Source organism: Alligator mississippiensis, chromosome 3 (assembly GCF_030867095.1).
Source record: "Alligator mississippiensis isolate rAllMis1 chromosome 3, rAllMis1, whole genome shotgun sequence".
Taxonomy (NCBI): domain Eukaryota; kingdom Metazoa; phylum Chordata; order Crocodylia; family Alligatoridae; genus Alligator; species Alligator mississippiensis.
In genome coordinates, this window is record NC_081826.1 from 242,301,529 (window position 1) to 242,373,617 (window position 72,089).

The window sequence follows — 72,089 nt, forward strand, 5'->3', positions numbered from 1 at the left end:
CTGTATACCTTAGGGAATCCTTAATTTGTTTGAGACCCTAATTGAGAAAAAGCAGCCAGCCCTACCAAGCTAGAAGAAAGGGTGTACCAAAACCCCCTCACAGTAGTAATATCAGGAATATCAACAACCATCATATCTTCCCCTTTCTTTCATCTTTCTTCTCTTCCCCGTCATTCTCTCCACAGACAGTATCAGGCCATGGAAACTAACCCAAAAATAGAGGTAATGTTAGTATTATAATAACCAGTTTAATATTTTGGTGCACATAGATGAACATTTTCCTGCCAACATGTGATTTCTAAGATCACGTACCGCTCCGAGACCGCAGCATTGTAACAACAGACATTTTACATGCCCTTATACTTTTGTAACTTTAATTGCTGTGTTTGTTTTCATTAAGAGACATAAGAAAAAACAAAGAGAAATCTGTAAAGAGAAACAAAAACTTCCTGATTTGGTATCAAGGGTTTTATTGTAGTTCTTACACTGAGACTGCTGTGATATTTTACAAGAGCTTTCATAATGTGCTCCAGTGTTGCAAGCTCTTCTACTTTTTAAGATGACTGCTATCCAGCTCTTCTGCATTCAGTAGACATGATTTGTAAGGGCTCTATTCATTCAAACAATCTGTACCCTTTGATGTCAAAAGTGCTGTGGCAAGGCTGAGAGCAATCTGTAGAGGGTCACAGAACTCAGGTCTACACCCAGCCTTATCTATTCATCAGAAATTCACCCTGGCCATGGCAACTTTTTCATTTTCAATGCACTGGTCTCAGAGAGACAAATGGCATGGGAAATTTAATGGCAGTTAGTCTCACGTTCTTGGACCATGACTGTCCATCTGCATCATGAACACCAAAAATTAATCCTCTACAGCTATTTAGGCACTGGCATAAAGAGAATGGTCTATGACTTATACCCCACACTGAAACATAACAGAAAACTTGAAGGGAATGAGAAAGCTAGCGGTGAGGCAGATTCCTTGCTCATTTATACCAGCGCACATAAATCCAGCATAACACCACCGAGTCACTGGAATTATTCCAGATGTTACAGTGCTGGGCACATACATATAAGATCTTGATGAGATAAATGGACCAGAAATATGAGACAAGAGAAGACATTTTGTCCCTTCAACTTTTTTCTTAATGTCTGACATACATTTTAGCTAATTTTTCTGCCACTGACCAGCAATGTGTGACATTCTAGTGGTTGAAAACTGGCCTGCTTCCAGTTAACTTCACCAGCTCACTCCCACTGTAATGATAAAAGAATTTCAGGAGCAATCTCAATGAAGCTCATGTATACCGCAAAACTGCCACCTAGTCATACCTGGTCAATTATCTCAGATTTATGCCTATAACTAGTGCTTAAACCACATATTTCCCCTCTGCTTCCCTCTGTCCAACTGTATCATCCATCTGGCATATTTTGTCTTTTATATTGTAAGGTCTCTGGGGCAGAGAGTATCATATGTGTTTGTACAGAACCTAACAAGAGTCCTAGCATGAACCTTTAGGTGTTATTGTAATAGAAACATTAATATTACCAGAGAGAAGAATTTATATTCAAGAGGGACGAAACTGTAAGATGCAAATAACAATTAGGTTCTACTAATGCTGTGTCACCATGTACCATGATTCACGGTTATCATGGTATCCATGATGCTGGTAATCTTCCATACCCACTGCTGTAAAATAAGGATAGCAAAGGACATAAAACCATAAAAGTGTTACACAGTTTATATTTAAATTAAATATGATGGAAATTTATAGTACCAAAAATCTCGTATCTTTGCTTTTTGATTTAAAAAAAAGAGAGGCAATTGTTATTATTATGCAAATAGAGACCATAGTTGCTGATGAAAAATCTAAGCATAAAAAAAAAACCAGCAGCAAAGATCAGAAACATTTATCAGAAGGGTTCATGTTTCTGATAAATATTTAAGTGTGCAAGGCAGAACCATTGAGAACAGTAAATACTTTATAGCTGGCACTTTGTCAAAACCATAAGTGGCTCTGCTTTAGAATTTTACATCATCACTGAATTTACAGTCATTTGATAAGTGACACAGGACAAGAATTACTTCTTTCTAAATCTAAACCAAGCAATAAATCTAACATCAGGATTCCTCTTATTGTCCGTTATCATCTGATGACAATGCCTTTTACCTTCATTGTCTTGACAGAAATATGATATGTAAAACCGTAATGTCACATCACTCACTGTGATTTAACACTATCCAGCCCATACCATTTTAATCAATCAAAATTGTCGCTTTTTAGTGTAATGATTTTGTGGTAGATTCCCTGTGTTTAATATGATATATAAGTCTGATCAGCAGTTGATTTACTGTTTCATTCCAAAGTCTAACAGCTCAGAAGGCCATTTTTGCCTCCTTCAGACACCTTTGGAATTAGCAAACAACTATCATTTGAGGTACTATTATTAGGTTAATTATTATACAAGCTGATCCCAAGACACAAAATATTTTTATTAATTTATAGGACGGTGGGGGAGAAAAAGTATTGTGAATTAAAGAAGTGGAAGAAAATGCCTCACAAAAATAGACATTACATTTCAACCTGTAGCATTCTTCTTACCTTCAATATTCACAGATGGCCATGGCCATCTGTAACTGTGTAATATGATTGCTCAGATCCATGTTTTGCTTTTAAAATAAGCTGAACAGTGTGGTAGGTTTTTCCACACAAAAAAGCTCTTTTCATTATATTTCCATGTGTACTGTATAGTCTTTTCATTTATTATTCACAACAAACCAACACATTTATTTCGGAACAATTGCAAGACAATCAACTTATTTTTATAAAGCTTTTTCAAACACTATCCAATATGTTTGAAATAGCTGGCCTACAGTAAAACACGCCTTCACATTAGACCATGACAAACAGAGTTAAAGCCATCAGAGAACAGTATAGGCAACAAGTTTAACAGACTATCTTTATGATCTCTTGCAAAACACTGGTTAGCGTATATCTGGGCTGTGCAAAGCTTCGGGTACTGATTTGATTCAGAGGAGATTCGGCCTAGCCCTGCCATGGCTGCCCTGCCCACCCCAGCTCCCGGTGCTTTAAAAAAAAAAAAAACCCTACTCACCAGGTGCTGTCAGGCAGGGGGGGCAATCCCTGCTGCCCCCCCACTGCTCCACACTGCATGGAGCAACCCCCCCTCCCCCATAGCTGCCCTGCCTGTCCCAGCTCCGGCCCTTTAAGAAAGAAAAAAAAATTCTAGACTTACTGGCTCCCGCAGCGGCCTTGGGACTTCAGGGGGCTCATGGAAGACCTCTCCATGCAGTGCGGGAAAGTGGGGGGCAACAAGGATCATTATTATTTGAAAACTCAGTTCCCAAAATCATGTCACCATTTATATAACAATATTAGCTCCTAAATGAATAAACTGAAAAGGAGAGAAATAAAATCCTTTTGACTGTACCCAGAACTTATGAGTTCAATACTGTAGCCTTTATATATGTTGAGTACTACTTACAGAAAGAGTTCTTTTGAAGTAAATGGCTCTATTCACATGAACTAAATGTCACTTGGTGGACAAAAGAATTAAGACCTAGATATATAAGATCTAAATAATGCATTACCCTTTCTGCAGACACACATGACACTGAATGCAGCAGAATGGCCATATTTCTACTACATAACTAGCCAGCACAGTGTTGCTACGTCCTGCTATCTGCAGCAGAAATAAGGTGTTTTGTGTCAAAATTTGGAGGAAAAGCTGTGGCCATGTTGGTGTGGCATTGCACCCTTGCAGACTTATTATGAGTTCAAATCTAGTGGGACTAAACCTCATTTGACCACTGTCATCATTCTAATTATTACGCTAAAATAACACAATGGCATGATGGGTGATTTTACACATGTAAGTGACTAGTACTGCAAAAGGAAGTACTAAGTGACAGCACAGTAACAGTCCATACTGCACTGTGTGCATTAGCTGCTATGTCGCCATAGCAAGACACTATAACAAGGAAGCATGTTGCTACAGCAACATAGCTGAGGTGTCATGGTTTGTGGCTACTGACTCTATGTCGCCATAATGCATTGCTACAATGATGTAGCATCACATGTAGGCATGCTAAAAGAGTAGGATCACAGCAACATGAGGGAGGGAAGAGTTTGTAGGAGGCAACAGTAGTCTGCATGATTCTGGACAGAATACAGTTACAGCTGTTCCATAAATTGTTGCTCAGCAAAAAGCTATTTTAATTAGACCCAAAGTTGAGGAATGTTATTGCCAAACACTCAGTTCATCAATGTGGACCTAGAACACACAAGAATGGGTTTTCTTTGTCCCCCCCATCCTCCCCTTTTATTTTCTTTTTATTTATTTTTTTTAACTAGAGCTAGATGGGCGGAAAAAGAAAAGAAGATAGCAGTTTTTGAAAAATTTTTGAAAAGTGCTTTGTCAAAATTCTGACTAGCAGTAAGAACACAAAGAATTAACTTCACCCTTATCAAGTTCACAAGATGCTGATTCGTCATTAAAAGGAACAAAAAAGCCAGAGGTGAAATTCACCCCTCTCTGAACAATTCCTGAATAAGATACATTTGCAAGGAGCGCTAAGTAATTGAGGATGACAAATATGCATCCCTTTGCACCCAAAAATAAATGGACATCCTTTGTGCAGCTTGTAAAGCAGAATTAGTTGCAGCAGCTGTTCACATCTTTTAGGAGTATAGGGTCAATTGCTCTGCTACTGGTTCAGTGTCTCTTGCCTTAGTCCCACATTTCAAGAACCTCTTCCTTACCTGTATACTCAGGACCAGAGAGGAAAATATTCCTGCTGCAAATGAGGCTGGAGAAGTTATGTACCCCCAAAGAGAATTAAGAAGTAGTTGCTAAAGAGGAGACTTACATATGCAATAGAAACTTGCATCCAAGCAATTTTCTTCCTTAAAAATTTGGCCACACAGGTAAAGAAGTAGACATGAGATAGTATATGATTCATAAGGAATGACAATAAGATAAATTTTAGCTGCAGCCCCATTTGCCAACTAAAACGCTTTAGAAAGGGAAAGTCTTCCATTATGTCATGAAGGGACAGGTTCTAGTTGCCTCACAGAGCAGCATAGCAACTCAAGCCCTATTTCTCCATGGAAGAGGAAAGATATTAGGAAACATTTCCCATAAAGCTCATTTTTCACAGGGAGACAAACATGTAAAATGTTTTCCCCATCATGATAAAGTCCCCCATTTCATTAATTTCTCTTTTCCCAAACATATGATTTAAGTTACCCAACTCCGGAGAACACAACTTTTTAAACAAACAAAAAATAAATAAAATAAGATAGTGGAAGCTGCCAAACACAAGTGGAGTCCCAGCTGTTCTTACTTTCAATGTACAAATTCAATTTATTTTGACAGTGTTTGGAAACCCAAGGTTCCCTTCATTAGTTTTTTTATTCTTTCTGTTCACTCACTGAATCATGATCAGATTGTCTATGGAGATCTAGCCACTTTGTGTCATTGGCAGTGTAAAGGGACACAACTCTGACTATATGTTATAAGAAAAGAATTCTCTTGGTGCAAAGGAATTCCACAGGGAGTGACTTGGAGAAAAAAGGTTTCATGTCAAAGGAGAGGGAGGAGGCCTTTGAATATCATCATGCTGGGCCAGTTCTCCACTGTTATAGGGTTCCTGAGGGCTCCCATATAAATAATGTATTTTAGAGCTACACAGTTGCCTTGGCTAATCTTCACAATCATAAGCTGACCATTTCCCTGAACCCCATGGACTGAGAAGAGCTCTTGTCCAGGAAACAACCAAGCATTTCATGTCATAATAACCATTCCTTAGCAACTAATAGATGGGCTCTCTTCTTATATTATGATAAATTACAGATAGCTCATAATTAACTTCTGGACCAATTGAGTCCAAGAGTTTAGCTGGCTTCGGTCCTCTGTAACACCAACAAACTCTTCTATAAGTCACTTAGCTTCTGTTTATTAAAGGGACCTATTACAAATTCTAGTAGCTTAGATGTCTCTCTTACAAAACAATTAACAACAACATCTGTTTTATTCTACTGTACCTCTGGATAAGTGGCATAAATGCTCGTGCTCCAAGACACAAACAACTAGTTCTTTGAACTGTACCTCCATTTTCTCTGCTGAAATCATTAGAAACTGCATCTCACATTTGGGACAGGAGCAGAGGAAGAACGTTAGGAGACCTGCTTCTACCTCCAAACACAAGCTCATGTCAACACTTCCTGGCTGTTTATTTATTTATTTTGCTTATACACATGCTTGAAGGTTTTTGTTGGGATGGGAGGAGGGGAAATGATGCTATGCCCAGACCTAAAGGCACAAAATGAGAGGTCGGGGTGTCAGGAGGTATGAGAAAGGTAGGAAGAGAGTCAGACTTGACATGTTGCTTGCTTAACAGCATGTTAAATGTTTTGCTTGGGTGTTATATTTCCTCCCTGACTCTTTTGCTTCTATTATCTTTCTAATGTACGAGTGCTTCAAGTAGGAACTGGTCTCATTTCTCTATGTCTGTATAGGGCCCAGTATGCTTAGATAGTTGTTGAATAAGCAATGGTAATGATCAGCAGCCTAAATTAGAAAGCACCTTACCTTATGGGTAGATTATTCAATTCCAGTCTGATTGGTATGGTAAATCCAGTGTTCCATATAGCCCACTTCAGCATCTCTAAGCAGGATCATTAGACTCAAATGAGGTAAACCAAAGTCAGCTAGTCTCCCCCCCATTCCACTTGCAGTAAATCGTTTCTATGTCGCTCAGCTTATGTTTATTCAAGGGACAAATTCTAGTAATTCAGAAGTAAAACAATGTCGGTGGGCTTACAATACCTCTTCTACAGAAGAATTAGAAAAATTAAACTTAGCCTACATCATATGGGATGTATGCATGTTGCAACCTTCAAAACACCTTCTACTGTATAAGGATAAGGTAGAAGGATATCTCATTACATACAAATTTCCATTAATTTCATACAAGACCTGGTTCCAAGTTTGAAATATGCTATGGTAACCTCTTTTATTGTTCTCTTTGTTATATTGTGTGGATTTTTAAAATTATTATTATTATACTTTGTTTTAAGAATATTTACTTTGGACAATGAGTTTGGCATCATTCACAGGCACCTGGCTGAACCCTGTTCAACAATAACCCTTTGGATCAAAAAACATACAACAGAGGGAAAAAATAGCAGATGATTTCATCAGTGAGTAGATAAAAGTTTTATTATATTAAAAAACAAAATATAAAGTGCTTGATTTAAATTCCATTTTCAATAAACCTATGGCTCCTTGCCCTTATGAAGAGCTCAAATGAGCTTAATCTCTTTAACCTTTTTCCAGAAATCATCTTTGATATACAAGTTTCCTTCATGTGTGGTGAATAAAAATATTTTTAAAAATATTAGTGGTAATAATGACATACCCTTATCCTCATTCAACATTTGAAGCTGGTCCACTGGACAGACAAAGGGTGAAAGTCATGGGCCCCACAATAAGACTGAGGGCAAGTTTTGTTCCAAGGTCTGTAGAGATTTCCCTAGGAGGGAAGAAGTGCTGCTCACTTGCTCTCTCTCTTGCTCTATACAGCTTATCCAATAACTATTTAATGCAAAAAATCAAGAAATAACACTAGAATCAAGGGCCAGAACCCAGTTATTTTCCTCACTGGGTACATCTACACACGCGCTTTACTTCAGAGTTGACTAATTAGCTCTGCAGTAAAGTGTCACCGTCTACACATACGTCCCTATTAGGGCACAATAAATTAACTCTGCCGTAGGTTAGTATTGTCCAAGACAATACTATCCTATGGCAGAGTAATTTTATACATGCATTGCAGTGATGTAAAAGTGACCAGGGCTGGCTGGGGCATAAGGGTGCTACAGTGTGGGGATGCCTGCCAGCTAGCCCCACACTGGAGCACTCTTGTGCCCCAACCAGCCAGCCTGCCACCACTGGCCCCCTAGGACCCCTGCCAGCCCAGGGCTGCTCTGCCCTAATTTAAATTGCTGAGATCCTGGGAACACATGCACACACTGCAACCAGGAGCCACTCATTCCAGGGTGAAATGCACCATCGAGTTTATTGCTCCATGCTAAGTCTACATATAGAAGAACCCACTGGGAAGAAAACTGGGCCTCCGTCTGGCTCACCACATTGGGCCATACAGTTAGATCCATCTTGGCCCCATGAACCTTTTGATCTCAGTTGAACAGAGGGCACATTTCAACAGAAAAGATGAAAGATACTATACGCCTTATCTAGTTTATGGTTTCGTGATTAAGGTACTGTTCATAGGTTTTCAAATGTAGATTCAAATCGCATATCAAGGCAAGTGTCTTAGCTACTATGCTATGGGGCTAAAGGTGGTCATCAAACAGTCACTAGTCATAGTTTCATACCAATTAATGATTCAAGGACTTGTATAGAATTTATGCACTTTTCCAGACAGAATTTGATTGCAATAGAGTGTTAGTGAAGGGGCCATCTTGAGTCATTTCTAAGTAAGTATAAAAATTGCTGAGTTCCACTTTGAGATATTAGAAACAGAGTATGATCTGGGCCTGGGTCAGGAAAGAATAGTCATTTTTCTGTGATGTTACTTAACGACAGAATTTTCTATGTGGATTCCATAGAATATTAAAATTGGCAGCAGCAGCCAAAATGTCTGCTAATACAAAATACAAAAATAAAATAAGGTGTTTTTTCTCCAAAATCCTTGCCTGGAAATGAGGAGGCCTTACCCTAGAAGACAATTGTGGTAGCAGAACTACCGCCTACCCTGCAAAGAATACAGTGGGGTGAACAGGCATATAAGGGCAACTTAATAACATTTAGCGATATTGTCATCAGATTTATCCAAGTGAGCAGTTTCTTTCTGGCTTCCTATTAGATAATAATAATAAAAAAAAAATCAGCCTTGAACTCAGGTTTCTGAGATGAACTGACCTCTTTTGCCTGTCATGCAGTTTGAGAAACTATCAGCCCACACCAAGCCTTCTGGAGACTCAAGCGGAACAGTGTTGCAATCTGGCTGGACCCCCTCTTCACATGACAGGTGAAAATATGCAGGCAGAGGATCCCCTCTGCAAAAGGATAAAGAGAAAGGAAAACTCAAGACTCTATCTCCTCTATTGGTCTTCCCAGGGCTAAGCAAGTGTTGTAAGGATAAGAAAAAAACAAACAACTTTAAGCACTGCATTTAATACCCAATAACTTAATTAAAATTTGTAAAACTTTTTAAATGTTAGACACTTTTTTGAGATTCACATATATCTCAAGTTCACAATGGGTAAACTGTCTGACCTTCAGCTAGTCACCATTTCCAATGATTCGTGACAGAGTCGGGAATAAAATCCAGAATTCCTTATTCCAGATCCCCTGCTCTAACTATTGTACCAAACTCTGCAAGTCAATTGATTGATATGTAGCTTTAAGATTAACCTGGAAAATTTAGATGAGTGTGCAACACCCTTTTCTTCAGTAACACAGTGTAGGACAGATCAGTCACTAATGTCAAGAGCTCAGCAATTTTGCAAGCCAAAATTACCACTAACAGGAAACAATTCTCCATGTAAAGCACTTGAGCTCACACAAATCAAGAGGCACAAAGAAGGTTTCATCTACTTAGTCAAGATCAGGTTGATAACCATGACAGGTTGATATTGGTTTTCAATGCATCCTTCCCTGATAAAATTGGACTGCTGGAGACTATAGAAAACAGTTTGCCTGGCACTGGATTACAAATGTCCAGACCAGTTGCTAAGGTCATATTTCTTCCTACTAGACTTCTTTATAGCAACCAGAAAGTCACCATTTTGAAACAAAGTTTAATCTCTTTTTTCCCCTCCTTTCAAAACAAAGAAATCAGACCTGGATGGAATGAATAATTTTGATACCAAATTGTCATATTTGACTGTCAGCTACAGCTATATTCTGCTAGCAAATAATAAGAAACTATGTATCAGTCAATCACTGCCTACGATCCCCTAGAATTTAGCCATAGAGGAATCATATCTTCCCTAAACACTTATAAATTGGTAACTTTTTGTTGTATGAGAAATAGGCCTGATTTCTTGGCCAATCAAAGCAATAGCTGCACATTTTATTCAGAGCATCCTCACTTAGGGATAAATTTGGATAGTTTGAGTTTTGTTAGAAACTAGCTAGAAATAATAAATTCCAGGCTGGTTCCTTTAAAATGTCTAAAGGCTGATCCTGTTCTCTGCTTTTTTAGAGTAATAATGCATACATAAGTTTGACCAATTAGTGTGTGTGTGTGTGTGTGTGTGTGTACACACAGTGTCACACACACACATGGTTTTACATAGGCAGAATAACTGCAACTAGCTTCACAAATATTGAGTTTGCAAGCCAAAATATTACAAATACTTCTGATATAATTTTAATTTGGATAGATAGGTAGTTTTATAACTTGGTTATATTTTGACTAGTTTTCAGTTGACTCTACAGGAATGCATTTTTAACCAACTGCACCCCTGGATGGCAAAATTTAGTTTTCCTACATTCTATATTAAAGGATGAGTATAAAACAATTGGAAATCAACTCTTGGCTCAAATATTTTAAGGATATTGCTAGCCATGACATGGCAATATTTTCCCTATAAACTAGCAGCACACTCTGACATCACAATAAAGAACCAGTACTAGAGAAAATTGCTAGCTCAAAACACTCCTTTGTTCCAACACATCCATAAGAACACAAAAGGCACTGACAGAAGTGACAGTATGTCATGAGATTGGGCCCCTGAAGCACTCTACAGCCATGCATTTCTGTCAGTATATGGCTGCAGTGTGCTTTAAAAGTGCCTAACTGCACAACAATCTGAACCCCCATTACATGAGAGTTCAGGTGTAGGTGTTCCAAAGCAAAGCACCTTCATTAATGTCCGTCAGTGCACACTGGGTTCAGAGTTGGGCTGAAGCAAACCAGCCCAGCCCTGCCGCCCGGTGCTGTCTTCAGACTGGGAAGGAAAGAAAGGAGGGGAGGGAGTTCTGTCTGGGGTTTGCCCAGCCTGTGCTGGCAGGTGGGGTGGGTAGATTGGAGTCTGATGTGAGAAGGCTCCAATCCACTCACCCCACCCACCAGCAGAGGCTGGGCAAACCCCAGACTGAGCCCCCTCTGCTCCTTTCCCCTCCTCCCAATGCTGAATGTCTGTTGGGTCAGCTGGGGAACACTATGACTCATGGTGCTTCCTGCAAAGTGCTATAAGTTACAGCAGGGAACCACACATCTGTCAGCACCCAGAGACTGTACATCTCATTATATAAGTAATCTGTCATCATCCATTGTGCATCTCTGGAACAAAGGATCTGATCTGATGTCACAATGTTGTAATTGCACAGTATTTGTGGTAATTGCACAAAAAGAATATTAAACAGGATGTATTAACTTTCCAGCTAGATCATAATCTTTTGGGTTGATAAATCCCTCAATAGAAGGCTCTGGTTTCTTTAGCCCCATAATATTCTCCTAGCTAAACAGCACATATAATACACTGATACTTCTGGACAACTACATGGGATATCAAATATTTTACAGTGATTTCACTGTACTACAGTACTGCCTCTGTCCACATCTATCCATCACTCAGCCTTGCCTAGATTATATATATTTGACAATGAATCTAATTATAACTTTTTATATACCAGTAATTATGCTCAATACCATTTTTTAAAGTTTATGAACATTTTATCCCTATTCATAGGAAATTATTAATTTATTTGTTGGGGTTTTTTAAATCCAAAACCTTCTCTGGTATACCTAAATTATATGCATATGCTCAGGACATGTTTTTTCTTTTCAAGATCCATGAGACTGTATCATGCACAGGTGAGAAAGCTAGGATTGATACCAGAGCCCATGAGCCATACTCTGGCCACTATCTCTATACTGAGATTCCATTGCCAACAATAGGAGTATGTAAGATCAGTGTCAGCATAGAATTTGGCTTAATTCTAATATAATAAAGGGCATAATCTGTCTGTCTGTGTGTCTGTCTGTAATGCTTTTGGTCAACTGCGATTGGCTGCACGGGCCTGGGTGGGGAGGAGGCACTAGCATGCAGGGAGTGGAGGTGGGACAGCATGCACCCAACAGCCGACACAGAGGGGGAAGCCCCCGTTGCTCAGGGGGAGGCAGAGGCAGAGGTGGAGGTAGGTGCGGGGGGAGGGAGAAGGGTGTGCACACACCCAACAGCCAGCAGAGGGGCAAGGAGGTGGAGGGAACGGAGAGGAGTAGAGAGAGGAGGGTTGGGGAGGGGAGGGGAGGGGAGGGAAGGGGAGGCAGAGGGAAGCCCCACTGCTCAGGGGAGGAGGTGGAGGCAGGTAGATGGAGGGAGCCCCTGTGCTGGTGGCTGGAGGAGGAGGTGGTGGCAGTGCAGGGAGTGTTTACATGGCTGGCCCCGAAGGATGAGCAGGGGCAGGGGGCAGCCATGTAAACACTCCTTCATTCTTTTAAATCCATCATTCATGACAGGCAATTAGCTACTTTTTAATATAATATTGTGTATAAAATCAAAACTTCTGCAAGTACAAAACAAATAATAAATTGGGAGTAATACAAAATTCCAGAATTTACCCAATATCTTTTTTATTCCAACTAGAATACCATCTATTCCTTGCAGCACTGGTTCTATTATGCTTACAAGCAAAATTGTCTTTTGACAAATAATTTTAATATGCAAAAATAGGAGAACATTCCAAGAGTAGATTATCATACGGCAATAAACTGGTGACAGATGTTCTTTGCTACAAAAAGTTTGTTGGATAAGATAAAGATTTGGGTGAAAGACAACAATTCTACAGAAAAAAGAAAAGCATGGTCTTTTGGCTTTGTATCCTGTTGGATTGTACATTTCTGACCTTTGTATAAACTCCATTATGGAGTAGTGACTTTTTTTCCACAGTTATTTGCTTTTTAAAAATGTCAAGCTGTATTCACCATGGGCCAGAACATGCCCTGGTGCTATGCGAGTCTCCAAAGGGGAAAGGAAGTAGTAACAAGGGACAATTGCAAATACTGTTAACACCCAAGGAGCACAAACTTCTGCTTTTATGTGCCCTTTGGTTGCAAGATGCCCAACAAAGGACAGGGCCATAGGGACAAGACCATAAGTTACACATCTCTCTGACTGGATCGGTTGCATATGTACAGATTTTACCAGCTTCAGAGTAGTAAGGCCATGTCTTCCAAAGCAGGGCTGTATCCTAAAGGTATAATGAGCCTTGTATCATGAAAAGATGCAAGTGTCTTTGTATTCAATAATATAAAAATAATTGAACCTTGATTTGCTTACAAATGGGTTAACTTGTATTTTTTCCATATGTCCTTTTATTCTCAAAAGTAATTATGAATTAATAACTAACAGAACCTAAAAACTTGAATACTACAAATAACTAAAATAAACAAACCAGACAGATCACAGAGCTGGCTTAGACAGATACATATGTTAAAAAGGATGGAGGACAAGCCACTATCAGCAGTAACCATCCCTTAGTGCAAGTTAGCAGTCAAAACATCTAATATTTCCTTTCTTAATAATGATCAAAGTCCTTCTAAATAAGATTGCATGTTTAGTATAGCTCACATTACTTCTGTAGCTTAATAGTCAGTAGTCTGTTCCAAATATATTCAGCATTAATAAACTGACCCTAGTTATAAACCAATGGGGGCCAACCTTTTTGGCCAGTGTGCCACAAATTAGCCCCACAACTTCCCCAAGACCCACTCCAATCCTCTTTCTCTGCCTGATCTGCTGCTTTGTTCTGCTCCCTGCCTGATCTCCTGCTCTGCTTTCTACTCCCCTTCCTGTTTGATGTCCTTCCCTGATCTGCCATGGGCCATACACAGAGGCTGCCCATGCCAGTTTGGCCTCCTGGGTATAGATTATGCAGTGGCTGCTATTCTGCCTGTTGGTAGCTCAGTGCAGTACCAAAGAGTGAGTACAGCCCTGAAGCTGGCTTTATAGAGGATTGCTCCAGTGTCCTATGAAATTACGTCAGTACTACTGGGAGGGTGGGGAAAGAACTGCTAATGCACATACAGTCTATAGGAAAGTCTCACTGACAGTATTGCTTTGCTTTTTGTGCACTTTATTTTACAGACCTGGTGGGGAAGGTACAGTAATGCAAACAAATGTTCTTACAAAATGCACAGTGGCTTCAACCAGACAGGGTTTTGCTTTGTTAAAATCTTGTCTGAAAAAAAAAATATCAATGTGAATCTATGGAGCTGGTTTGATCTATATTGAAACTGAAGGGCTGAGCTAGCCTTCTGTGGGTTTTAAACCTGCAAATGTAAGACAAATTTATCAAAAGGACTAAATCATTAGATGATGTAAATCAGCATAGCTGTATAGACTTCAGTGTACACCTATATCACCTATATCAGATCTGCCCGTTTGTCTGTCTGTAGCTGTATCAAGCCTGGATGGAGCAACAGTTCATGTCTTCTGTTGCCAAGATTGGACATGGATGAGTTCTACCTAGCTAAATCTTGTTCCGAATGAGACAGAATTTGTGTTGGTGGAAGTCACAAGAGGAAAAGTAGAGACACTGCCTGTACTTCTTTCACTTTGTAAATGCTAGGATTGCAGCAGGATCCCAGACTGTTAGCTGTCCAGATAGCACCAATAAGAAACAGTAGTCAACAGTGCTTGCTTCATCTTTGAGATGAGTTGTTACTGGCCTGCTGATAGTTGGAGCTCAACTATCTTTATATATACCAGATATAGAAATAAACAAAATATATAGCACTTTCTGTGAACTGGTCATGTTCGCCATGAAGCAACTTAAGGAAAAAATAGGAGAAAGAGTTTACTAGTTGAATTCACTAGATTTTTATCAAAAAAAAAATATTTTATCAAGAAAGATAGGTGATAAAGTTAAATTAATTTCAATATAGCACACTGTCATCAAAGAGATGATACACGTGCTCATGAGCAGATTGTTGTTGCACTAACGTGTGTGACCAGGAATTGACCAGAAAACTAGTGGTAAAAATCAGGTTTTTTGTCTAATGATTTCTCCATGTTCCTACAGATTTAGCAAAATCATTATATTCTGATTTGTTGCTAAGAAGCTGAAGAGCTACTAACCACAAACACAGAGCTAGCTGCACCACCCCTCTTCAGCTTTTGTGACGACATCATTTCACATGACAGGCCTTGCACCTCCTCTCTTCTAAGGTTTGAATGCTGTAGTTCTGCTCACAAGCGAAGCCCCCACACTGAAGCATCCTATAAACCTATCATGATTAATCCACAGGCCCAGCTGTGTTCACCACAGTTCCACTCAGGAGCTGTGACTAGTGGGTGGTTGACACAGGAGTTCAAAACAGTTTTTTATAAACAAATATTCATTTATTGAGCCGCATGGTCACAGCAATCAGAGAAAAAGGGTTAAATACTGAAAGGACTACCTGCATATTTTCTTACTTGAATATATATAGGCAAGTCCCATGCATTTCAGGTAGCACCCATTTCAGGGGCCAGCATTCCATCTGCTCTCCTGGACAAGCTACCTCTATATTCTCCTTCTGTCTTAAGTTTTAGAAAAGCATTCTTTAAAAACCATAGACCACTGTATCCTCTGTATCAGAGGCAGGCAGTTATTTGGGCTAGAGGGCCACTTAGGGAGGTTTGGTGAGCTGTTGCGCACTGGGTCAGCATGCCTCCCCCTCCAGCCCACAACAGCTCTCTAAGTCAGGGGTGGGCAGCCATTAATATTTCTCTCTTTCTCTCTCTCACTCTGATCCCCACACTGCCTGATCACACCACCTAAGACCGCAGCATACCGTGATCCCCACCTCACCTGGATCTGTAGCACACCCCAATCCCACCCCAACCCAGAACCTGTCAGCCACATCTGCAGCTTATGTCAGCAACCACCCAGCAAGCTGGAAACAGCCCCGGGAGGGTGCCATCATCAGTTATGGATGTGGCTGGCAGGTTCCACGTGAGGACTGAGATGTCCATCTGAGTCCAGAGCTCATGCCACCACAACAGCGCTGGGTGGAAGCAGTCCCACGACCCACTTACCCAGCGCAGAGGGAACAGCACCATGCACCAAATGGAGCCAGAGCCACCAGCTGCCTGCCAGGTGGACCCCATGAGTTTGTGGCTGCCTGCCTGCAGGCCAGATACAATCAGTTGACAAACCAGATCTGGCTTGTGGGCCGTATTTTGCCTACTTTTGCTCTATATTCACCCACTGTGGTCCCCAAAACCTTGTCAAATTGGGGAGAGAAGCAATCCAGTTAGTACCTCTGCTGTGTCAGTAGATGACAGCTGTCAGAAGTAACTTTAGTTTTCTTCTGGGACATACAAGTAACTCTGTCATCCCCTATGACAATCAGGCAGAGGTGCATTTAATATTCATGAAAATAATACTGATATCTCCCAAGTTCTTCACAGATTCATATTTCTGAGTACAGGATCTAGAATTAATATTAAAATTTCTTCTTTCTTGATGATGGGCTACTTACAGACTAGAACCAAACTATTGGTAAATAGCATACCAATATAGAAATGCCAAAAGTGATGGAGCATACGGCAAGCAACCCATGTCAATACATTTACCTGATAGCCTTACTACAGTCAAGTCATTATCTAATTGCACTTTACAAACACTTTGTTTCTACCATGTGAAAGTACTCTTGCTGGCTCCGTTCTCTACCCACTAAGTCAATGGCAGTTTTACTACCGACCTCAGCGGTAGTGTATTTACATAAATATTGAGCTCTTGAAAATCATACCCTAAAATGCTATGAGAAGATCCAGTATGCTAAGGGTAATCTGAAACAGATGAAGGCCCCTGAATCGAAAATGGAAGCGTACCAAAGTATTGTACTAATCACATTTGTTCCGACATTGACCTTATAATAATTAAAAATTGATGCTTAGAGCATAATACAGCTGTGCAATCATATTTAAACCTAATAATTTCATAGAAAGAGGAAAATTGTATCAAAAGGTCACAAACACTTTAATTTCATGACAGTATATTTACTCTTTATTCCCACAGTGAAAACGTCTAATTTCCAAAAGAGCAAACCAATAATTACTTATTATAAAACTATTTTAGTCAATACCTAATTTCTGACTATTGATTACTGTTTAGACATTTAAAATGTACCCTACAGCAACAATAATATGTTTATTGTACTATTGTCCTACTGGTGCTTGTAAGTATTAAAGATATTGATTAAAGGCATGAGTCCAAAATGCCAAACATTGTACTCATTATAATACAAAATAAAATTTATTTAGCCTTTTTAAAAACAGAATTTAATTAACAAAAAAGTTAAATACTGAACATTTAAAGATATATTTGTAAAACAATGCAGATTTGTGTCAAGAAAAACATAAAATAATGAGCTCTTGATTGAATTATGCATTATGAATTTTGATTTGCCTCAGTAACACATTGTAATAGGCAATAAAAAGAGCAGATGATTAACAAAAGTCTCAGTTTCCCCAAAACTCAAACAAAAAAGTCTCAGTTTCCCCAAAACTCAAACAAAACAATCTTATCAAACAAAACAAATTATTTCTAATCATTGTGCAAGTTGATCTCTTACAAAGCAAATGGAAGGATGACATCCTACCCTCATTTTTATACTTCACATCATAATTTTTTGAGATACCTAATATACATGTGTCATGAAATTTAAATGAGTCATTCAAAAATATCAGATAACTTGAGTTTATCTTTATTGATAGAAGTAGACAAAAAATGACTCTGGGTATCCTAGTTACATATGAGATTGTTACTCACTCTGTCCTGAGATCTGCAAAACAAAAATCCATTTCCAGAGTCTCAGCCCACTTAGAATCGAAACTGAGTGAACCTCAAAATGGTTGGAGGTTTGGTTCACATAACTACCATGTCTGGATGCTTTTCTGACTATTTCCAAGGCCCCTTGCTCTAGACACTGGCTAGACTGGACATTCTACAAATGAGGCATCCTACAAATGTATTCAGTGTAAATCAGAGACAAATTTTCTTCTCCATATTTCAGTAGTTCTAAACCCTGGTCTGATCCTGATCAGCAAACCAGTATACAGACTATTTTGAACCATAAAGGCTAGGGACATACATTACACATAAAACAGCTTCAATGATTGGAAACCAATTTAAACCTGTAACAGAACAGAAATTCAGTTCACACATATCAGTTTAAAAATGGCCGGAACTGGTTTAAGATAAACCTGGATGGATGTAGTATCAGGCTTATCTGATTTAGGTTAAATTGGTCTATCAAACTTCTGTTCCAGATCCCCTCCTGACTCAAGTTCCCTCACTGTCCTCCAGCATCCCATGATCCTTTGCATAGCTGCACTCATGAATGATGCATGCCCCTGGCAGCTTACAGGGCATGGAGGCACTGGCAGTGATGAGAGCATGGTGGCGGTAAGGCGCGAGCTCCTACAGACACCGCCAGCGCTGTCAGCGGCAGGGGGGAGGGTGGCAAACGTAAACTGCCCACAGGTGCCTTTTCATAGGGGGTGCACTGCCATGCTCAGGGGGTGCACATGCACTCATGTGCACCCCCTATGCATTGCCAATGGCTGCACTGTCGGCTCCATGCCCTAGACTGTCCCATTGTGGAGGCAACAAAGTCTGTGCTTCCCAGCCCTATGTCCTGCCTGTTCCTGCCAGTGACACTGTGAGGGCAAGAGGGTAGGGGAGTGGAGGTCCTGCTGCCACACAGACCCCCCCATAGCTGTGCTCGTTCAGGTTGGAGGGGAGGGGCCAGGGCCAAGCCATGGGATGGGGTTCTCTGCACCCCACCCCCTGACACTGCCCAGCTCAGCTGACAGCCATGTTCCTGCCCTGTTCCTGCCTGGTCATATCAACTGAGCCCAGCAGGGCAGAGGAAAGATAGGGGAGCACACTCCCCTGCCACACCACCACCATGCTGTGCTTGCTCAGGCCTAAGTTGGGGGCTGGTGCCAGACCTGCAAGGCAGGGACTTCTGCTCCCTCACCCCCCTGCCCTGGCACTGAGTGGTTCAGCTGACAAGCCCTGGTGCAGCTCTCAGCCCTGTTGTGGCCTGCCCATGTCAACTGAAGCAGCAGTGGGGAGTGGGGATTCAGGGAAAATTCAGGCCCCCAAGACCCAAACAAACACAGCTGGAAGGAGTCTGTGCTTCCCCACCCTTCCCCCTGCCCTGCCTGGCTCAGCTACCACCAGCAGGGAGGAGCAGGGCTGAGAGCCACTTGAACTGTCAGCCAAGCCGGGCAGTGTCAGGGGGGTGGGAGAACAGAAGCTCCTCAATCTTGTGGCCCAGCCCTTACCCTCCTGCCACCTGAGCAAGCACAGCTGGGAGGGTGACCCCCTGTCGCTGATGGGGCCTGGCAAGAGGGGGGGCAGGACTGGGGAAAGAGGACCCACTGGGAGACATGTGAGAGTACCCCCTGCTTTCTGGCTTGACCAATGCAGGCATCTACATGCTTCTCCACCCCACCCACAACCCAAGAGTAAACGTATATTCTGTTCGCTCCTAGTTCGACCTACACTTAGAAAAACCCGAGTAGACTGAATCAGTTCTACATCAGGCTTTTTGAATGTCTATACTTAGCAAAGTTTCATTTTGGATTTGACCTGCATTTTGGGTTTTTTCACTAATTGTTGTAATACTAATTCGCTCACCCCTGGATCATGAAGATTGTTGCAACTACAACAATAAGTTACGTTGCTTATATGTATTCAGAACAAACCAACGTATAACAATCCATAACTCATAGTGGAAGGATTCACACTGAAACTCTCTCCCCATCATTTTAATGCACGGGTGATAGTCTATAATTTTCAAATACTTAAATGCTACATAAAATCCTATTTATGGTAAAAAAAAAAAAAGAGATGTTTGGTTCCATGTTGTATTCATGGGGATCAAAATAAAACCCACTTTTAATAGATTTTAGCCAATGGAATTCTCTGCTCTCCTGTAAGCAACATGGTATTAAATTTTATTGGACTGATCATTGCTTCTGGATTCTCAAAGCAGAGGCTATAGCTAGGAATATAATGTTTCATCTTTAAGTGGCTAAAGGGCTTTTTAATTCTCTCTTATGCTACTAACCTAGGCAGAGTGGTCCATCTTTTGTCAGGATGGTCCACAGCAGCACTTCAGGTTGACAATGAAAGACATATAAAAGTTGAATCCACCAAGAACAGCCTGCCTTCCAGATATCAGCATGCTACTGCCCTTTGTTCCAAGTTGCCTTTTTTATCCATTCCTATGCACATTTTGAAATTTTGATTTTAATAGTGAAGTTTTCAATGCTCAAGAAAACAGAGAAGCTGGTGCTTGTACTCACTCAACAGGGAGAACATGGTGCTATCAATAAGTACAATGTGATCACGTGCATCTTAAGAATTAATGAAAGAAAAATCAATTTCCCTGAATCCTTTGGTGATGCTCTCCTTTGGTGATGGCAGGGCATTCTCAGGGGAAGTTGATCAGCTCAGCAATTAAAAATAAAGACTTAGGATCGCAGGAAAGTAAGGCTGGAAGGGACCTCATGAGGGCATCCAATTCAGCTTCCTTAATCAAGGCAGGATCACCTAAGTAAACCATCCCAGTCAAGTGTCTATCTACCCTGCACTTGAAAATTTCCAGAGATGGAGATTCTACAACTTCTCTAGATAGCCGTTTCCAATTCTTAACCACCCTCATAGTCGAAAAGTTCCTCCTAATCTCCAACCTAAATGGTAATATAAACCTGTGTAATTCTGGAGTAACTCTGATAATGTCTATGGAGTTATACCAAATTTTCATCAATATATAAGGGTTTGGACCAAGGCAGGCAAGTTAGAAGATAATATAGAATTTGGACAGTAGTCATATGATGAAGAATATAATTGAAGGAACTTAACTGCATATGTTAAAACAAAACAGCATAGTTTTTGTGTTTAAAAACATGATATTTTAAGCACTTAGGAATAACTGGTACCCTCAATTCTGCTTTTTTAAAATCATTTTTAAACTTTTGGGCCTACAGAAATAATTAACAGCATCAGAAAATTATGGTTTTGCACATTCCATGCAGATATACGTTCTATCCCAAAGGAAAACTAATAAGATACAATATTTAACAAGAAACATGAAAAAAAATGTTTCCCTTTCCTAATAAACTAACTGGGAAAAGTACATATTTTGCAGGAAACATGTAAATCTAGGAGAACTTTAAACATATCATATTCAGTCTTATGTACTTGTCGTAAGATTTCACTAGGGAAGTCTTGCACCTAGATTCAAAAGTTTCTTTTAGATTCAGATGATTTTTATTCTGATATCTTGAATTTTATCATGCCTTTAAAGCTGTACATGTCCTAGGACAGAGGAATGTTCTCTTCACTTTAGGTTAGTGGCACTGAGATTAAATTTATTCTTTGAAACACAAATTTGGAGGTAGGGGCACAGCATAGGGGAGAACTAGGTTAAAACTAAACTTTCTTTAGATTACTTATAGAAGAACATGATTGTACAGCAGTTTTTGACTGCAGACAATGGTTTACAACAATTTTGCTTTTGGGTAGGCTCTATAGGAGATGTTTCCGTCCTCCTCCCTGCTTCTAGCAGCATCAGCAGTACTGCAAGTAAAGCAGAATGACCAGGACAGCAGCCCCGGGTGCCAACTTGGGGCAACGGGCAGAAAAATAACCTGTGTTGCCTCAGCCATACATCCATGCCAGTGGCACCAGCAGCCAGAAGTCACTGCTTTCCCCATCCATCACTGCTGTCTCAGACACTCATCTGCTCTGTTATGTCTCTGAGTGTCAGTATTTTTGAAAGATGTTAGATTGATTTTTCTGGAAACTGAACTTTTGTAGTTTATCTGAAGAACAGATACAAACACAGACAGGAAGAACACCTCAATTATGACCTTAAAGAGTTCAATCTTGGATTGAAAAAGAACCCATTCATCATTCCATCCTTAGATTCTCTATTAAGACTGTTGAAAAGATTGTCACAAAAACAACCATTGCAATTGACATTGACATGTGAACGGGACCTGCATCAACAATGGATGTGAAACAGCCATCAGACAGTAACAACTCTTGGCCACTATCAGCCTAGAAGCAAATTGTTCAACAACATAACAGTTCACTGAGTCATCAAGTTCCTTTCATCATGTGTCTTTAATTATACAGCCCTGGAAGGCTTGCTTTAAAAAACAAACAAACACACACACATTACAGCATGCTGAATAAATGGCTCCATTTTTTTACTATATTGTACAGATTATAAATTTATGTTAGAGTTCAATCCTTAAGCATTTGGCAACATTCTTTTCAAAAATCAGGCTTGCTCCCTTTGGATCACGTTCAGCAAAAATCCTGAAAATTTCTATTTGGCTGGTGGGACCAAAGTCATCTCTTTTCTGGTACACAGTTGGGCTGTGCCAGGTACAGGGGGGCCCTCAGTGGGGGCCATTTTTACTGCCCCCCACTCCCTCCTCAGCCAGCCTGCCAACTGAGTAGGGTGCATGTCTGGGTGACTGGCCCAGCTCATGGCTCGGGCAGGGAAGAAAAGCCGCCACTGTGAGCTCCCCCACAGCCAGGAATTGGGCTAATCACCTGGCCATGCCCCCTGTTTGGCTAGCAGGCTGACTGAGGAGGGAGTGGGGAGGGAAACGGCCCCCACTATGGGCTTCCCACGCCCTGTGCCGAGCACAGCCCGGCCAAGGGTCCAAAGCTGGGCTGGGGGACTGTTTCTGCCTTCCCTCTTCTCCCCCCCCCCCAGCCAGCCTGCCCACTGTGCAGGGGATGTGGCTGGGTGATTGACCCAGCTGCGGGGAAGCTCACACTAGGGGCTTTACTCCCCCAATCGAGCTGGGAGCTGGGCCAATCACCTGGCTATGCCCCCTCCCCAGCTGGCAGGCTGGCTGAGGAGGGAGTGGGGGGAAAACAGCCCCCCCACCTGACTTTGCTCCCCCGGCCAAGCCGTGCCCAGCACGGGGGTGGGAAGCGCACAGGGGGTTGTTTTTCTCTACTACTCCCTCCTCAGATGGCCCACTGGCCAGGGAGGGGGTGTGACCGGGTGATGTTCCTGGCTCAGGTGGGAGAATAAAAGCCCCCACTGTGGGCATCCCTGCAGCCAGGAGCCAGGCTGATCACCCAGTGACAGTCCCTCCCTGGCCGGCAGGCTAGTTGAGAAGGGAGCAGGGTGGAAGAATGGCAACCTCCTTCCTCTCCCTCTCCTACCCCCATTCCAGACCCCCAGGTGGCTGTGCCTGGCATGGGGGGCGTGGATCCCACAATGGGGGTTTACTCTGCTCATTGGAGATGCGGTTCCCCAGCCATGTCCCCTCCTCAGCTGGTGGGCCAGCTGAGAAGGGAGTTGCAGGGGAGCACCCCAGCAGATGGAAGGATGCCCACAGTGGGAGCTGTACTGGGAGCTGGGTCATTCCCCTAGCCAAGGTGGGGGTGGGGCCGGGGAAACCACCCGGCTGTGGCTGCTGGGAATGGTAAAGTCCCTGCTGGCAGATGGGGGTGGGGTCAGCCCTGCTCCATTGGAGCAGAGAGCACAGCCCAAGGCTGCACAGCATCCTGGGATGCTGGAGGACTGTGAGTTAAGTTGAATCAGGAGGGCTGTAGACTTTCAAAGGGGTCAGCCTGCTACATCACCATGCATTACGAAAAGGTGAAGAAACACCTGAATTGTTAACCACGGTGCAGCAAAAGAATGCTCTGCAAAGCAGCCAATAAACCACACCTTGCAAACTGTCTCTGTCACAGGGAGAGGAAAACCAGGGAAATTCCTGGGGCCCCAGGGCCAGGAGCTGGGGGTGGAACGGAGAAAAAGGGAAACTCAATCACCGCAGGAGTGGCAGAGGAGCAAGGACGGCGGAGAAAGCCTGCGCAGAGCGCTGATCATGCCTTATGGCACCTAAGGCCAGCGGATGACATCACTCGCAACCGCCGGCCAGCGGCTGTAAAAGGGCTGGCGGTGAGACGGAGGGGAGGCGCGTATGTGCCATGACGAAGCCTCGCCGGTAGTGTTAGCTGGGGGCATGAGACGCCAGGAGCAACTCCACACACAGACTGTGAGGGAGCTGTGGAGCCTGGCAGCGAGCCAGCGCCTCAAGAGAGGACTATACCTGCAGACAAGCCAGGAGGTGAGGCAGAAGGAGACCCCAGGGCGTGGGGAGGTTAACGGACCTGGGAAGACCCAGAGGGAGGTCTGCTGCTGTGGCAAGACCTAGAGAGAGGGTTGCAGCTTGAGGAGGACCCAGAGAGAGGGCTGCAGGGTGAAGAAAACCCAGAGAGAGGGCAGCAGCTAGGCAGAGACCCAGAGAGATGCAACTCCGTAGCAAAGACCTTGAGAGAGGGCGACGGTTCTGTAGAGACCCGGAGAGAGGGCCGCTGCCCTCAAGGGATCCAGAGAGAGGGTCTCGCCAGGGGGAAGAAGGAGTAATGTTCAACCAGGATAGGTGGTGTGGGGGCATAGAGCTGGACCCCGTGGAGGTAGCTCAGTCAATAAGTAGAGGTGTAGAGGGTTAGCCGTGTTCCCTGAGGAAGCCCAACAGGGGCAAGGATATGCCTCTCGTAATATTTATTAAGTTGCTAAGCTGAATTGTGAAGGATGTTCCATTTGTTTTCCCCATTTTAGAAGGGGCTGAGGAGGTATCTAGATAGACTGAGGGAGTGAGAGGCAGGAACGTTGTTAAGAATTTAAGGACGTGTACGGTCCGTCAAGGAAGCGACCAGAACTCGCCGGGCTGGGAAAAGGGCAAGGTGTAGGGGAGGAGGAGCCTCGCAGAAGTCATCAACAAAACAGGTGACCGACGAGGGTGACCGCATCGTACGCAGTCCCACCCACTGGAAGATTCAAAGTCATGGCAGGCGAGAGGGGCAACCTGCGATGCGTGTGAAGACCTCCCATAAGGCCACCTGCAACGGTAAGGCGCGTACCGGTAAACACTTGGAGCAAGGAAGCCCGAGGTAAGATGTACAAGGCCTGGCGGGTACAGTCTCAAAACTCAGAATTCAAGTTTTTACAAACAGTTCAAGTCTTGTATTTGTAACCAGAAAGCAACTGGGTTCATTTTCTTCCCTAACATGAAACAGATTACAGTGAAGCTGCTTGAATGGGTTAGAGATTTAGCCATAGGAATGCATTTAAGTTCAAGGGTGGCAAATTCTGGTCACCTGTAGCTTGTTTTGCATTGAGGGAGGAAAATAACAGTTACCATAGATCACTGTTTTCCTCATTTAAAATCCTAAGTCAAAGTGTCTCCATTGAAGTCATTGTCTCTATTGATATTACTAGCTTTTAGATCAGGCCAACTAGAAAGTGTTCTTGTATTAGAATTCTGCTAGTCTGCACTTACCTGGTAGAGCGCTCCTCACTTCTCTCGTTGACAGACATAACATTGACACTTGTCTCGTTGACAGACATAACATTGTAGGAAATATTGCTCCTACCTGTGGGGGGATCAGCCTATCTATCTAAAACACAGTCTACATTGTAGAATGTATGTATTTAGATAGTATCTATCTAAAACACAGTCTACATTGTAGACTGTGCTACCCATACTCAGAAAACTACCCCCACTTGTCTACAACTGTATAGGCAGAAACTCTACAAATCAGATACCTCATTCATAATTCTAAACACAGAGTCTTTTTGGTGAAGGGAATCAAGAATTTTCACTAGTCACAAGGGGGAGCTGAAGAATGTAATAAAAACATATTGACATTAACTGAAAAGGTTAATTAAACATTTTTATAACAGCAACAGAGTTCAAACAAAGTGCTTCCCTCATTTATACCAGGCTATACTTGAGATTATAGATTTCATACTATAAAATGTTCCATATACTTGCACCTTGTCAAAACACAAATCCAGAGTAATATGTGTTATTTTATTACACATGAATGAGTCTGGTTTTGAATTTTGCACACAACTCAATCTCCACAAGTATAAGTTCATAGTTATTCACTGCAAATTAGTTAAGAGGCCATTTAGTTTTTTATTCTGCTTGCAGATTGTTCAAAAATATTCCTGATTTCTGTTAGTGAGTCCTTATTTATAAGTACTGAATACATATGCAAATAAATTTCAGAGCACAAGGTGTTCATAAGTTTCATTTTGCTTATTTGATATTCATTATTAATTCTGCATAACTGACCAACTAAGTCAAATCAGTGCTTGGATGTCTGAATTTTGTTTTATAAAGGGAAATAATAAACAAAATGAATTTATAAATAACAAAGATGATAAACAAAAATAGCATCATAAAAAATAGCAAAAAACCCAAGAACAGATGTGAAGCAAAAATAGGGAGCATGATGGAGATAGGTTTCAATATGATAGTCATTCCTTAACCCAAGAAAATATTGACAGTATTTAACAAGCTATATTTACAAAGCATTCTCCTGCAGTAATAAGTATTTATTTCCTCACCTGTAGTTTATTTAACAAAGCTGACTAAGGCAATGCTTCAATGTGGTACTTAGGACAGAAAAACAAATTTCCCAAATGGAGATCCTGCTGAGAATCAGTTTTATCAGTTGTTATTTTTCTTTTCAATCAACATCTGCTATAATTTTTTTTACCAATCAATGTCTTTAAAAAGCTTCTTTAGAACATCTGCTTTTTACACACCCTCATTTCTCAGTAAGGTAGCTAAATTTATATTTTATATGTGTGTGTATAGATGTATGTATGCATTATATGCATATGCACATGTGTGTACACGTACACAGGATGCCCAAGTATCCTCTACAAGGCTTTTTTTTGAAGAGAAGAAGTAGCGTAGAAAACTGCATCCAATCAGCCTTAATAAGAGAAGATGAACTCACATTTAAGGCACTGGCCTGGGACTTAGGATATCTAGGTTTATTTCCTGACTCAACCACATGATCAAGGTTAGAATTTCCCTGCGCTTCCATCCTCTTTCTGTGTAGACAGGGCCAATAATATTTCTCCTCTCTTGTCCTTTTCTTCATTTATATTGTAAATTCTTCAGGATAGGGACTAACTCTTTCTAAGGGTGCTGCCATCTTTCACAATTTCAGTTGGGATCTCCAAGTGCTAATGTAACATACATAACAGTTTTTAGAGGAGAAATATTAAGATTTTGTTTCCCGAGTTATGAAAGTTGGCTTGGAAAATGGAACTAACTGCTGCAAAGTGAATCTTCCAGAATGGTCACAGTTATTTATGGCAAATAAGTTATCATATCATTTAGCCCCATCCATTCCTTCACTGGCATTTTTAGCCCTGTAGCCCCCAATTCCTCAAGAGGAGGAGGAGGAAGAAGAGGCCAAACATGTTGTTTTAAACTCAGTATGCACTTTAATTGATGGCTGCAAGTTAGATGCATCTCCTAGCTAGTAATCTGCCAGATACTTTGTCAAGAGATTTCTCTCATCCAAAAAAAAAAAAAAAAAAAAAGGTTTCTTCTTTTACTTCATATTTTAACAAAGCAAACAGTTTGACAAGTATATAAAACTGACAGCAGTGGGGTATAGAAGTGTCATTACATGAGGAGTATAAAAATTGCTGTGGAGGGGAATATACTTAATTTTTTAAATATAATTTTGTCAGGAGATTTATGCATTTTTCATGTGTGTATTATGCTTCATCAACAAAAGAAAGATCTACAAGTTACCTGGCAAGAGCAGGACCAAACATCTATTTTCCTTGTCACACAAACTAACTGAAATTTCATATCACAAATGGACTTGCTTTAGCTGATCTTACCTTTACAATCTAACATGCTAATCTCACTTTCTCCTTGAGAAATCCAGGATCCATCAGTGTTCATTATGTTATAATGACATTCAAGAAGTAGCTTTTTATAAACTATATATCTATATTTGACAAGGCATCTATCTGTATTATTCCTCAGAATACCAAGGTTCTTTCAATTATTGGTCTGGTAAATGTATGTGTCTCATTATAAAAGTGATTACGGAGTTTGGGAATTAAGAACCCTAGGCATCAGCCATTTCTTTCAAGGAAAACTGCAATGAAACAAAGCTAGATGTAAATAATAATCTCATATTTAATATATATCCAATGTTTTATTTACAAGAACTGTTCCTACTTATCTATTAAACAGTCTCCTTGAATTTGACCATTTTCAAAAGATCAACCTAATCCTGATTGTCTGCGTTTGAATAAATCATGACATGATCCTGGGAACTTGGCAAGTACATCAATGATTTTACATCTGGCATCTCACACCAGCTGCATGTTGAGGGAATGAAAAGATTTTCGATTTCTTTACCTTGCCTCATTAGTCATTATGTGGCAATGCATGCATTATCACATGCATACAGTCTGCAGCTCCCATGACAGTTAGAAATCCAGCAATGTCATAAAAGTCATGCATTATGTGCTACAAAACTTATTATCTTCTGCAAAGCTATTAGGATTATTAGTTCTACTGAAAAATGCATCTATAAATTAATATATGTACTGTCAGTAGGAATATTAACTTACTGCATGTCAGTGGAACCTGTTGAAAAAACAACTAATGCAGGGGTAGCCTTCAAGTGTCACTAGTACTCCATCAGCCTTCAAATCACGGCACAGAAGAAAACAACAATTTCTTTGCCAAGTCTGTGTCCACAAATGTTTTTCTGATTAGCTCCTAAAAAATTCTCCACATTCAGAAACCATCTGATAAATTCAATTAGATGGGTTTGATGAACTTTTCTTTAAACTCAAAGAAGCTTTTTTATTATTCAACATTAGGGTCTTCAGTCATTCAGGAAAAGGTTGTAAGCATTGAAAAGTTGAAAGTTGTAAGCATTACTATGGCTTGTGTATAGAGACATTTGCTGCCATAAACTTCATAGCCTGCTGAAAAAATTCAAATTTATAAATGAACCTTTACATCCATAAATCTTAAGATCTTGCAGTCTATTGATCTGCTTCAATAGTTTATTCCCATAAACACAATAAGTGAATATTAACTAACATTTCTCACGTTCAGCATCTAGTTAAAGGTTGGCATTGATTAAAACAGTGGTGATTTCCCATGTGTTTACACAGCATACATCCTTTCTGTACAAAGCTGATTATGGACCAGATGCAACACCTACTGAAATCAGTGAGGTCTTTCCTTTGACTTCCGTATGCACAGAATCAGTACCCCTGTTTGAAAAAATCTTACCTGCTACAGATTACATGAATCACTCAGTTCCATTTGTAAAATAATCCGTACCTTCAACATAATCAATTTCATTTTGTTAGATTTGCTTTCAGACTGATCCAAAGTCCTTCAGATGCATTCACTATTCAAATTTACTTGAGATATAGCCTTTTATAAGTTTTAACATAAATGTAACAATTGCACATTAAAAATTCAAGCTGTGCTATTGACCTTTCATTGGTCATAGTGTGGTTCCTACTTTTCTTTGTATAAGCAAGCATTCTCAAATAAAGATGTGCATGCAAACTGGAATCTGACTCCTATCTGACTATATCAGGGGTGTCAAACATACTGTCCATGTCCAGCAGGCTAACAGAGATGGGGGGCATGGCCAGTAGAGCATGGCCTGCCACAGAACTCAGAGCCCCTGTACTCTGGACATGGTCATCAGTGGTAGAGGGGGTCAAGTAAGGGCCATGCAGATACAGCCCTCAATTGCCCAACTGCTGCCCACCCCTGGACTCACACAGCCACCAAATCCCTAACCATGCTGCCACCCACCCTCAGACTCATGCTGTCTGCCCCCAGACCCATACCACTGCCTGATCCCCAATCCACAATGCCACCTGTAAGTGGACCCATACCACTGGCCGTGACCCAGACCCACCACAGTAGCTGCTGATTCCACAGATATGGCCTGTGAGAAGCCCCCATGCTCTGGATCCAGCTAGAGACCCAGGGTCAGTTTCACACCCCTAGACTATGTGACATTTATATGACCACTGTTATATGTGACTGATATTGTTTTCTTCTGCTTCATTGTTATGAAAACTCAAGCATGGAAAGGTTCACAAAAACAACACACAAAAGGGAAGTAGAATATATATTTAAAGACTCAAATAAATATTTATAAAAATGAGTTTGCATTATTCACTGAGGTTTAGTTAAAAAAATCTCATAATCAGACAGAAGGCCAGATCCTCAGCTTTTATAAGTTAGTGTACTTCAACAAACTTCAGTGGAGCTCTCCAAGTCTATACCTGAAGACATGGCCCAGTGTATGAAGATGCATGAAATATCTTGTTTCAACCTTCCTGGAGAGGATTCAGAGGAGGGCCACCCGCTTGGTGAGAGGGCAGCAGGACAGGCCCTATGAGAAGAGACTGAGGGACCTGAACCTGTTCAGCCTCAGCAAGAGGAGGCTGAGAGGGGACCTAGTGGCTGCCTACAAACTCATCAGGGGAGATCAACAGCAAATAGGTAGCGCCCTTTTCTCCCCAGCACCACCTGGGGTGATAAGAAACAATTGTAATAAACTGATGGAGAATAGGTTTAGGTTAGAGATCAGAAGGCAATATTTTACAGTTAGGGTGGCCAAAATCTAGAACCAACTTCCCAGGGAAGTGGTCCTCGCCCCTTGGGCACCTTGGGCAAATTCAAGAGGAGGTTGGACAATCACCTGTCTGGGGTCTTGTGAACCCAGCATTCATTCCTGCCTGTGGCAGGGGGCTAGGCTAGATGATCTGTTCAGGTCCCTCCTGACCCTAGCTACTATAAAACTATCTTTCAGTGATGTGCAAGAAGTCTTTCTCAAGGGTTTGTGGGAATTCCTTGATAAAATTTAGCCTCCAAATTAAAGGGATGTTTAGAATTATTTCTTTTCTCTAACGTACATCAAGCCTTGATCTCTCACCCTTCCTCATTATGAATACTGTTAATTCATCCCTGGCACAGATTCTTATCTTTAAAAAAAAATACTCTAGAAGAGCCATACCTTTAAAAGGGATCATACTGAATAGACTGGAAGATATTTTTGTTTTGGAGGAGCAATCATGGGTACAGGGCATAGAAGAATATACTGAACCAGCCATCAGCTACCATTTAAAGTTGGTTTTCAGTTGTTCAATGAAAAAAAATGTTCCAGTGACAAAACTTTTTCTATTTTCAATATTTTTTTCCAGGAAAAAATAAAATAATAAACTTTTCCCTATGACCTGTAATGCCATATCTATCTTGTTTCCTGGCCAACCTTCAGATGTTTGCCAAGAAAATAAGCTTTACTCACTATCTCTCATTCTGGCATGCCAAAGTCCAGGAGTTAGGTAGTGCAGATGACCTAGAAACAGCCCTGTACACACAAACAGCACTCTCTCTAGAAATAGAGTACCAAATACAGTCTGTAGGAAGTAAGGATATTTACCAGTCAGTAACCTGTAGTGCTGAACCCCTACCAACCAAAAGTTATGGGTGAGACAATTGCAAATGATAGTGAGATTTTCCACATTTACTGCAAGTTTTCAAAAGCAAAAGGCCATCACTGATCTCAAACTACAACATAATCCAACTCAAAAAGGAACTAAAAGCTTTTCTGAATGTTTGAAAGCTTATTATGAATTATGATTCAAGGAAAGATATTGAACTTTTATAGGTCTCAGAGGAGATATGAGAAGGAGATCTTACTGTAAAATAAACCTTTTTAATTCAGATCATTAAGTTCTCTATGGTATGTCAGCTAGTGGTCACACACAAGCTGCTTAAAGACAGGATGCTTAAAGGCATGCAGGGATTCCTGCTCTCCAGCTCCTTAACCAGAGAACAGTGGCACTGCATGCTTTCAGGATCATTTTGAAGCACCCTGGGTGGTGTGCATGTGTGTGTGCATGTGCATAGAAGCTGTACTTCTACGCTACTGAATTTGAAGCACCCAGAATTCAAAGCACCTTAAATATCTGTCTATCTACACCCTGGAACTGCCCATACTAATGCATATATTATAGTCTCAAAGCACTTTAAAATCAGACAGATTATGGCAAAGCTAATGTAACCTCAAATAATCATATTTTACTTTGGTTTCCAACTATCCATGTGCTCACCAAGGTCCTGGGTTCAGGAAGGGTATGAAACATGTGCATCATAGTTTCATAGTTTCTAGGGTCAGAAGGGACCTAAACAGATCATCAAGTCTGACCCCTCGCCCTGGGCAGGAACGAGTGCTGGGATCATAATACCCCAGTCAGATATCTATCCAACCTCCTTTTGAAGACCCCCCAAGGTAGGGGAGAGCACCACCTCCCTTGGAAGCCCCATTCCAGAGCCTGGCAGCCCTAACCATAAAGTAATGCCTCCTAATATCAAGCTTGAACCTGCTCTCAATCAATTTGTGACTGTTATTCTGTGTTATCCCAGGTGGTGCCCGAGGGAACAGAGCCTAACCTATTTTCCGCTGGTCCCCTCTGGTGAGTTTATAGACAGCCACCAGATCCCCTCTCAGTCTCCTCTCGTGGAGGCTGAATAGATTCAGGCCCTTTAGTCTATCTTCGTAGGCCTGGCCTACTGCCCCCTGACCATGTGAGTGACCCTCCTCTGGACCCTCTCAAGGTTAGCCACATCCCTCTTGAAGTGCAGCACCCAGAACCGGATCCAGTACGCCAACTGCAACCTGACCAGCACTGCATAGAGGGGAAGGATCACCTCTCTGCACCTGCTTGTGATGTATCTGTAGATGCATGACAAGGTGTGGCTAGCTTTACTGACTGCTTCCTCCCATTGGTGGCTCATGTTCATTCTAGGGTCAACAATGACTCCAAGATCCCTTTCAGCCACTGTGTTGTTGAGAAGGGTATTCCCCAGCCTATAGGTATGTTGCAGGTTCCTTCTCCCTAGATGCAGCACCTTGCACTTGTCTGTGTTGAATTCCATCCTATCCTTATCCACCCACCTCTGTAACCTGTCTAGATCTAGTTGGATTCTGTCCCTCCCCTCCAGTGTGCCCACCTTACCCCACATCTTTGTGTCATCAGTGAATCTGGACAGAGTGCTTTCCACGTCCACCTCCAAGTCACTGATAAAGATGTTGAATAGCACAGGCCTGAGGACCGAGCCCTGTGGAACTCCACTGCCCACATCCCTCCACCACCACACTCTGGGTGTGACCATTGAGCAAATTTGTCACCCATCTGACTGTGTGCATCAGAGATATAGCATAAGTCATCCCTTTTGAAGTTATAACTGTTCAAATGCTTATACAAGCGTACAGTGAAGTCCTGTATTGGGTCCTAAATTAGCCTACACTGTGGTGCAGTATATGAAGAAATGTCCTCTGCAATAATCCTGAGGACATAGGAAATATTTCCCCACTCCCCTGCCCCACAAATCTGTCTTGTTATGAAGATTTAAATAAGCCACAGGAACATAAGACTGGAAGTGACCTCTGTCCTGGGTCATTAAACCGAATAATCTAGTATTGTAGGTAAATTGATCATATAATCTTGACAAGATCCAGTTAGGTTATTTGACTCCACTCGTTCTATCACCTTCCCTTGCCTGCTGAAAGTAAGTTGCAGAACCTCGCTTTTCTGATGGTTAGAAATCTAGCATCCAACCTAAATTTATTCAGGGCCAGTTTATACCTATCTCTTTTTGCACAATCTGAGTCATTTTATTTCATTAGTGCTTCTCCCTCTCGTGTATTTAAGAAAAACAATATCTATTCTCAGCCTTCTTTTTGCAGAATTAAGCAAACCAAGCTCTTTAAGAGTTTTCATTAGTCTCTTTTCCCTCAGTCATCCTAGTAGCCCTTTTCAGTATCTGTTCCATTTTGAATTCCTCTTTTTTCGAACATCAGCGACAGGGATTGTACACAAATTCTGTGGGATTAACACTTGTTTACCTCCACTGGAAATACCAGATATACCCTTGGTTCACTTTTTCTCTACCCATGTCATAAGTCAAATAATGAAGCTGTGCCTTTATTGAGCAGGGTAGGCTAATAAAGATCTGTTTTGTCTTTGGTGCCTTTTGCATAGCTGCTTCTTACTGGTGACTCAGGGCCATTTCGTACATTACACTCAGGATGTGTTAAGTATGTTTAATACACAAGTGTCTATGCATTCAAGCAGTAAAATACATACTAAGTCCAATCATATTATAACAAAGTTATGACTTTTCATGGGAGGAGTATCTCCAAGTTGTATCAAGTAACATGTGCTCAATTATCATGAAATTGTTCCACGGAGATAATACGAGTCAAGACTCCAGTGCAGTATAGGGACCGGGACTGACAATCAACTGATTTGTCAGTCCCAGCACCCACACCGCACTAGAGCTGGTTCAAGGCAGAGGCCCAAATCACCCTTCAGATCCAGCAGCAGGTGTCGATCCAGAGGCAGGAATCTCCCAGGCTCAGCTCCCTGTGCCTTCCTCTGCCTGCTACAGTGACAAAGACTCAGCATGCTCTACTATGCCAGGGGCAGGCGTTCCTGGGCTAGGCAGTGCTGGACACATGGTACTGAAGGTCTGGGCTCTGGGCATGGGGACTGCACACCCTCACAGTGATGGTCAGTGTTGTGGGGTGGGGATGGGTGTAGAGTACAGCCAGCTCCAGCCCTGTCCAGAGCAGGCTGAGATCATAGCAAGCATTACTGTTCTGTGACTGCTCAAAAAGCACTCTAACTTTTAATACAGTAATGTTCACTATGATCTAAAATAAAGCACATCTTTTCCCTTTTCTGTCAACTGTAATCAATAAGATCAACTATTGCAGAAATTTGTTTCTAGACTCTGATTCTCGTACAATTAAATGTCTTCAGTTTGTACTGCTCCAGTCCTCAAGGTCTTTTATGTATGATATTCTGATCCTCCTTTGGATTGCAAATACAATCTCAGCTTCATGCTATCAGCAAATTTCATTAGCATACTTCTATTTTTTCTGCCAATTCATTAATGAAGTCATTAAGCTTGGGCCCAAAGCCAGTCCTTCAGGGCATCCACTAGTAAACCTTTTCCCGCCTGAAACACTTCTCAATTTAGCATAATGTGTTATAATTTCTCCTTGAGTCAATTCCTTACAAATTCCTAAATAATCTGATTATTCTCAGAGAACCACAGCCTACTCTGATTCAGTTGAGTGGTGGTTAGACTACCTCCTCTCACTATTACTACTATTTTTCCCCTGCTGGACTTTCCACTTCTGAAATCCTTTGTCAGAATACAGTCAAGTGGATTATAGTCTATTGCACTACAGGTAGTGTAATTCCTAACCGTGATTTCTCTGGAGAAACTAGGCATCAATGATATACAATTACACCATTATCAATTAATTTAAGCCTTGCAATCAGCTTTCATATTGTACACGTATAATATTAACTCAAAATACGGTATACTTTGTGAAATGTAGGATACTTAGTCTTCCTATAAATGCTTTTATTTTTTACCTTTGCATTTACTGATTATCTGCTTTAAAAACAGTCTTAACTTGACAATAATGTATTGCAAGTGTATTTCTATTTCATTTCTTTATTTTTGGCAGCACTAGTTACCAGAAAGCAAGGTGGACTGGGGACCTTAAAACTTTACCAATCCAATAAGTCCCTGCTCTTCTGTCCCTGCTGTAGCAGACTGTTCAGGGCAAAGATTGGCCTTATAAATCACCCACGTACCTATGCGAGCTAGCCTTCACCCACCCCCTCTTCTCTCTCTTTCCCCTCTCTCTTCTTTCTCACTTTCTCTTTTCTCCCTCCCGTTTTCTTTTCTGCTTCCTTTCTTCCCCACCTCTCCTCCTCCCCCAGATGCAGTCATCTTTGCTTGCAAAGGACGAACAACTAAGTCCCTGCTCACAAAGCCCTAGAAACCTATTCCCACTTGCCATTGGACTTGAATATGAAAGAAATACATAGATAAATACTACAAAATTTATCCCAACCAGTATGAACATTGTTCAGCAATAACATTTGCTAGGTGCCACTGAAAAGAATACTAAAAGTGGGGAATCCATTTTAGACCCACTGATCTACTAGACCAGACTGTTAAACAGCAGGATTTGAAATAAACTATTTTAAAATGGGATAAAAAGAAATCTATGTTTAGTCATGTCTTTTGGCATACCTTCTGAGTCCATCTGAAAAAAATCCCCATTCTGCAATAGACAGGTCCCAGGATATTCCCAGCTCATTGGACCCAGATAACTTTCTTTGTTAATGTAATTTGGGCATAGTGCTAGCAAGTGGTAGGCAAAAGCTTCCACTGGACTTGGAATTCCAAAACTGTTGTAAACTCCAGCATGCTATTTGTTGGGGGGGGAGGAGTTCCCTGAGATGCAACATCTTCAACAACATAGTTTGCAATCCAGTTCCTAACTGTTTTTGTTGTTTGGTTTTTTTTTTTACTTTCAAGGACAGGAGAATTATTACAATGAAATAGTCACATTTCAAAACAAATCCTTTTACAGGCTTTAATCTGAGGAAAAGAGATTCAAGGTCTGCCACCACTGGTAGGAGATAATCATGTAGGGTAGCAAGAAATAAAGTGCCTGAGCAGTAGATAAAAGAAGAACTCCTGCCGTGGAACATTATACAAATGTTGAAGATGCTGGAAAGATGCCAGAGCTCCCTGGTGATATAGACTGGAGACACAAGTTACACAGTCACACTCCCACTGTGTGGCAAAGGAAAACAGTCCCAGAATTCGATCAAGCACAGCTACAGTCAGCGCCAGAAGGGACCCTTCATCTTCAAATGTGCCAGAATGCAAGACCGTTCATAGATAGTGTTTATAATAGCAAACCATCCTTTGTTTACTAAAAGTAATGACAACTCAGAAGTGACTAGAATACTGGCAAAAGAAATACCAGGACAGTGAAACTTTTTCTTTATGCCCACTTAATGCTGAAATTTAGATCATGCAAAAAAAAAGTAATATAGCCAAGCTAGAAAATTATCTCAGTAAATTTAGTAAAGAATTACTGGAGACAATAAAATATCTTTGCTAAGCTATCCTGCTTAATAAAGGCACAGTTTATTATCATTTGACTTATGACATGGGTATGAGAAAAAGAAGAGCAGAGAATAAGGCAAGTAACCAACTCACATGGCATTGACCAAATTCGGTGGAAATGTAACTTGATAAGAAAATGAAAGGAAGAAGTGAATGAGTAGAATTGGAGCAATAATTATTCAGTGAATACTCTATACCTGTTGCTTAGCACATAGTACATGTCTGAGAAGGGAAAGGAGACAGCAGTCACCTGCTCTCCTTTTGAGATCTTGGGACATGGAACATGTCCAGCCAACTGTTTTCTAATGGCTTGTAATATTACAGAGGTTTCAGGCTGCCAAATTTCACACTGACGGTTTCCAAAATAGGCAGAAGTTACAGGACTTGTTGTGGACTTAGGTGAGGAGGAACAGGACAGATTCTGGGGATCCCTTCTTGGTTTAATGTGAGGCTGTGACTGAATTTTCATGGATTCACCTTGCTATTTCAAGTTGCCTGAACACAACTCTCAAACAAATGAGAATCAGAATCAGAAGGAATTCCAAAGGCTGTGAACCCTACAGACAAAATCTACTATTTTAAGGGTTGTGAAGCCAATTAAAACTAAAACCAAGGGGAGTTCACACATCCTTGTTTCCTCCACCTTTTGATTGCTTCCCTGAAGCTAGGCTAGGCTTGGGCAATTATTTCACCACTGTGAAAGATGGTGCGCAGAAAAAAAACCCGAGCACATTGCTAAAATATGTATGAATGCTGAAACAACATAGAAAAATGATATATGAACTTTAAAAATAGTCATATACAATACAGTAAGACCCATTCAGACTCAAACACTTCCTTGTTAAAAGCCATTGTGGGGGTGCTGTTCAAACCTATTAACACCACTTTAGCCCAAGCAGCCCATCTTGTAAAACCATTCTCCAGGCAGTTCATTAAAAAATCTACTCCTCCTTAAATGCAAAGGAATTTCAGACTGTTTAGCTCTCATGGGAAATATTAAAAGTACAAGAAAAAAATTGCAGAAAAAAATCATACCATGTCACAACACTTAACAACAGCTACAAATGAAGTAATTTGAAAGAGTTTGCATGAACTTGATGGGATAAATATTCTGAGGTACTCAAAACCCTGGGGGGAAAGTGTCACAGGATTAAGTCACAGTGTGAAATTGTTATTTGAGTGCTGAATACCAATTATTTGTGAGTTACTGTAATTTACTTTTAAACCTGGGGCTCACCCAAAAGCTGTTGGTGTATATATTTTAAATGATGTATCAAGGTTCTGAGATGTGAAATAGACATGAAGGCACTAGCATCAGAAGAACAGCCCTCAAAGACTGTTCTAGTTACTCCAACCATTATATGAAAAAATAACTAGTAAAAAAAAGAGGAAAGTAACTGTGTAGGCAACATATTCTGAAGTATGGCAAATAGATACAATTGTATAACATATTTGGAAAAGTAGACTCATTCAAAATGCTCAAGGGCTACACTTATACAGGTAGAGATGGGGTGGGAAAGCTCACCCACATATTGTTCATGACTGTTATGGACACAGACACACATTATATATACACAGGCGTATATGTAAAATACACACACACACACACACACACACACACACACACTAGTGCAAATTACAGTGGGATCAAATAGCTATTCCAGAGTAGGTGCGTGCAGTAAGCAGCTATTACAGCTATTTGCTACTAGATGGCAAGGTAGTTTCATAGTTGGTAGGGTTGGAAGTGACCTGAGCAGATCATCAAGTCCGACCCCCTGCCATGGCAGGAAAGAATGCTGGGGGCAAATGAAGTAGCAGGTAAACTTTTATCCCCATTTTTTTCACCCACAATTTTCCAAAGGTTCTGGTGAAATTATCCCACTTTAGGGGTTTGTGTCAGTTTTCTTTTAGTATCATGCTGCTATAGCACCAATTACTCCAATTTAAATGTGTTTTTGCATCTTCATGCCCTCCCCCTCCCCAAGACTGACATATACTAATTTTTAGAGATGGGTCAGAGCCATAAATTTACACCCAGGTCCTTTGGATCACTAGACCACTTGAACGAGGTAAAAGCAGTCAATGATATTTCCTAAAGGAAAAGTTTCAAAAGGATGGTTATCTGTGGAACTAACAATAGGAATTTATATTAATTTTCTATCTATGCCCTTAACTCTGCATGAAGCATCCTTTTCAAATGTTGATACAATAGATTTTGAATAGCAGCATTTATCATATCACAATAATACAGTTTGGAATATCCCTTGATCCTGTGACTTCCATCTTATTCATACTTCAAACAATTTCCATACAGTGGAAATCATCAAAAAGACAAAAACTGCTGTGAAACGTACATTCTGAAAAGTTTAATTTGGGAAATATTAAAGTGGCCTTTCTGAAATCCAGTCTGCCTGGAGACAACTGATGGCACCTGAGAGCATAGGTCAGTGCTGATTGGCTGACCACCACAACAGATCATGCCCCCTACTTCCTCATAACAGCCCTTCTTCCCTCTCAGCTGTCAAGCTTTCAAGTAGGAAAGGTTGTTGATTTCCCTTTCACAACCTGCAGTCAATCCCTACCCCTGTGGCACCAGCCAATGGACTCAGCTCCAGCACAGGTCAGGTAAGTCCAGTTGGGATCAGGTGTTGTTGGGTTGGAGGGAGTGGCTGTATCCTCAGTGGTGGCAGTCTTGAGCCACCCTGTGCAGAGGAGCGAGGGTGAGCAGAACCACAGATCTGCCCACCATAGGAAGCTCTGCCACTGTGGCCACAACTGGAGCTCTCATGCTTTGCCCATAGTGCTACCAGGGCTGTGCCACAGGAGGCCCATCTACTGCAGCCAGAGCTGGTGGTGATGGGGCTCTGCCAATTGTGCTGCTGTAGCTGCACCAAAGGCCCACTGTTTTTGGTCTGGTTAAACTCCTTGAACATCCATACACCTAGGATTTCTAGTGGTGGAACTGCAATTCCGGTGGGTGGCAAATTGGCTTAGCAGTCGCACCCAGAGAGTGACAGTAGATGGGACAGTATCGACCTGGAAGGATGTGGGTAGTGGGGTCCCACAGGCTTCGGTCCTTGGACCCGTACTCTTCAACATCTTCATCAGTGACTTGGATATGGGTGTGAATTGTACTCTGTCCAAGTTTGCAGACAATACTAAATTGTGGGGTAAAGTGCACACTTTGGAGGGTAGGGAACGATTGCAGGCAGACCTAGACAGGTTAGAAAAATGGGCAGTACACAATAGGATGCAGTACAACAAGAACAAGTGCAGAGTGCTGCACCTAGGGTGAAAAAATATGCAGAACACCTAGTGGCTTGGAAGTGACCCTCTCAGCAGCACAGAAGTGGAAAGGGATCTCTGAGTCATGGTGGACTCCAAGATGAACATGAGTCGTCAGCGTGATGAAATCATCAGCAAAGCTAACCGCACTTTATCCTGCATCAGCAGATGCATGACAAATAGATCCAAGGAGGTGATACTTTCCCTCTACACAGCACTGGTCAGACCATAGTTGGAGTACTGCGTCCAGTTTTGGGTGCCGCACTTCAAGAAGGATGTTGATAGACTCGAAAGGGTCCAGAGGAGGGCCACTCATATGTTTAGGGGTTTACAGGATAAGCCCTATGAGCGGAGACTGAGGGACCTGGACCTCTTCAGGCTCTGCAAGAGAAGGCTAAGAGGGATCTTGTGGCCACCTGGAAAGCTTTTGAAACTGACCTTTTCTGTAATTTTTTGCAGAAATTCCTCCCTTCCCCCTCAATATTTTCTAATTGAAAATAGCATCAAAATGGTTATTTTAAAGATCTAAAGTGGTTTTCATTAAAACTGTTCAAAACTGATTTATTTGGCACTATTTCTGTTTTGAGAATTTCTCTTCAATTATTATTCTTACCAAAATATGTTATCAAAATGGTCACCAGCACTATTGATTTGTTAAAATTTGTTTTCATTAAATTAACATTTCAATAACTTGATTTTTTTTAAAAAATCAAGTAATTTTTAATGGCCAATTTTTAACCAAAAAAAAAAAAAGCCTTTGAAGTAAAAGTGTCATTCTTCACACCTTTTGTTTGATGAAATTTTACCTAGTTCTGGCATATCTATTTCTATCAACTGTATGCAACTTTGCCTTATACTGATCTGAATCACCTTCATCTGCACATTTACCTGTTACCATTTTTATAATGCCTGCAAAAGTCACTGCACCCATACTACCTATCCTAAAATCCTTATTCATACCTTCTTCTCTTACCTTAATTGTTACATAGTATTTTTTCTGGAAAAAAATCATCGTAGCTCCTCAAAGTCTTAACTCATCAAAACTCAGTCTCTGCTTGCCCACACAGAACCAGGATCCCATAATGCCCAGTCTCAAGCTACTCCAGAGGTTTCTAACTGTTCAACATGCAGTTAAAATTGCCCTCAGTTTTACAACCCTCCGTGGACTTGTTCCAGCTTACTTAATATACCTTGTCCCTTTTTATTCCCCTCAGTTTGAGTAGCACTGATCCCCTCTCTAGTCTTTCATGCAATTTCACTACTGTTGATATGAAGCTCTTTTCCACTGCAGCTGCTGTCATAAAGAAAAGGCTTCCAGTATCTTTCAGTCTCTCTCTCTTTTATTTCAAAATCTCAGATGAAAATGTCTCTTTTCTCCCTTGCTGATTCTTTCTACTTCAGCTATTATTTTGGATTCTACAAATGATTCATGACACAGTTTTTTCTGAAAGATACTGTACCTAATAAACTAGCGTTGTTGTTGCCTGATTGTTACTGGACATACATGCAAAGTTTATTTGTATAATGTACCATAATGGCAGATAGCACATTTTATATTTTTTCTACTTTTCTTTTTAATGTATCGTGCTGCTGCAGTTGTATTTTTCTGTGACTGTGTTATCTTTGCAAATCTTTAGTATAAATGATGATAAAAAGAAAAAAAATATTTAAGGATAAATCATACCCCAACAACATTTTAACTGGAGATTAATGCTGATTTGAAATCATAATCATACATACTTGCTAGAATACTAATTAAGTTCAGGATCCAAATGCTTTTAAAGTTTACCTTGCAATATTAAATAGGTATCTTGTGATCCAAAATGTTCTGTGATATTATTTGGATATTTAGTAGTATTTTCTTTCAAAAATGCCAGTTGAAAATATTTACAGGTAATGTAAGTATGCATGTAGTAAGTATGTAATTGTTGGTTTGGGGCATTCAATATAAATGCAACATTTTCCAAATAAAATACTGAGCATTTTGAAGGCATTGCTTATACACTACTATGAAACTAAAAATGTTCTTAATGGGTTTCCTACTGGGAGTTCTTTGGCAGGATATATTGTTCTGTTGAACTCTTAAGTATTCAGGATATATAAAACAGCTGAGCCTTTGAAAGATCTTTTGATAGCTGCAATTCAGATATCAGAAGTTTATCTGCCAACTATGAACAAACATCTTGTATATTAAGCCTAAATCATGACAGGGAGAAGACTGATGATTTGCTTTATCATGTCATGAACAGAATCATCATAAAGCTTTGATAGCAATTAAGCAGTCTTGTAATAGATGCCTGCAGCTAGGATAATGGGGTTTGTATAATATTTTTCATACTTGGGCTTTAGCATATGGGATGGGAGTTTACTATGAGGATTTGACCAGGAGTCTCGTAGAGAGAGGGAAGCAATATAACTAGGAATTAGCTGTCACACAGTTGGCTAGTGTAGCCATCTCTCTCTTCAGTCTTAATGACTAGAATAAAGAATGGCTGATTTTGTAAGTAATTTAAATCTTGGCCTTTTATCTAGTCCTCTGAGGATTTGTACACATTTGCGTCTGGTATCAAAATGACCTAACCTATTCTATATAAAGTCTGTTTAATTTGGATGCCCTTTAGTGAACTTTCACTGGTGGCACATGTGGTTGCCAAATTCAAATGCCCACTTCCTACTTTGTTGTTGGTGAAAATTATATACCTTGCTATGTAATTAAATGTCTCAAGACCTGTGAACAGCTGGCTGTGTCTGCTGTGTACAGCCATTCTAAAAATCTGAGAGAACTCTCCCAGTTTTGCTCTTCCAGTGGAAAAACCTATCAGGAGAACACTGTACAAATAGTAGAGGGACCAGGTGGGTGCTGCATAGACACCTGTGCTTCCAAAGCCACCCAGCCAGGGGGCCCTCATGTACACATCCCCATGTACTTTGCAGACTCCCCTGCTTGCCAGATAGTACTGAGAGACACAGAGGTGCATTTACCATGAAGCAAGCCCCCAATGACAGGGGGCAACAAAATGAATGATAAATCTGACAAATGACTGAACTTAATATGCATTTCATAGATTTCATAGACATTAGGGGTGGAAGGCACCTCAGAAGATCATCGAGTCCAGCCCCCTGCCCCAGGGGCAGGAAGTCAGCTGGGGTCATAGGATCCCAGCAAGATAAGCATCCAATTTTCCCTTGAAGGCATTCACTATAGGTGCTTGAATAGCTGGTGGCAGGCTATTCCAGACCTTGGGGGCTCAGACGATGAAGAAATTCTTCCTTATGTCCAGCCTGCAACGGTCTTACAGGAGTTTATAACAGTTCGACCTTGTTGTCCCTTGGGGCGCTCTGGTGAACAAACGTTCCCCCAGATCCTAGTGGACACCCCTTATAAACTTATAGGTGGCCATCAGATCACCCCTGAGCCTGCACTTTTCCAGGTGGAAGAGTCCCATAGCTCTCAGCCTGTCGTCATAAGGTCCGTTTTCCTGACCTCTGATCATGTGCTTGGCTCTTCTCTGGACTCTCTCAAGCTTCTCCACATCCTTTTTTAATTCTGGAGCCCAAAACTGGACGCAGTACTCGAGCTGCAGCCTCACCAAGGCCGAGTACAATGGGAAAATGATGTCCTGGGATTTGCTTGAGAAGCATCTATGGATGCAAGCCAGCATTTTGCTCACTTTACTAGCTGCAGCATCACATTGAAGGCTCACATTCATCTTGTGGTGAATCATGACCCCCAAGTCCCTTTCATCCATAGTGCTAGCCAGTATAGCACTGCCGAGCCTATAAGGATGCTGCAGGTTTTTCCTCCCAAGGTGGAGAACCTTGCATTTTTCAGTGTTAAACACCATCAGGTTCCTGTCTGCCCATTTTCCTGTCTGCTTTACCCCAAAGTTTGGTATCGCCGGTGAACTTGGCCAGTCCACTTCTGACTCCAATGTCCACATCATTAATGAAGATGTTGAACAATACAGGTCCAAGGACAGAGCCTTGGGGGACCCCACTGGTCATGGGGCACCATGACAATTGACTTCCATCAACCACCACCCTCAGGTCCAACCACAGAGCCAATTCCCCAGCCAGCAGATCGTGGTGGACCCGAGGCTGCAGTTGGCCAGTTTTGCCAAGAGGTGATCATGGGATACCAGATCAAAGGCTTTTTAAAGTCAAGATATACAACATCAATCTCATCTCCTCTGTCCAGGTGATAGGTCACCTGGTCATAAAAGGAAATAAGATTGGTCAAGCAAGACCTACCCGCAACAAACCCGTGCTGGCTATCCCTCAGGATGTTGCCATTGGCCAGTTTATTAAGAATGGCCTCTTTGATCATCTTTTCTAAGACCTTACCCAGGATAGAGGACAGGCTGATGGGCCCGTAGTTTGCCAGATCCACTTTCCTCCCTTGCATTGCAAGTTGCAAAATGGTCCAGGTTTTCTGCATTCTGCAAACTTCTGCAAACTGTGCTCTAAACATGTTTTTTTGAAGTAATCTAGCAAAGAATTTGCTTCACCATTTTTTCACAGTCTTGGCAATAACATAACAGCAACTAAGGGAAATCATCATTTGCCAATCAAAGTCTGTCTGCTTGACCAATTATCCAATTGAACAAAAGCACCCTCCCCTGCACTTTGCAACAATGCCCATGATTTGTCACCAGTATGCAATGATGCAAAATCCCATTTTTACAGAGTCTGATAAAAACACAGGATTAACTGCATTAAACCTAATTGGGTGGTCCACAGCCCACCTGTGGCTTCATCCCTGCTCTTTCAGGCATTTTTAATCTGCCTATAATCAAGGTCAGTTTTTTAGCAATAATGAAGCAACGCTATGTGTCTGGCAGTCAAAAACACAAAAAAAATAAAGGCAAGGCAAGAAGACGAAGCTAAGCAAAAAGACAATTTGTTATCTTATTTTTAAAAGCTTGAAATTTTGATAGTGGACATTCATGAAAAAGTATGGGCAAGGAAACATCTGAATTATCTGATCACTTGCCAAGTTGTGGGGATACCACAACTGCAAAAGCTGGACAAGTGGACTTTGAAGTGACAATGGAACTACAAAATATTGGTAATTTTGTCAAAGTAAGGGAAGAAACCTACCCTGAAGACATTGCATTATGGCCAAAAGCTGTTTCATTGGATATGATAGAATATTTCTTAGTAAATAAACTGAAAAATGTAGGTAATATGGAAAATTTGAGAAAAAAGTATGAGGTTGGAGGACGAAAGCAAATTTAGAGGTCTTCATGAGTCCCATTTTCTGAGGATGAAGAAAAATGGGACAACAGAAATGAGAAAAAGAATGAAAAACGGGGAGAGATAAGAGAGAATGTTCTTTTTCTTGGCTGGTCCGGGGGGGGGGGGGAGGGGGGAATAAAGCTGCATACAGGGCCCCACTAACTCTAAATCCACCACTGGAGAGACACCAAGTGCAGAGGTCAATACTGATTGCCTGGCTCCCCACACAGAGAGTCAAAAAGAAATATCTTTTTTGTGCCACTTTTTAGTAAAGACGGACAATGTTGCTTCCAAAAGCAATTTCAAGCTTTTGAAGGACCAACACGTCAGCATTCATCTGAGGAAAAATTGAGGTCAATAAATGAGTTACTCATATGGTGAATAAAGCATTATAATAAAATTAACTATAGAACCTAGAGATCCCAATTGAAACTAAGACCCCCTGACAGGCACTGTACAAATGAAATAAAACCTCGTGTCTATCTCAATGAGTTTCCAATCTACTGAACACAAAAGGTATGACTAGCTTCTCTCAGTAAAATGTATCTACTTTCCAGCATTTTTCTGAGAAAGGTCCTTCCCTTGCTGAGAAAGGTACATCCCATCATTGCTATCCCTCTTGTATTTAGTATTTTCAGCCTATGAGTACTGTAGTAAATTCAGCTCTTCTTAAATCTCTGGGGTGCCATATTCTCTCTAATCTGCTTCAAAGAAACATTTTAATGGGGGCTCCTGTAACTCCGAAAATAATTTTTACAACCCCAAAATTGCACAAGTCCCCCAAAAAACATGTCCTTTTTCTGGCATTGGGATTCCTGTCCATCAGTTGGTTCCATGGCAGCAGCTCTGTTAATAAAACATCAAGATTTATTGAGCTTCAGTCCTGACAAATAGTTTTTCTTATATATTTCAAAATCTATTGAAAAGTCAACACCTAGCTAAAATATTAGGCAGGTTCAAGCACAAGTATTTGAACTTAAAAAAAAAAAAAAAAAGATTGCAGCATGACCGGCATGTCATAAACAACTGTACCAAAAGAGAACTGACATGGGAGCTGTTTGGAAAGTGTTTTTAGTAAGCAACTAACTTGCCTTACTGAGCTTCTGTAGGTGTAGAACTCAAGGATTCCCTTCTTGGGGGCACACAATAACATGGAAATGTATATGTACAATCATCTGAAGTTTATACAGAGTATGATTAGTGTACTTACTAATCAAATGCATGCATAAAATAAATACCTGGGGGTAAGAATTCCCAGTGTTACATGAGAAAATTAGTAAAAAATAAACTAAGAAAGCACAGTGTATGGGAATGAACAGGAAATATTAAAGTGCCAATCATGTAATTCAGTTTAGTAGTGACAGTGAATATTTTTAACTAAAGCTTCACACCAAGCCACTGCCTCTGGGCTTCGTTTTCAAAGATGTGTGTTCATATCCATGTAAAACGGAACACCTATCAGTGTACATGCACATCAAATCTGGGCACAAAAATTAGCTCGTGCTATTTTATGCATATTGAGGCACATATCCAAAAATGAAATCTGACCTTTGCTTTCTCAATCAGTGACACTGAAGCTGTGAGGCTGTTGAAGCATTAAGGTTTCAAGGCAGGAGCAGAAGGATGATTGTTCAGCAAATTGCAACCAATATCTCAAATGTGGAACGATGTTGCAGTATGGTTCCCAAAGATCTAATCTAATTAATTAAGCTCCCAAAGCCATTTGGGACCTGTCCTCACTCCATCACCTAAGGTCATTTTGTAAGCGAGTTGAAATATGACCATCTAAACCAGGTGCAGGTAACAATTCAAAAGTACGAAAATAGCACCTTTTCACTCATACTACTTATTTAATCTAGCCATGCTGATATCAGAGCATTCCAGGAAAATTCAGCAGCTTACCATACTATTTTAGCAATACATATGGAGAACAGAACATCTTGAAATAGTCGATGAAGAGGCAGTATGAGGAAGGCGTACTGGCTTAACTAATCATACAGCAATGGCTGAGAGGATCCTGTTTACACAGCAAGAAAATTATGTACTGAACTGATTATAAGACAACTATGAAACAGACTAGGGGTCTGGCAAGGGCAAAATGCTGTTAGTTGCCATGGTTACTAACTATTAACTATTTAATGTTCAGACAACACCTGGTTAAAGACCACTTTGCCAGCACACGGTGAGAATCTCAGTTAAAAGCCATTGTGTGGACATGGCCTTAGAAAAATGACTCAGTAAACACGAAAAATTACTGAATCTAAGCCCAAATATGTCAGCGTTTTATGAATTCAAAATAAATAAAGGGGCAGTATTGAAAATAAAACCATAATGTGCAATATTGGAATTAAAGCCATAATTCAAAGGATAAAAAGTTTTCCCCCCAGAGTGTACAAGCTTGTTATATAGAAAAGTAGAAAAAAAGATAATTCATGCCTAGTTCAAATTAGCCTAAAATGTACATCCCTCAATAAAAAGGAGGAAGATTTAAAGAAAAACACAATTATTTATAAAACTACTTATGCTGCCCAGAATTATTTGATTTTTTGGAGTGTTTCACGATGTACTTTGTACGCCGCACCCAAGGATCACCACACGCTTTAAGAACTTTAGTTTTCACTGAGATAAAAAACCTTTGCATTGAGAGTCATCCATTTGGACCTGGTAAAAGAAGTGATATACTACTGTTGTGCTGAACAGAAAATGTGGCACACTAGGTGCATCTATATGAGATGCATAGTTGTGCATTAACTTAGTTTACTGTGTAGTAAGTGCACACATTTACCTGTGAGCGCACTTACTGCTCAGTAAAAACCCTGTAATCCTGCTTAAATTTCCTACAAATGCAAGTAGCCAATTTAAGTGGGATTTGTTATTGTGCAGTTCACGCACATGTAGGTCTGCAGTCTGCCCAGCCACTAAGGGGCTGGCCTCTTGGCTTGGAGCCTCTCCTGCCCCAGGGTTGGGATGCCGCTATGGTAGTCCCTGTCTGCAGACCTTTTAAAGCCTGAAGATATTGTGAGCCTTGGGGCAAAAGACAGGGAGCCTGAGGTCACTCCAGGCCCCTCTGTCCTCCTTGGCAGGCCATAGCCTAGTTGTGCCTGCTTGCCAGCCCTCAGCATTGCTGCCTTGCGCACACTGCTGCACAGCTGCCAGGACAGCACTGTCCAGGCCACCAGGGTACTGTAGGCTACTGCAGCCTCTGGACAGGCCTGTCAGCCCCCAGGGCCACCTGCAGGCAGCTTCAGCCAGCAGGACCAGCACCACCTGCCTGTAGCACACCCCCAGCAGTCTGTCCTGCGCCTGTAGGTGCTGCAGGGCATTGCCTCTACTACTCAGCTGCCAGTCCTGTGCTGTGACAATGCTCTGGGTGCCACAGGCAACTTCCCAGGCACAGCAGCACTGGGACAGCTGTGTGGGGGCCCAAAGAGCCAGCACAGGACCTACCAAGGCATCCTCCTCCTTGCCTAGGTTCATGCCCACGCCCGTGCCCTCCACCTAGGGCCCCAAGTGGACCAAGGAGGAGACTAGAGACTTTGTAGCACTGCAGAGCAAGGCAGAAGTGTAGCACCAGTTTGAGTGGAGTGAGAGCTCCAGTGCCCACATATATGAGGCACTCTCAGGCCGGATGCGAGAGCACAGGCACAACCGAGCAAAGCAACAGCACTGCATAAAAGTCAAGGCTTTGCGGGCATAGTGGGTTGCCATAACCGACCACAATCATCAGTCCCACCGTGCCCACAACTTGATACCCATTCTTGCACCCCAGGACCCAAACTATAGCCGTGCTACCTTGAACAACACAGGGGGGCAGCCTGAGCCCCTGCCCCAGTCTGGTGCCTCTGGATACACATCACTGGAGGAGGACCCCTCAGGTGCCCAGCGTTCCATCCCACTGAGCTCCCCAGCTGCAGTTGGGGAGGCCCTGGCCAATGCCTGCTTCGCTATGAGGCATGGCTGGCCATTAAACCACTGGCCGGCAGCTGTGCCAACTCCTTCCGGGTGGCCCCTGGCTGGGTGCCTGCATGATGTGCCCCTCTATCAGAGGACACTGCCCAGAATCAGATACCATCACCGCCAACCAGGTCCAAACAGAGCTTCCAGCCAAGCCAGCTCCAGCCAGGCAGTAAGGCCTGCACTGGGGAGAAGGCACCCGTGCACGCCCAACCCCAATCTGAGGCTGGGCAGGATTTGGGCCTCTGGTACAGAGCATCTTATCTCAGAAATGTTGCAAACTATTACAAACTGCTTCTGTCTCATGGCTGTACAGGGCCCACAGCTGGACACAGAGGAGAAGCCACCCCTGGCAGCCAGGATCTGGCCTCAGGGTTGCTGCCACCCGCTGCCAGGGCCCTGCGGGTGCATTGGCTCTGCCAGGGAAGGACCCAGGACAGGACCCTCCTCCTGGAGCAGCTGATGGAGACATTGTGGGACCAACTGGAGGAATCACAGTCCTGGAAGGCAAGGGACCAGCACGAGGAGGTGTGCGACCGGGCAGACCTGGAGTTCTGAGTAGAGTTCCGGGTCCTGGAGTGTGAGCGGCTCCAGGTTCTGTGGGAGCAGAATGCCATCCTGGGCTGGGCAGTGCAAGCCATAGACAACGACTGTTCTGGCCCTGGCGGTCGCATTTGTGCTTCCCGCTGCCCAGCTCCTGAACCTAGCCCCACCTGCCCCCTACAGCAGGCCCCCACCTGGGCCTAGAGGAAGACCCTCTGCCACCTCCAGCTGCCAGAAGCCCCCTGGCCTGCCCCAGTTCTGGCACCCCTTCCTGGGTCCAGCCTTACCGCTTACCCTGGATCCACATGGGCATGGAGCTGGAGTTGCCTGCAGCAACACCAGGACAGCACGCCAGTCCTGCTGGGCCAGGACTGGTCTACCAAAGGGGGAGCCACCACCACTGGAGGAGTACCACCTGCTGTCGCCACTGAGCAAGCCCCCCACCTACTGCACTCACCATGGCATCTGTACCCATGGGGGAACAGCCAGAGGCAAGAGTGCTGACTGCCTGTCCCTAGGCTCTGTCCCCTAGGATCCCCATCCCAGGAGAGCCCACAAAAGATGTTGTACATAGTTTTCATGAGGAAGAAGATTTTTTATTGTTAGTAGGTGGGTTGGGCAGTGGAGGAGCTCTCTTTGTTGCGGGGAAGAAGGGATCTGTGTGCTGAGGGGGAAGGGGGGCCCTGTTTGTTGGGAAGGGAGCAGGGGAGGGAGTCTCCGGTTGCTGCGAGGAAAATAAGAACTTGTTCTGGTGAGACGTGTGTGCAGCTAGCATGATGCTGGGGGTAGACAGGAGGGTGGAGTGTCTGTGGGTGGTGATGCAGGTGGGCTAGAGTTGAGAGGGCTGGAGGAGGTGGTTGGCCAAGGCCTCCTGCACCTGGTGCCCTGGCCCCCACTGGCAGCTGTGTGGCTCTCCTTGGGCCTTGCCAGGGCGGCATGCCACTGCGGCTGCAGGTGGTGCTCCTGATGCTACGCATTATCCATGTACCATGCCTCCTCCACCCAAGCCTCGTGGAAGAGCTTCTCCTGGGCCTCACAGGTGTTATGCAGTTCCCAGCCTGCAGCAATGACCTGGGGGAGGTTGTCTCCAGTGAACTTGAGGAGGGCAGTCAGGGTATACTAGCAGCCCTTGAGGTGGCCGAAGATGCACCTCACCAGGACACGGATCCGGCCCAGGCAGTGTTTGAAGTGGGCCTGGTGGGGGTCCAGGTGGCCAGTGTAGGGCTGCATGAGCCAGGGCAGGAGTGCAAAGGCATGGTCCCCAATAAGGAGGGACAGGACAGCCACGGCACCCATCTGCAGGTCCAGCAGCCCCGGAGTGAAGCAGTCACTCTTCACCAGGCCCAGCAGGCCAGAGTTCCAGAACACATGGGCATCGTGGGTGCTGCCCACCCAGCCAGCACTCACATGCATGGAAATCCCCAAGTTGTCCACAATAGCCTAGAGCACCACCAAGTGAAAGCCCCTGCAGCTATAGTAGGTCTGGTCCCCATGGGACAGGCAGGTGATGGGCATGTGGGTGCTGTCCAGGGCCCCAATACAATGGGGGAATCCCAGGGCATGAAACCCCCCCACCACTACCAGAGGGTCCTGCAAGCAGAGCACCCTGCCTCCCAGCATGTCCTAGAGGGTGCTGCACACCTCCAGGGCAGCCTCCCCAGTGGTGGCCTTGCCCACACCAAACAAATGGATGATATATTGCAGACTGGTGGGCGTGGCCAGCTTCAGAACAGTGACGGCCGGGTGGGTGTCTGCAGGGAGGCACAGCTGCATGCCAGTGTCCCACCACTCGAGATGGGGCCAGAGCTGCTCCACAAGGTCATGGAAGTTGGCCCAGATCAAGCAGAAGACCTCCAGCCACTGCTCGTCATCTCAGGTGTGCTAGATGATGTCCAACCACCAGTCCTGGCTAGCCCTGAGGGCCCAGAGGTGGCAGGGCTGGAGGCCCAGGAGGATGATGGTGGCCCCAGTGGTGGCATCCTAAAGCCCCTCATTGGTATCCCTGCTGGCAGGAGCTGTGTGGCAGTGGTGGTGCCCCTGGGACAGCACACTGCAGCCAGGCAGGTGGTCGCTGTATCGGGGGAGCCTGGCAGGCCCAGACAGCTTTAGGCCAGGCGGCGATCAACATGGCATGCCAGCAGGGACAGCAAGAACCCAGGGCACTGGTTGTCTCTGCCAGGGGCAGGGGTAGAGTAGCCACAGTGTGGGGAGACAGTGGGCAAGGACAGAGCTCCCATGTGCTACCTCTGCACTGGGCACACTGCTTCTGGGCAAGGAAGTGGCTGGCTAGAGAGCAGTGAGTGGCGCTGACTTTTGAAGAGGGCTGTTGGCACTGTGACCAGAGCCAGCTGTTGGCAGCTGTGACCAGAGCCTGGATCTCCCACCCAGTGGTGCAAGAGGCCCATTGCAGGGCTGAAGGAAACTTGGTGTAAAGAGCAGTAAATCTGATCCCTAATCCCCGCACGTGTAGATGCCCACCAGAAAGTGCTTACTCCAAAGTAGCTTACACCAGAGTAAACTTAGGCTAGATCAAATGCATATGTAGACTCACCCACTGTGGAGAATAACTTACTAACTATAAAGGGGTACAGTCTGCCAGCACCAAGTGGCCTTGAGGCTCATTGATGACTACCAAATTGTGGATAAGCTAATGTTTTATCTGCCATGATAAATACATTTAGAAGGCTAGAGCAATTGTCAATATGATACTATTTTATACTTGATAGTGGATGGTATAGTTTAATTTGGCATATCACAATAGTGCAAGTAAGTACCATTGATTTACAAAGCTGCAAGATCAGGTTTCAAATTATATACATATTGTTACAAACAGAATAGTTTACACATTTTATTTGAATTATTCAAAAAATTGTACTTACCCTATTCATCTTCACAGATGAAAGAGGGATGTCAGTAAGGATGTGCCACCATTCTGATATAGCAATGGATTCTAAATCTCTGGAGAAGAGAAAAATAGGAAATATATTTTTCCTGGCACAGTAACTACACTTAGCTACTTATTACTAGCCATGAGCTTAAGATAACTCACATTCCTTCTAATGTATCAGGAGCAAGTTCTTTCACCCTTACTCATATTCAGTACTCACCTTTCTGGCAGCTGGTGCAACTACCTCTGGATCAGAGTACTGCTAAGTTTCAAAAAGGGTGGAAGAGTTGGGACCTGAAACTGCTTTTGATGCCCTACTTAGGGTCACTACTACTAATAGGTACTTATGCAAATTAGTCTCATTAAAAGTTGAACAAGATTTTCCATATGGATAAAGACTACTCAGCATGTCTGACAGAAGTTTGAAGATTAGGTCCACAACTAATAAGATGCATAAGACACATTCATGTTGACATTTACTAGTTCAAAAAATACCCTGATTAGAAAAGTTATAGGCATCCCTTAGGTGATTTCCAGTAGGTGTCCAAAACCAATATTAGTTTACAAAACAAGCATTTCCTGTATCACAGGTGAATCAGGGGATTAGTGTCCTGAGAGAAGCTGAGAACACTCCAGGCAGACATGCATGGGAGTGGTTTTGGATCTGGTGATTTTTCCTTCAACGTGGATAACGTGCAGTTCTGCTTGCAGGCTGCCTTGTTACTTTTGTGGAGTGTGCCCAACAGAGGTAATTCAGGATTGAAGAGAGTATGACTTTACTAATAATGGAAAGGCATAGATTTCATCAAGCTCTCTCACTCTCAAAGAAAGCCAAAAAGCTAGTTAGTCCATGTTGTAGCTGCTCACCTGTCAGATAGGCCCATGCCTGACTGGGATCAGCAGCTCTGTGCCCCCAAAGCCTCTCACAAATAAGTCAAGCCTACTTTAAGATCTGACTATGGTAGAACAATTCATATTTCTCTGAAAATTGATAACCCATCCACAACAAGTGCTCTCAGTTTGATAGTCGGAACAAAGGAATTTGGAAGGGTGAGGGAGGTCATTTGTTATGAAGTCAAGCAACAAATTGACTTACCAGTTCAGCTAAGTTGTCATCTATTCCAGTGTCCTCGATCTGACAGTTGTCAGTACCCTGTGCTTCAGATAGAAGTAGAAAATCCCCTTAATTGGCAATAGTGCACAGCCCTGGGGCAGAATTTTATTCTACTCTGACAATTCAGGCCAAAGTTTTCAATAGAACTCAAGATCTACAGTTAAGGGCAGATTTTTCAGAAGAGCTGAGCTCTCATTCAGGCACCAAAATAAGTCAGATTTTCCAAACAGTTCCGTGTATAAGACACCAGACTCTTTTGAAAGTCTGGCCTTCAAATGACTGGCTCATTTCCAAAAGCACAACAGTCAATATGTATTCTTTATCTTTAAAAAAAAAAAAAAATCTTAACTAGGGTAGCCTGAATAATTATTACCAAAATAAGCATACAATCCCTTTTTGATTTTTACCATGACCTTTGCCTCATTGACAGTCAGCAGCAGTGAGTTTCAGAAGTTAATACTACAGACTGCATTTCAAAGGGTTTAAATCCCTTTAAGCCAGCCAAGAGAAATATAGGACCAACAATAGAAAAATACTCTCAGCACACATTGTTTTATCAAAGGTTTTTTCTGTCCATGAGCCTTAGGATTCACAAGCTAGAACACAAGGAGCAAAGAATTTCATGAACACTGAGATTCAAATATTAAACCCCCTCAATTCAGGCTACACTTCATTCCTTAGCAACTGAGCATAACTAGGAAACAAGATTTCCCAGACACCTGTTTCAGAGAGTTTCCTGAGCTCCTGAATGGGCATTTTTCAAGTCCACACCCTTACTTTGTCAATCTTGTAATTAGGAAATTAACCCTCTGCTTGTCAGGGTTCAGGTCCTCTTCCACCTGTCATTATTTTCCACTCTCTTTAAGATTCAAAGCTCCTGATACTTCAGTGCTTGCTCCGATAACAGTCCTTCTGCTGTCAATGAGAGATTTAACTGAGTAGGGGCTCCATAAATGGGCCTTGCATAATGTAACTGAATGAAGACATCATTTTTTTCCTGGACTGGAACTCATGATAGGGCCGTTTACAGATTGTGTACAAAGTGAATTTGTTGGCATGAGAGCTACTGTAAGTTCCCTGCCAGCTGGTAGATCATGGCTGAGCCAGCTTCTCTGCTGAGCAGCCAGCATGACCTCTAGCCACCAAGATTACAACAGCATAAAATTCTCACTCTCCAACAAGGATACTATGTACCATGAAAGAGGAGCAGCAGAGCAATGTTCTGATTTCTGACAAGGCACAACAACAAAATCTGCAGGAGCTGACTGTGATAGATAAGTAATGGTGCAACCTTGCCCTTTTTATTAAGGGTTAGTATTTAAATACAACATGTTGATGTTGCACAGATACCAACATAACTAAAGACTAAATTATCTATAATGCAAAGCATTGCTTCAAAAATCCACCCTGTTAAGAATAAAAAATACAGAACATTTGCTTCTTCATGGAACTTTATTTTATCACATCATCCCATGTTGCTTCCTTTCATTTCCCAAGCCTCAGTACTTATGATAATGCTGTGCACACCTCAGAGGCAGAGGATGAAAGCATAAGCAGGGAATCCCATCTGAGTAGACATCTGTGTATGGCAAACTGCCTCCAGACTCATCCACAAAAATCTAAGATGACAGTTCTGAAGGCTGGGCAATTAGTATGAGGGAGGATGGTAAAAGAGTGTTTGTGTTTTCTTTTACCTTTCCTATATTTTTATTTAAATTACAGCAGCTTTAGGACTTCTTTAATCTATAGTCTAGCTGCCAACAACTCCAGGACCATTATGGCAAAAAAGGTCAAGTAAAAAAATGTAAAGTAAAAGTAAAAAAATGCTCCATCCATGTTCATTTCCCTTTGGGAATGGTTCTAGAATCCAGACCATGGTATGGATAACAGAGCCATTATTCTAGTTCTGTAACATCAGGAAAATCCTGAGAAATATTCCCTTTATGCCACTGTAACCAGGGTTCACCCAAGTACTGTGCTCCCCTCTCCAGATAGAAGGGATGGGTGGCAAGCAGGAGTGCTGCAAGAGGGATCTGCAATATGCAAGCCAGATCCTACTACTCCCTATGGAGTCAGGCCAGGACAAGAAATACTTAACTATATACAGATTTAATATATACAAAGATTAAGAGAATGGCTATTAATAAGCATATATATACACACATACATACATACATACATATGCACACGCACACACACACAAGTATATAATTATCATATAATGCTATGGCCTACAGATAAAGGCTGAAAGATTATACCCCTTCAGGTAGCCCCAAACAATATGTTGAGAAATAGTGGGTTTAAAACAGATAAACAACAGGTAAATACAGGTGATCACATATAAATACAATGAAACAACAATCAAAACACAAATATACGCAGGTAACTATATATAATCGTCAGGGAAGGGGGTCCCAGCAGTGTCCCTTAAGAAGTTAACTAATAATATACAAAGCCAAATTTCCCACAAAATAGAAGGCGCCTTAGCAACCAATTAACTCAAGCTTTCCCAAGGACAAACTGCCCCACAGCTGGGGTAGCTCCCCTCCCCTGTGGAAATCTCTTCCCCAACAACTCATGACTCCAGGGCCTGGATGAGTGGTCCTCGTCTCCTCAGCCGATTTGCTCCTCACGGTCGTGGCCTCCCAGCCCACTGGCTCCCCTTGGGCTGCTGCCCACAGGTGGCCCTGTGCAACACTGAGTGCACTGAGGGCTCTGCCTTCTGCTGCAGGTTGGAGGCATGGGCCCTTTGTGCAGCGCCGGGGCTCAATCCGCTCCCGGGCCCTCTGCACAGTGTTGCCTGCACCCAGTTCTCTAGCCGCTTGCCCAGGATCACAGACCCAAGCCGCCTCAAGCTGCTCCCAAGCTCCATGCACCACTGTGTGCACCAAGGTCCCAGCTGCTCACCAGGGGTTGCAGACCTGAGCTGCCTTGTGCACCTCCCAAGGTCTGGGCTCTGTGCAGTGGCCTGTGCACTGGGTGCCTGACCTCATGCCAGGGGTGGCAGACACAAGCCACCTCGAACAGCTCTCAGGGTCTGTGCTCCATGTACCAAACCTGTGCACCAATACCGCGTTCCCCATGGGGAAACTGGGGACACAGCCGCTTGCCATTCCCTCTCATGAAGAGGCGTCTTTGGGCTCTTCAGGGCACTGGTTACAGAGATTTACAGAACACTTCTTTTTGTGAAAAACTAGGTATAAAAGAAAAGCTTCAAAAAAAGATGGGGGGGGGAAGTATTCTCTTTACTTATTTTTAAAAAAAAATCCAACTAGAGTGGAAGGTGGTATTCATAGAGAAGAGTTGGGTATGTTTTGTTTTAGGAACTTTGGGGACAAAAATATGTAATTTTTCTCTTTCAGGAAGATTGCTGGAGATGGGAGGAAAGATTGTTTTCAGGATGTTTTGCAAGCTGAGCAATGTATGCTAAAGAGAAGGTTGGTCAATGGATACATTTAAAAGGTTTAGGTAAATGAGAGTAGCAAATACGAGAATTTTTCCAGACATCTTTTAAATAAACCAATGAGAACAGAAAGCAAAAATATGCAGTAACTGAAATGAAAAAATATCAGGACATTGAACAAGGGCTTCAGGTAGACAGAGGGATGGGATGGGTATTTTTGGAGCCAACAGAGAGAAAAAAAATGGTAGATTTAAAATGGCAGAGAAAAAAGGCCTGAGAATCAGAAAGCACGGCAACCACAGCCTAGAGAGCAAGAAGGGCCACGGAGTTGACAATGTGAAGATAGAATTCACCATGTGATGACCAAGCCACTCTTGAAATTTCTGTACTCTTGTACTTCTGAGGTACCCTTCACAATCCATATCCTCATAAAACATGACTGAAGCTATTTTGCCTGATCAAGGAATTTGGTTCTTCTGCATTGTGTCCTATTGCAAATTTCCTGAAGCAAGATACAAATGTTATTGGAGTTGTATACATGCTGGTACAAGGGAGAACATCAGAAGAGCATTTTATTTCAATATATGGCAACATTCAAATAGGTAACAGTAAATCTGAAATCAATATCCAATTTAGGACACAAAGCAGCTGCCTGATTAGCTTGCCTCCCAAACAATAAAGTTTAACAACAAATAAATAGCATGCAAGGGCTTCAGTAAATTTGCATGAAATACATCCATTCTAGTGACAGACCAATCTGCACTCAGTGGGCAAACAAATTTGGGTAGCACCCAAATTTATGATTTTGCTCTGCAATTAATACACAAATAATGTAGCAAACCATGTGACATCCTTGTTCATTCCCTCCTAACCACTGCAATTACTGCATGATTTGGCTTTCCTCCAAACGTATTTACATAGCACAATTTGGTCAACATTCCTGCTATTTAGAAGAACTCAGTGAAATAAATCACATCTTGTTTATTTTTTAGTAATGACTTTCATATATAGTAGTCTAAATCTGAAAAGATACAGTAGTCTAAATCACTCCAGGAATATTACCAACTTACTATAAACAGGAAAGAGAAATTACAGTTGGTCTCAACTCTATGGAGCTCTTCTCTAACACCAGAAAAAGGTTTTTTTCAGAGCAGCGTTCACACAGCTTTTGTGACAGGAGACACAGGATGAAGATAAGCAATAGGGATAGTCAAAGCTGCCTGTCCATTTGTTCCTCCACAATGCAAAAGGAATGCTATCATTTAAGGAGCAGCAAGCCAGAGCGTGGTGACAGAACAGTTAAGGCATCTTGCTAAGGCTACAGAAGTAAGTTTGAGCCCTTGTTCCAGACTCAGACCAAGGCTAGCCTCCATTCAACCCAACTTTAGGTTGGTACCTGATCATTTGGGCTGGGAGGAAGAGAAAAGAGGGAACAGGAGGTCAAAGGTGGTCAGAAGTGCTGCTAACCACAGTATTCCCTTGTTTGCTGTTGGCAATCAAAACTCATGCTAACCACTCTAGCCCAATATGCTGTTAGATTCAAGCAGACTTTTGACATCAATGCCAGACCAATCCGGTCTTCATTTTTCCAGCTGCATTACATTCAGCTGTTTGAGATCTAGCCCAACACTCAGAGGAGCATTTAATCTTCTAGTCAGTGGAGAAAAAGACAGTCACCAGAAAAATAGTGAAAAATAACTGTACCGTGCTGCTGGAAGCACTCGGATTAGAGGCATGACAGGGCAGCTCTGTGCTCCAGGTGGCAGCTTCGTACAGGGCAGAGTTCAACAATGTGACCAGCCACCAGCTACAGTAGCAGCTATTTTTGTGCCCCGCCCCCAACTTCCTCCTGAATACTACCCTGATCACCCCCCATCAGTTACACTACTGGCTGGGATGAATTCTGCCTCCCAACCATCTCTGTACATATAGGCTGCATTGCTGTCACTATTTTTACAACAAAAGCTAGACCCTGCCTTCTTTCTAACCGCCCCCTATTCTGCCCCTATCTTTAAGGACAGATTTCTAACCACAGAGGGAAAGAGACTGATTCACCTGTTTCACCAGAATCTAGGGGGGTGGGGAAACCTACTGGTATCAATTATAAAGGATATACCATCCTTATAAAGGATGGAAGTCAGGAAGCACCACTAAGGAGGAGTATTCAGCACTGCCACGCACCTGTAGGGAGCGAACTAGGAAAACCAAGGCTGAAACCAAACTCAAACTGGCTACAGGAATCAAGGACAATAAAAAGTCCTTCTTCAGATACATGGGAAGTTGTAAAAAAAAACAAGGGCAACATTGGATGCCTGCTAAACCAAATGGGGTAGCTGACAACCGACACTCAGGAAAAAGCTAATCTCTTTAACTATTACTTTCTGTCGGTCTTCCACCAGCCCAAGGGAATTACCCTGACTGACAAGATGCAGGATTACCAGGGCAAGGGAGAACATACACCCAACACTTGCAAAGATCTTGTGAGGGAACACCTTGAAAGGCTGGACAGCCATAAATCAGCTGGCCCAGAAGGAATGCACCCAAGAGTGCTAAAGGAACTGGTTGGCATCATAGCACGGCCAATGGCGAGGATACCTGAGAACTCATAGCACTCAGGAGAGGTTCCTGAACAGTGGAATAGGGCCAACGTGGTGCCTATCTTCAAGAAAGAAAGGAAGGAAGATCCAGGGAACTACAAGCCAATCAGTTTGACCTCAGTCCTTGGAAAGATCTTGGAAAAAACCTGATGGCATTCAACATGGAGAAATACAAGGTGCTCCACCTCAGGAGAAAAAACCTATATCATACTTATACGCTCGGCAGTGCTACACTTGCTAGCACTATGACTGCAAGAGATTTGAGGGTTATGATTGATCACAAAATGAACATGAGCCACCGACATAATGCTGCAGCCAGCAAAGCAAATAAAACTAGCTTGTATCTACTGATGCATCTCAAGCAAGACCTAGGAAGTCTTCCTCCCACTTTACTCAGCCTTGGTGAGGCTGCAGCTGGTGTACTGCATCCAATTCTCAGATCCACAATTTAGAAAGGATGTGGAGAAGCTTGAAAGAGTCCAGAGGAGAGCCACGTGCATGATTAGATGATAAGAGAGCAGGTCTTATGAGGAGAGGCTGAGAGCCATGGGACTCTTCAGCCTGGAGAAACGAAGGCTCAGGGGTCACTTGGTGGCAACCTGTAAGTACATAAGCGGTGTGCATCAGGATCTGGGAGAATGTCTGTTCACTAGGGCACCCCTAAGGAAAACAAGGTCCAATGGTCACAAACTGCTGGAAAACCGTTTTAGGCTGGACATAAGGAAAAACTTCTTTACCGTCTGAGTCCCCAGGGCCTAGAATAGACTCCCCCCAGAGATGGTGCAAGCACCTACTCTGGACACTTTTAAGAAACACTTGGATGCCTATCTTGCTGGGATCATTTGACCCCAGCTGACTTCCTGCCCCTTGGGCAGAGGCCTGGACCCAATGATCTTGTGAGGTCCCTTTCAGTCCCTAATGTCTATGACTCTATATACTGGAAAAAAATAATTATTTTTTTTTGTTTGCATTCCAATAGAACCCATAGCCGTAGTGGGACTAAGGACCCATCGTGCTAACAAGGGACCACAGGTTTCTGACTCACTGGGCACATTTACCTGAGATACTTACTGCAGAGTTGATTAATTAGCTCAGCAGTAAAGTCTCAGTGTCTACACATATAGCCCTATTAGTCCACAGTAAACTAATAAATGCTGCCTTAGGATAGTACTTGTGTTTGCTTTGTATTTATCTCCATTTGTTTTGCATAAGGAATATGTTGAAGACCCTGTGGGTGCCTCTACATATGAAATTAATGCACGTGAATAAATTCCAGCAAAGTTCACGCTGGAGTTTATTGCTCCAGGGTGCCACATTTACACATGTGCCTGGGACCTCAGTATCTTGAGCTGGGGTGGCGCAGGCCTGGCTGGCAAGGGCCCTAGGGGGCAAGGGCCCAGCCTGCCAGCCCGAGGCTGCTTTGAAGCACCACATGATTCAGACAGCCCTGTCAGCATCTACACTAAGTTGTGGCACACTAAATAATGCCACCACTATCCTGTGGTGGCATTATTTAGCATGTTGTAATGCATGTGTAGGCACTGACAGGGTTGCCTGAGGCATATGCATGCTTCAGTGTGGGGGCTGCCTGCCAGCTACCGCTGCACTGAAGCACCCTCATGCACCAGCCAGACCCTCTGAAGTACACCAAGTCAGGTCAGAGCAGCCTCAGACTGGCAGGCTGCCCCCTGGGTCCCTTGCCAGCCAGGGCTACACCACCCCAGCTCATCACGCTGCGGTCCTGGGTACAAGTGTAAATGTGGCGCCCGAGAGCAATAAACTCCAGCGTGAACCGTTCCAGAGTTTATTCAGGTGCATTAATTTCACACATGGATGCACCCACAAAGTCTACAACTTAATCCTTATGCAAAACCAATGGAAATAAATACAAGGAGAATCAAGCCCCAAGTTACTTTCTTCACATGCACGCAGGTGTAAAGCACTGCTAGCATTCAGTAAACAGAAAATTACCATATGAACATTTTTCTTTTTTAATTAAGCTGCCAAGTAAATTATTATGAGCATTAAAGGAAAGTTATTCATATGTTATAAATTGGAAGGATCTCTCTGCAATTGAATACATTGAAGGTTCTGTCTGTCAAGCAAGCAAATTCATAATCCACCTATTGCTCTGTTAACACCCATGTCCAAAAAAGTTTGGTGAATGTATTAGTCTGCATTCTTCAGTGCACTGATAATATAAAAGAGATCACTGTCATAAATCCTGAACCTAGATTTGGCCACACGTGCCTTCCAAAGACAGTTCAGGGGAGTCCTTTAGCCCCAAACTCCTGTCACCTCCTGAGATGTTCCAGGAACCAATTCAACCTGTGGTGCCTCAGCCTTACCCATCTCACCCAGGACTTTCCAAATCTTAGCAGAGGACATTTTGCCATTTTAGATACTCACACCCTTGCTCTAGCCATGTGCTCAGAAATTACAGATCCCCCACCCCTTCTGGAAAAGAGGTCTGCCTATTTGGTCAAATGCTCTGATATCATGTCTGCCATTGACAATAAGCAAGTTAAAGACTATAAAAGGTATATTATAAAACCAAAAGCAATCACATAAGAAATCAGTAACCATGTGTTGAGATACAGAACTATAAGAACAAACAAACAAAATAAAATATCAGAACATAATCTGATCAAGAACGTCTTGCATTAGAAAGGCTGTCTAACTTTATTTCAACCATGCAGTTAGTTCAATAAAGGATATAATCCACAAAAATCCGTATCATTCCTGTACAATGTTTGGCATATTTAGGTTTTGTTCCAGTATCTAGGTACAAGTCTAAATGTTATTTGTCTATCTGAATGGTATAAGTGTAGAGAGAAGACAAAGATAATAAACATGTCTATAACTAGCTTAGCAGAAAGTACCAATAAACATAAGAGGATGGATATGCAGAAACCAATCCCCATATATGAGGGAGAGAATGGAATAGAGAAACCAAATAATCCATGTACCACCATACTGGAAGATGGCTACTATTGTAAATTACATTAAAAAGAAGTCAAAGCAAAATGTCTGCCCAAGCTTCACTGCCTGTTGGGCTAGTATGGTTAAGGAACACCAGTTCCTGCAGTCAGTGACACAAAAGGGAGTGACATGACTGAAGTCAGGGGCTGGCAGCAAATTCCAGCAAAGAGCCAGAATAACCCAGCTTGGTCCAAGACAGGTTGCCTCTAGGACCCAGCTCCAGCTTCTCCACTGCCCAACCAATGCATGGCATAGATGAAGCATCCAGCTGCCTGGCTGCAGCACAGGCAAACCCCACTACTGCTGAATACCACTGCAGCCCCTACTCCACAGGCCAGATCAGTGTCTCTGAAGACTTAGATCCAGCACACAGGACTTAATTTGCCAGCCTCTGGCTAAAGCCATAGAATCATAGAAAGGTAAGGTTGGAAGGGACCACAAGATGGCATCTAGTGCAACCCCCTGCTCAAAGCAGGGCCATCCCCAACTAGATCATTCCAGCCAGGGCTTTGTCAAGACAGGCCTTAAATACCTCCAAGGATGGAGATTCTACTGCCTCTCTAGGTAACTTTTCCCAGTGCTTCACCACCCTCCTATTGAGAAAGTTTTTTTCCTAATATCTAATCTAAACTTCCTTTGCTGCAACTTGAGACCATTGCTCCTTGTTCTGCCATCTGTCACCACTGAGAACAGTCTAGCTCCATCCTCTTTGGAACTATCCCTCAGGCAGTTAAAGGCTGCTACCAAATCTCCCCTCAGTCTTCTCTTCTCCAAACTAAATAAACCCAGTTCCCTCAGCCTCTCCTCATCTTTACCTTCAAGATGAAACTGGATGCTTATCTTGCTGGACCTTCAAGATGAAACTGGATGCTTATCTTGCTGGGATCCTATGACCCCAGCTGACGTCCTGCCCTTTGGGTGGGGGGCTGGACTCGATGATCTTCCGAGGTCCCTTCCAGCCCTAATGTCTATGAAATCTATGAAATAAATGTGCCTCAGCCCCCAAACCATGTTTGTTGCTCTCCACTGGACACTGTCCAACTTGTCCACATCTTTTCTATAATAGGGAGACCAACACTGGACACAATACTCCAGATGTGGCCTCACCAGTGCAGAACAAAGGGGAATAACTACTCCCCTCCATCTGCTTGCAATGCTCCTACCAATGCCATTAGCCTTCTTGGCAACCAGGGCACACTGCTGACTCTCATCCATTTTATTACCCACTAGTAGTATATAGGGTACACATCTTGTCAAACTGACAAGCCCCCCCCCCCACTGACAGATGCTCCACCCCCGGCCCTACCCCTGGCCCCACCCTAGCTCCACCCCAACCCCACCCCTAGACACGCCCCCCATCTGCCATCTTGATTGCCATCTTGCAGTTGGAAGTCCCGCCCCAACCCCTGACCTTTGCCACCAGAAACTCCACCCCTGAACCCCCCTGGCAGCCATGTTGGTGGCCATCATGGCCACCATGTTGCATCCCAGAACACCCTGTTCCCATCACATGGCCTGTGACCTCACCAGACCCAAGCCCCCAGCAGCCATGTTGGTGGCCATCATGACCACCATGTTGCATCCCAGAACACCCTGTTCCCATCACATGGCCGGTGACCTCACCAAGCACAACCCCCCAGACAGCCATGTTGGTGGCCATCTTGGCCACCATGTTGCATCCCAGAACACCTTGTCCCCATCACATGACCTGTGACCTCATCAGGCCCAGCCCCCTGGCACCCATGTTGGTGGCCATCTTGGCTGCCATGTTCCATCCCAGGACACCCTTTTCCCATCACATGGCCTGTGACATCAGAACGGTCACTCCTTAACCAGGAAACTCCTCCACCTGATAATGCCACTGAGCCAATGACGGGGCAAGTATAGGGGTGGGAGGTGGGACCTAGGCTGGCAGTCCCTGGTCTGCCTCTTGTCTAAATCCTGTTGGGAAAACCCTCCAAACCAGGCCGCGTGTTTTCTGAGACCACGCTAATACAGGCAGAAGCAAATATGGATTCTTACGCTTTGGAAGCCTCAGGCACTGTTCAGACCTCTCTTAGCAGCACTATGGGTGAGATCTCAGTGGTTGAGACAGATTCCCAGACTCCCAAAACAGATCTGGGGACTGTGGCAGACCCCCAACAGACCGCATCAGAGCCACAGGCAGAGAGCCTGGGAGTGGCAGACAACCTCAACCCCAAAGACTCTGCTGACGTAACTAGCCTAGAATTATTTTGGAGGGGATGGCTTTCTATGGTAACAGGTTGAGCCTATGTTAACTTTTTCATCTCTTCGCAGGTAGGTGATGTCTTGATGGAGAACTTTCAAAACGTACGTGTTGGTGGATCTATGAGAATAAAGGTCTCGTGTGTGAACTGGTTTTGTTCATGTCTAAAAGAGAGGGGTTCAAGACAAGACTGAAGATGCATGTATCAGTTTTGTCTGAGTCCCCAGAGTCCTGTGGAGGTTACGAAGCATCCCACCTGTTCAGAGAAAGGTTTTCTGTGCATCTAAAAGAGAATAGTTCAAGACATGGCTGAATAACCCTGTATGTGCTGCTTTTCACTAATAAATCTTGTTTTGCCACTATTTAAATTTGTCATCTGACCTTTAAATCCTCCATAAGTGTGTTGGTGAGGTGGGTACCACAGTGACCAGTCATGTCTACAAGGGGGTCTTTGTTAAAGGAAATTTATTACTCTCCTGGGGAAGCTGGTAGTTTTGGTGGGGTAAACTCTCTTTTTGAAGCAGCCAAAAGTCAGATTAAGAATCTGAATAGAAGCCAGGTAACTGCCTGGCTTTCAGATCAGGATGCTTACACCCTACACAAACAAGCAAGAAGACATTTTAAAAGAAACAAAACTGTTGTTTCAGATGTGGATGCACAATGGCAGGCAGATCTTGTAGATATGCAACAGTTCTCTGAACACAACAGTAGTTTTAAGTATATCTTAACAGTGATAGACATATTATTCAAGCATGCCTGGGCCTTGGGTCTAAAAGACAAATTGGCGGGTGAAATATCCAAGGCCTTTAAAAGCATTTTCTCAATGGGTCGCGTACCTGAAAAACTGCAGACTGACCAGGGCAAAGAATTTTTAAATAAGCCTTTAAGCAAACTGCTAAAAGAGTATAATGTCCACCATTTTGTTACAAATAATGAAGTGAAAGCAGCAGTTGTAGAAAGGTTTAATAGAATGTTAAAATCAAAGAAGTGGAGGTATTTTACAGCCCACAAAACCTTTCGCTACATTGATGTGTTACCAGAGTTTCTAAAGAGCTATAACCACAGCTTTCACAGAACTATCCGGGCCAGGCCTGTTGATTTGAACTCCTCAAACTCTCCCCGCGTGTGGAAAACAGTGTACGGAGACTACTTTAAAACAAAAACAGCAACACCCCTGTTCAGAAAAGGAGACCACGTGAGGGTGTCTAGAACCAAAGGGAGATTTGAAAAAGGTTGTGAACAAACATTCACCGATGAAATTTTCACAGTGGATGAAGTCATTAAGCGAGTGCAGACCCCCCTCTACCGCCTAAAAGATTACAAAGATGAGCCAATCGTGGGTTCTTTTTATCCTGAAGAATTACAGAAAGTGAACCCAAAACAGGACAAAGTTTATAGGATTGAAAAAGTCCTAGCAGAGAAAGGAAAGCGGGGAAAGAAACAGTTACTTGTGAAATGGTTAGGGTGGCCAGCTAAATTTAATAGCTGGGTAGAAGCCTCCCAAACCTGTAACATTTAGAATAAAAGACAAGGCATTACTGCTGCCTTGAGAACAGCAGATGAGCGACGGTGGTTTTTACATCACTTTACCCAGTAACGCCTGCGTCAAGGTTTTCCCGCAGAACACCAGCTCAGACTTTACCATACAGCTGCTTAAACCTCTGGATCTTTTGGGGAAATGAGGTAGGGTTAGCAGAAATACAATACCCGCACAGCTGGAACAACATCAATGAAGACACCTCTTTTGAAATCTTTTCTGAAGCTAAAAAATGGAGGGGGTGTCCTGCGCCAGGATATTATTCATCCATTACAGAGTTGTTGGATCTTATGAATGATATCATTGCCAGTCACCCTACCCCGCCTGAATTAGTTATCTTCTATGATCAAGTGAGCAGAAAAATTAGACTGAAAGCCAGCGATAACTCTTATGCTTTTTCTACTGGTGGTGAACTAGCCTATATTTTGGGGTTACTACCCAGGTCCACTGTTAAAAAAAAACCCTTTACAGGGGTTTTTGGCTGGTCTGTTTTACAAAGACATCCCCAGACAACATGAAGCGGTCCCCCTGGGTGGTGATAACCATGGGTTTAGGAGATGGGCAAGCCTGACTGCTGGGAGCAGAAAGGTAGAGCTGCTAGGTCACCTCCACAGTGATTTTTTTTCAAGAAAAACTTTTGTTGAAGGGCGTGGATGTGAAAATTAAACTGACTCGCAGTAAAGACACCTTCTGTTTGATGGGCGCCCCGGCGGTTGGACAGTGTAAACTACAAATCACGTATGCCTCACTTTTTGTGAAAAAGTGAAGGTGGCGCCGGGTGCCCGGTTGGGTCATGCAGAGGCCTTGCTTACAGCCAATACTAAATACCCCATAGACCGCACAGGTCTGAAAGTGTTCAGCATCCCTGCTGGCAGTCGGGTCAGTAATCAGGAGAATCTGTTTCTGGGACAGTTGCCCAAGCTCATTGTTATCGGGTTTGTGGATAATGACACCTTTAGCGGGAACTATTCTAAGAACCCCTTCAACTTTAAACATTACAATATTAATTTTGTTGCCCTGTATGTTGATGGAGAACAAATCCCAGCAAAACCGCTACAACCCGATTTTGAGAATGGTAACTGTGTGAGAGAATATATGCAGCTGGTACAGACTGCTGGTAAGCATATGAAAGACAGTTCCCTATTGATCAACTGTGAGGAGTTTGCCCGGGGGTACACTTTGTTTGCCTTTGACCTGTCTCCTGACCAGGAATGTGCTGACCATTATTCCTTGATTAAAACCGGAAACCTGAGAGCAGAAATATGCTTTGCAAGGGCTTTGCCCATCACTGTCAACATGATCATGTATGGAGTCTTTGACAATGTTATAGAGATAAACCAGAGGAGAAATGTGTTGTTTGACTACATGTGATGATGGACAGTGAACAGCTCTCCAGAGTTTTATCTGCAGACCCTTACACCAAAAAGACTTTTTTATATGTGTTCCCCTGTGACTGGCTCCCTAAGGCTCAGCTGTCTCAAAGACCCCTGAGCCTGGTGGTCAATACGCACCCGCATAACCAACCTGGAGAACACTGGCTGGCTGTTTACCTGGTGGATAGGAACCAAGGAGAGTTTTTTGATTTATACGGTCACCCCCCAAGCAGCGCTCTGTTTCCTCAGAGTATTATGTTCTTTTTAAATAAAAATGCTACCATCAATGCTTTTCAGATGAAACAATTACAAAACCCCACCTCTTTTGCCTGTGGATACCACTGTGTGTTTTTCCTGCACCACCGGAACAAGGGGGATGTCATTTGAACACATTTTAAAATTGTATTCTGATGATTTAGTACAAAATGACCGCATGGTGATGCAGTTTGTAAATAGTAAATACAAGTCTTTCCACGTGTCTGGACCTGCCCAAAACTTGTTTCAACATGCCCAGACATGCGTCTCTTGCAGTGACTTACACAAAAATGTTATTTAAATAAAGAACCTCACCCCCCACTAGTGTGTTTTTTTTTAAAAAAAAAAGAAAAAATGTGTATGTTCTTTTCCTTTATACCATAGCACATTAAAAAAAAAAAAAAAATTGTAGACAAAATTTGGAAGCAATGTAGAATAGTTTATTGCTAGTGTAAAACTTTACATGCTAATCCACTTGCTTTTAGAGACAACCTTTTGCTTCTTTGGTGATGGTGTTTCTTGGCCTGCAGCAGAGGTTTTCAGGTGTTCCAAATGAGCCCAATTTGCAGTACTGCCCATAAGAGAAGATGGTACATTCAGCTCTGCCAGGGCTTTCATAAAGATGTCCCAGCCTTTAGGCGGCTGTTTACTAGAACCGGCGTGAGTCTGGAGGGCCCCCTGGACTAAGTCAAACATGTTAGATCCCCTGATGAGCGTTCCTTTGTACACAAACCCCCCTTGATCATCCCAAGAAGAAATATGTTTGTGCTGACTCAGTTTGCTGTGCAACACTTTCGCATTTTTCCTGTATCAGATGGGCACGTTATCCAACACTTCCTGAACAGTGGGGTCAGGATTTGTTGGTGTATCCAGGGGTTTTGCCATTTCTAAGGGGTTCTGTTCTGGCATAAACAGGGTTAATTTCCCTTTATCCAGATCACCTTGCTTCATGTGCACCAGGTATTTCTGAAGCACAGCTGCATACCATTTAGCTTTATCATATTCTGTTAAACCCGGCCTTTGGAGAATGTCCCTCATTTCAGCATCCAATAAACAGGTTGCCTCAGTTCTGATATTTTCCTGAGGTAGTGGAGGAGTCCTTAATTGCTCCAGCTGGTGGCTGGGCGCCAGGTACATATTTTCTGCATACTCCATCACCAATTAGTCAAAAGTCCCGTGATCAGAGGGATGGCAAAATTTAACAGGGGGCCGATAACCCCCCTACACTGTTTCACCAGCTGTTCCCTTTTTTGAGAGAGAGTCTTTTGTTACTTAGGTTTTTTTATGATTCCGCATCTCTTTTTCAGTACGTGGATTTGGTGGGGTGTCAAAGGGATGTTTCCTTTTAGGGTGTTCAGAGCAATTTCTGAAATGGCAGCTACTAAATCCTCAGAGGCTGAGCAGAGTATAGTTTTCCTCTGTTGGGGGGAGGATTGAACAAGCAGTTTTAAGACAGCCAAATTTCTCTTCATGCAGTTAGACATGTTCCCTTCTGCAGGCTCAGGAGCTAAAAAAGACCCCGCTGCTACAACATCTCTTTTTATTTCCACCCACCACTTTTTTCAAAGTGTAAACTGCTAGGTGGTCAGGAGGGAAAAGCCCAGTTCTTAATCTAAATGCCTCAGGGGTAGAAGTGTTTAAGTTTATCACCAGATACCCATAAGGTTTTTTAATGGCATCCTCAAAAGCTTCTAGAAAGAATTGGGTCTTGCCCGGGTGCTTCTGTCTTGCCAGAGATACCACCTGCAGCTTATCCCTGGGGTTTTTAAACAGAACTATGTATTTTGTGTTGAGGGTGATGGTGTGGCTCCTTTTCCCTTGGCAGAAAACATTCTGAACTATATACGTGATGCTAAGGTTCTTGTGATGTACATACTTGGTAAAGGCTCTCTATTTCACCACTCTCACAAGCAGGGTCCATCAAGTCATCCACCACAACCATATTTACTTTATTCAGGGGAAACAAGCGGTCATAATTAAGACTCTGCAGCACCCCCTCCACAAATTTGATAAAAGGGTATTTACAAAGTAATTCTTTATACAAAGGTTGCCAACAGCTATAACACCACATGATAGTCTCAGGCATTGGAGACAACAAACTATCAGCATTATCTAGCAGGTTTTTTTATAGAGTAACTTTTGCCACAGTTGCTAGGCCCTGCAAGAATCACAGAAAAGGGATGCTTCCAACACATATCCATATTCAAAAACTGTGGGGGTTGGACTTGAAGTTTTCTGCAAGGATCCTTTTATCGTAAACCACTTTCTGTATTTTCTTAATAGTCTTGGTTTCTATCATCCAGTGTTGTTTATTCCTGACAATTGAGTTCAGTTTTACTGCAATGGTTTTAGGGATGTCCCTGGCAGGGTTTGCCCCGTAATCAAGACCCAGGTCTTTCAAGCTCTCAAAACTGACTTTTTCACAGTTGGCCACATTCAAAGTAATCCCCTTGACTTTTAAGTAGACCTTTCCTCCCGACAGCTTATACCCATAGGTTTTGGGGCCTGCTGACACAAACTCTGTGATATGCTCATCTGGCGGGATCTCGCTTATGAGGTCACCTAAATAATCGCCAAGCAGGGGGTTCTGGTCTCCCTCATGGCTCATGAAAATCACAGAGTCTGTATCATGGTATAGACACCAGTCTTCCAGGCTGTCTAACAACTCATACAGCTCTAAACGTGCATATGCTGCAGTGAAGCACTCTATGAAGATGTTAGTGTTGCCTGACAATGTGTAACACTCTTCGGCATGCTTCCAAGACACGCAGCCTGCCTCATCATCAATAAAGTCACAGGAGGAAATATCATAGGTGGGGGAAAAGAGATAGCCAAAGAGATCTTCAGGGTCTCACACTACTGGTGTTTGGGAGATTTGTTCTCTGGCTGAATTTACCCCACAAAGAATTTAGAAATAATTTTGCAATCTGCCGTTTTCCGGGGTTTGGTTTAATATGCTCAGGTCACAAAGAAACGCCTTCTTTTTGCAAGAAATTGGCCACATATTGTTCTTGCTTTTCTTTGTCAGTACACCAGGTGGGATACCCCGAGGCTTCCTGTTTCTGTCAGAGGTGGAGGACTATGTATTTTTCAAAAAGTGTGTTACTCATCTCCAGAAAATGCCAGACTTCATAGATTTTAGCTACTTTGTACCCCTTTGTGATATCTTTGTTCAATTCAGGTGTGCACCAAGTGCCCAGGAGGGCCCTTTCCTTGTCCGTGTGAGTACATTTTGGCTGGTTTGTTTCTGTGCAGGTGCGGCACAGTAGGAACAGGAGTTTCCTATTCACCCCGACAGGTAACACAGGGAAAAAGAGCCCGCATGGTGGGTACAATTTCACCTTGGCCAACCCAAAATAGCTTGACAGGGGTCCAAAATTGTCGTGAATGATTTTGGGGTACCCGACAGGGTATTCCTTTGTTTTGTTGATGAAGGGGTAGAGACTGCTAAAATCATAATAGTGAATTTGCTCAGCCAAGTTAGCTTTGTAATATAACCAGACGGCATTGGTCTTCCCCACAAAGAGAGCATCCCTAGGTGTCAGAGGAGAAGGCAACTGGGCTCTGCCTAAGAAATCAGAGAGCTCCCCATCTGATTGTAACAAAATCCTCTGCTCATGCTCCCAAATGGTTCTGATGGTAAACCCCCACTCTCTTAAGGTAAATCGACCTTGTACTGCATCTAACAATTCAAAAACCCATAAGTTGTCCTTGTCAAAGGGATCCACTCATTTTCATTGTAGCAGGTGACACAGCCAT